This window comes from Anguilla anguilla, chromosome 8 (genome assembly GCF_013347855.1).
Source record: "Anguilla anguilla isolate fAngAng1 chromosome 8, fAngAng1.pri, whole genome shotgun sequence".
In the NCBI taxonomy this organism is placed as follows: domain Eukaryota; kingdom Metazoa; phylum Chordata; class Actinopteri; order Anguilliformes; family Anguillidae; genus Anguilla; species Anguilla anguilla.
The window spans coordinates 6,394,729-6,465,147 of record NC_049208.1 but is presented as its reverse complement, the minus strand read 5'-3'; the positions used below and the strand labels follow the sequence as shown (position 1 = coordinate 6,465,147).

The following is a 70,419-nucleotide window of genomic DNA, read 5'->3' as shown; positions in this document are numbered from 1 at the left end:
ACACACAGTTTATAGAGTCATCTGGGGGTTCATGATAATGTACTTAATGATGATAATGACTGTGTATAAGCACGTATCACATGTCATTACAAGTGTCCGTTTTAGTAAGTAAGTCCTGTTTTAGCTTCCACAGAAAATATTTAATTAAAAAGCTCAAGGATCATGGGAGTAGACTGAACATGCATATAACTTGAAGTGAAATAAAGAAAGAAACACTTGAAGTGAAATAAATTGTGTGTGAGTGTGTATGTGCGTGTTTATGGGTGTTTGTGTGTGTGTGCGTGTTTGTGGGTGTTTGTGTGTGTGTGTGTGTGTGTGTGTGTGTGTGTGTGTTTGTGTGTGTGTGCCTATGTATGTGTTTGTGTGTGTGTGTGTGTGTGTGTGTGTGTGTGTGTGTTAATGGGTATTTGTGTGTGCGTGTCCACTGACTGCCCTGTCTCTCTCCAGCCCCAGAACATTCTCCTGACCAGCGAGGCCCCGCTGGGGGACGTCAGGATTGTGGATTTCGGGCTGTCCCGTGTGGTCAGCGGGGGCCAGGAGCTCCGGGAGATCATGGGGACCCCGGAGTACGTGGGTGAGCAAACCGACACCCCACCCCCCCATTTTGGGCTTGTGTTTACGCTGCCCAGATCCACCAAGAGAGCTGTAGCACTCGACCAAAAAGTGAATCTGCACAGCAACTGCCTAGCGCTAATCTAAAAAAAAAAAAAAAGCTGTTGTTTACATCCTCTGAAGAGCCTATCATCAGAGCAGAAAATAAAAAGGCAGATAGTGGAGAACAGTAGCTCCTCAGTGATAGAGAAACGGCTTTATCTGAGCACACAAACATTCTGGGATTTTCTGACACCATAGCAGAGATGACAGTGGCTAACTGTGCTGCGTTCAGCACAGCGTAGCCTGACATGACAGCCACAGGTGCCTGCAAAACTATGAGCACAGCAAAAACCCTGCGCCAGTCTTCAGCCAGGGTAATGTGCTACTTGAAGTGTAGGTTTTTTTGGAATGTTTTTTTTTTTTCCCCAAAATTCAGTGTTGTAGAACTCTGTAGCGATTGTTGCATCAGCATTAGAATGTTCTTAACCGAACATTCTAATCACAAGTTTGTGACCTCACAACCTAAATGGTTATTAAACACGCAGACATGAAACAGTAATAGCATACAGTAGTGTAATACAGAAGTTGAGTCTGAGAGTGCTATGCTGTGCATTTTGAAAGTTTTTCTCATGTTCAGAGTCATAGAGCCCTCCTCTTTTGCAGCTCCAGAAATCCTGAATTACGAGCCAATAAGCACAGCAACTGACATGTGGTAAGGCTTCCAAGAACCTTAAGACTCCATTTTATAGACCCACCCCCCCAGTCTACCTCTCACTCATCGCATTAAAGTCAGGCTCTGCAGCTTCTGATTGGCTGGCATTACTGCCGGCACAGCTGCCAATAGGCTCTGTGCACAAACAGCTTCTGATTGGCTGGCATTCCTGCTGGCGCAGCTGCCAATTGGCAAGCAGTATAATTATTTGTTTTTCTTGGTGATTGATTTCCTGTGTAATCAGACCGCGATGCCTCGTTCACTGGAGGTACTTCCTCCCCAAATGGAGACCCTGACCTGCCTAATCAGAACCGATACGACAACAGCACAAAAAAAATGCACTCAAGGTCGTTCAAAAACCCTGAAATTCCCAGGAATATTGTGGGTAGGACATGCCAAACATTTCTAAGTATGTTTAGTAAGAACCATTTAAATGGTGTGCACCTGGTAGATCCAACTGCACACTTTCTCTGGGGTCAATTATTGGATACACATCTATTTAATTTACATCTGTGCCAGGCAAGTTGACTATTTCTATGTATACAACCACTTATTTTTCAGAGAACAACTCTGCATGCCTGTTTAGGGGCTGGGCTAACATCAAATAATGGCGATAGCTATGACAACAAAATTAGAAACATCCATTCATCCATTATCTATACCCGCTTATCCTCAGTAGGATCGGGGAGGGGGGGGGGGGGGGGGGGGGGTGGGTGCTGGAGCGTGCATTGGGTGAGAGGCAGGGAATAAATTAGAAGCAGATGTTTTAAAAAAAATAATAATAATAAACTTCTGCTCGGTAAGACGTCGTTTCCATGGTTACCCTCCAGGAGCATCGGCGTCCTGGCGTACGTGATGCTGACGGGCACCTCCCCTTTCCTGGGGGAGGACAAGCAGGAGACGTTCCTCAACATCTCCCAGATCAACATCAGCTACGCCGAGGAGGAGCTGGCAGGGCTGGGGGCAACGCCAATCGACTTCATGAAGTCCCTCCTCCTCAAAGATCCGCAGTGAGTCCTTTACCAGGCTGGAGGGGGGGGGGGGGGGGGGGGGGGGGCTGGAGTGTATTTCGTGGGCTCAAAAATGGAGACCCAAGGCCTAAAATGTGAAATGCTGTGGATTTGAAAGGTACTAAATTCTCTCTCTCAGTAAAGGTTTATTAAAACTCCAACTCTCTTTTTCTCTGTCAATCCCTCCCTCTGCCTGTCCCCTTCCCCCTCCCCTTTCTCTCTCCACCTCCCCCTCTCCATCCACTCTCTGTCCCCATTTCACCCTCTTCCTCCTCTCACTCTCTCCCCTCCCTCCCATCTGTCCCTCCCCTCTCTCTCTCCCCACTTCCTCCCCTCTGTCCCTCCCCTCTCTCGCTCTCCCCTCCCCTCTCTCTCTCTCTCAGGGCTCGGGCCACTGCCCAGGACTGCCTGAATCACCCCTGGCTCCACCCCCAGGAAGGGGAGGGCCCGAGGAAGCCCCTCCCCGTTCCCCGCCCGCCGCTCGAGGAGGAAGAGGAGGACGAAGGCCTGGAGACGGAGGAGCTGATCGTGGTGGCGTCCTACACCCTGGGACAGTGCCGGCAGTCGGACCAGGACACCCTGACCCCCGACCCCAAGGGCGTCTCCAAGCGCTTCAAATTCGAGGAGCCCTTCGGCCCTCTGCAGGAGGTCATCTTCTGAGGCCAGCGAAGCAGCGCCACACATCGCCATGACAACCCAGAAAGCCAAACCCTTCCCCTCAGGTTTTAACAGACCAGAGAACCAGGGTCACACATCGCCATGACAACCCAGAAAGCCAAACCCTTCCCCTCAGGTTTTAACAGACCAGAGAGCCAGGGTCACACATCGCCATGACAACTCAGAAAGCCAAACCCTTCCCCTCAGGTTTTAACAGACCAGAGAGCCAGGGTCACACATCGCCATGACAACTCAGAAAGCCAAACCCTTCCCCTCAGGTTCAAAGTTGTTTCCTTTCGTGTTTGCCTGTCTGTTTTAAACTGAGAGGTTTTATGGACCTTTAGCTGTACTTTCTATTTTCTGTAGCTATTGGCCATCAGCAGCCTGGCACTAAAGAAAACAAACTTGTGCTCATTAAAAAAATGATGTCATAATTGCTCTTAGCATTTTTAGTTAAACGTTCTGGAAGATACTACTTCACTAGTTTACATGTGCTTTGTGGAAAATGGAAATAACTGCATTGCATAAAACATTTACCCCAAACCCATAATCTGAATTTGAAAAATCAGTCATGTGATAATAATTACATCAGTGCTTGCTCAAGACATAACACTACGCTCGCTGACAAAAAGCTATTAGAAGGAGCTCATCTTGGTTACTGTTTTGCACACAGGTAAAGACAGTTATTTGTAGTGCTTCAAGGGAAATTTGCTTCAACTTTCTAATGGAAACATAGCTACTACCATTTGCAATATTTCTGAATGAATTCTCTTTATATTAAAATGCACAGTATAGGCTCATGATGGGTTGTAGACATGTAAATAAATATAGATGAAACAGAAGCTAGGAGTTTTAGCAAAGTTTAGTGAAACTGTCCTAAGGCTGCTGCTTTAATATAGCCAGTGCACCTATTATTGTCAGCCTTCCCAGTTATGTTTCTGAAGCGATAATTACATTTGTGCACTTCTTTATATATATTTTTTGTAATATATATTTTTAATTTGCAAATAGTCTCAAAGTGTACAGTGTTTGCTTCCGTCCGGAGAAATAATTTTTCAGGTCTGAATGGAAAGCTGTTATCCGAAATTAATTTTTGTCCTTAAATCCATCTTTGTCTTTTTTGTATCGCCATAATATTTGTACGTCAATATGTTGTAATATTTGTTTAAAAGGTATTTTTAGATGTGAAGCACCCTGGCTTGTAACTCACACACACACTCGCTCACACACATGCACGCGTACAGATATGCGTACACACACACTCACTCACTGAGCTAAACGTGAGTGAGTGAGTGTGTGTGTGTACGCATATCTGTAGGCCCCAGAGTTTAATAAACAAGGACACAGTGCCATTGGAGCAAAGCACCACTGTCATCAATTTCAGTTTCTTGAGTGCTAATAGCTCCCCCTTGTGGAAGCTATTAGCACTCAAGAAACTGAAATTGATGACAGTGGTGCTTTGCTCCAATGGCACTGTGTCCTTGTTTATTAAACATTCCTTAACCAGACCTAATATAGAGTGTAATACACTTTCACCACTGTACAAATCTACTGTTGAGTATGGTGATATTTTTGAGATTGTTGTATTAAAAAAAATCACATTTCAAATGCTTAAAAGCTGTATCAGAGGCATTATCCCCAATCCTTTTATGCCTTGAAAAGATGCTTACATTTGTATTTTAATGACAAGCTTTCTTTTTTTTGGCTATCAAACAAGTAATAAGAATATTTATGTACAATTAATATTTTTACAGGGCCAGTAAATTATTTAATTAGCAGCCTGATATTGACATATATATCTGTCTCATTCTTACCTCTTCTGTAAACACTCAACAAGCAACTCCTAGTCCTCTATCTTTTTAAAGTACATGTTGATGAATTGGTAAGTACTAAATAATATATTTATTCCTTGTTTGATACCAGTGCGACAATTAATTCATTGCATTGCATTGATCAGGTTGGCCTCGGTCCACAAAAAAATGCATATTAAATTTGCATTGTAAAAAAAAAAAAAACCTTTTTCGTTTGCCAACGCGGAGGCGCCAGTGAGCGTTGACGTTACCTCAGTTAGCTTTTAGTTCCGCGTTCCGCAGATCGGAAACGGGCCCCAGAGCTTCAGCCCTGCTGTCCATTGTCTTTATTGGTTGATATGAAGGCAGGAACAGCGAGTTCCTATGAAATGGGCCGGTTTGCACGGACACAGATTAAGCTTAGTCCATCCAGGCATCCATTATCGATACCCACTTATCCTGGGCAGGGTTAACCAGTGGGGGGTTGCTGGAGCCTATCCCAGCATGCATTTGTTGAGAGGCAGGAATAGGCCCTGGACAGGCCGCCAATCTATCGCAGTGCACACACACACCGTTTACTCAGCAATCACTCACACACTCATACATATGGGCAATTTGTAGTCCGATTAAGCTTAGTCCTGGACTACATTGAGTTTAGTATGGAGAGTCTCCATTCCAAATAGAATTTAGCCTGAGACTAGGCTTAATCTGCATCTGTGAAACTGGCTCAATATATGCTGTAGCTGATGGTGCTTTTTCCTCTTCTTGTATACCTTTGCTTTTTTTTATAACCTTTGTAAAAAGGATGTACATAATTCTATGAATAAACAGATCTTAATATACCCGATACTGATGTCCCTGTGCTCATTGCCCTGTGAATCTGACTCGCTCTTAACTAAAAGATACAAAGGCACCGAATGAGATGACCAAGGAACGGGAATGTTTGTTATCATGTGTTTTTGGGGGGGTTTTTTGGGCTAAACACACTTGCCGATTAATTTATTTCAAGCACTCTAGATCTTGTGTCACACACACACACACACAAACAACACATTTTTAAATTGCTTCCTGACATCAGACCTGTAAATTTTATTTACATTTTATTTACATGGCACTATTTTGGCAGCTCTTTAAATGTTCGTGTTCGACATTTTAATCCTTCTGGTTACTCTTCTCCGTGTGACCGGGGGATTGGATGTTCTCACCCGGGGTCAGACCGGCAGAGACAGGCTAAAAGGCTAAAAACCCGGGCTCTGTTCCCTCCTCCCCTGCGAGCTCCGAGCCCTCCCCGCCGGACGCCAGGACGTCGATCCGCCGCCCGTCCCTCAGCTGGAGCACCGCTTCCTGGAGCTGCCACCTGGGACAGGAAGTGAACGCCCTGGCCTTTACACCAACTGCACCACTTCACAGCGCCACCCACAGGGCTGAAGGTCTAATTACTACTTAATAATTACTATCTTCATAACTTAATAGTCATCTTCATGAGTGTACTCCAAAAGCATACTGAATGTTTAAACGTGTTTGAATGCTTCTCACTCGCTAAGTGTTAAATACAAGTCATACAATATGTGTGAATAATCAAAAAACGGCAATACAAAGAGTTATATGCCATTTGTGAAACTGTGAGGTATTGTATATGCAGATGTACCTAGAATATTTTCATATTTACGCTGCAAAAACCAACAAATAAGTAAATCCCACCAAGTATTTTAATCTTACATTTAAACTTGGAATCGTCCCAGAAGAAATAAGATTTTAAGGGCCCTGACCGACAGGGGCCCTCAAAAAAACTGTTGTAAATGTGCAGCAGGGGTCCCCTGAGGGGGGCCCAAAAGCCTTGGTGGTGCCCCTGGTCACATCAGATCAGTGTGATGTCATAACTATTGTGCTCTTGTACTTTAGTTGGAAAATATTTCTGAAGAGTTTGGTCAGCGATGTACAAATTTGAAGGTAAACGGACCAAAGATCCTCACAATCTGACATTTATTTCCTGATGTTTTCATATATTTTACTTTAGTTTCAGCTGTTAGCAAGTGTGCGTTCTTCTATGTGCATATGAGATCTCTGTGTAGCAAAGACAGCTCACCTGTCCAAAGGGTTATTTTTGGATGAGGAAGTGTAGAGATAACCACCAGTCTTAGACCCCGTCACTGGGATTTTAATCTGAAATATTGAGAAACACACAATAACAAAAAAACATTTCTTTAATGGTGCACACAAGGGATTAAATCGTTAATGAACATGCATTTATCGATTTGAAAACAGCATGGCTGTGCCAGACAAAATCAAATCTGTGAGACTTGAGTTGTGTCAGAACTGACTAATACTGGTGTGGTCCACATAGTTTGAACTGAACGTTGGTGTGGTCCACATTGTTGTGTCAGAACTGACCTGAACGTTGGTGTGGTCCACATGGTTGTGTCAGAACTGACATGAACGCTGGTGTTGTCCACATTGTTGTGTCAGAACTGACCTGAACGTTGGTGTGGTCTACACAGTTGTGTCAGAACAGGCCTGAACGTTGGTGTGGTCTACACAGTTGTGTCAGAACTCACCTGAGCACGGGTGTGGTCTACATGGTTGTGACAGAACTAACCTGAGCATGGGTGTGGTCGATGCGGTTGTGACAGAACTAACCTGAGCATGGGTGTGGTCGATGCGGTTGTGACAGAACTGACCTGAGCACGGGTGTGGTCGATGCGGTTGTGTCGGTCTGTCAGACGGATGTTGTGGGCCTTTAGGGGCGGGGCTCCCAGGCTCTCCATGGCAACGGGGTGATCATTGAGGCACTCCAGCGCCAGGCGGTAATACTCCGACCTGGCAAAGTTCTCTTCCGGAAAAAAACAAGCAATCTCTCAGCAAGATCTGGGCCTCTGCTCTACGTACATCTATGGGCCAGAGAGCCTGAACTCAACAGCACTGCTTTAAATGTGCCAACATACATGTGCTTCAATAGGGGAAGTGATAAAACGCTACATACAGTTAGCTCCATAATGTTTGGGACAGTCTTTTTTTCCCTCTTCTTCTTGATTTGGCTCTGTACTTCACAGTTTTAGATTTGTAATCAAACAATTCACGTGTGGCTTAAGTGCACACTCTCAGCTTTTATTTATGGGTATTTTTATACATTTTAATTCTGCAACGTAGAAATTACAGCACTTTTTAATACATACTCCCCCAAGAAAACAAAATACATGAAAAAAATCAAGAAAAAAAAAGTACTTTGGAGCTCACTGTGCATACTGTACATGTTACTGCTGAGTCATGATTTACCTACATGTTAATCACACCTGTCAGCAGCATGGTATTTACAACCCTGATCCTTCATTCATAATATTTTAAAATGCAAAGGACGTGATACTGAATGACGGCAGGGCAGCAGTGTAGTACAATGGGTAAGGAACTGGTCTTGTAACCTAAAGTTCACAGGTTCGATTCCTGGCTGGGACACTGTCGTTGTACCCTTGAGCAAGGTACTTAACCTGCATTGCTTCAGGGTATATCCAGCTGTATAAATGGAGGCAATCCAAATGCTATGGGAAAAGTTGTGTAAGTTGCCCTGGATAAGTGCGCCTGCTAAACGTAGCGTAGCCTGTAACACAGCCTAATGAATGAGTCGGATTGGCTTACTTTGCATAAGGTAATACATCATGGAGCATCCCCCTCCAGTGAACACAGTCACGAAGATGGCCATCTGCTGCAGGCTCTTCACGGACACCGGCATGACCGCTGACTGCGTAGCGACGAGACAAACCACCGCGGCAACCTGGGCCGTCAAAAAAGACCATCTCTCAATAGGCCAAGATAATTCACTCATTAAGTTTCAGTGTAGACAACCAAAAAAAGAGGTCTACAGAATCATAGTGAACTGCTCCCTTGTCAAACAGGTCGGTATGAAAAGTTCCCCAGGATAGTATTTGCATCTATCTGTGTCGTCATGACAACTCCTTTTAAAAATCAAGTCATTAAATTTCCATGTGTTGTCACAAAAGACTTTAAAAGCGAGGCTTACATTAATTAAACAGAGAGAAGACTCCACATAGCCTATAAAATAATCACTTTCACAAATACAAATGCATCCTATAAATGCATACAAGGGCATCACTTAACAGCCCAAACTGCTTTAAAACACAAAAGGGAAATCATGACAAACAGACTTTTCTACATTCAACAAGTCCTTCTATTAATTTTCCTGGAATAGTGTATGTATATCCATGGAAAGCTAAACCACTTGAAATGGCCACAGTATCCATCAGAACAACTATACTGAAGAGGTTAACTACAGTGCATGCATCCTTACAAAACCACAGCATTAGCCACACTTAGCATGCAACCTGGACACCAGACTGGCTGCAGTTATGCTTTATCTGTGACTCACTGACTTGTGCGTTTAGATGTGTAGTCTAGTGATTGTATCAAGCAAGTCTATGACTTCACAGAGCATGTGTATCCTTCATCTATTATAGGGAACACAAATCCTCACCTCACCATCACTAGTTGTAAACTAATTTCTCTTCCTGCCACTGTATAGCCCACCACACAATAGATTTTATTGGGGTTCATTCATACCTTCCATCTTTTTTCTTTTTCTTATTGTTTCTAACCAGAAACCAATATATCTCTCTGTAAAGCTCCTACCTTGTCTCACTTTGCATAAGGACCCAGGTGCAGACAGGCAGTTCTATCCAATATAAACTGAGACAGTCTTTTCAAAGCATCATTGTTCACTGACGTAATGTCTTTTAACTCCCAACTTCATCCATAAACATAACCATGTGTGCAGAGACTGTACTGTAGTTGTAATAGCTGTGTAACGTCTGGTGTACTACATGAAGAACGGAGTTAGCTAGGCTGTATTAGGCTGTGTTGTATTTACGATTTTCTGATGTAGCTAACTATCTTCACAGCGGTTAATATTCATATACATGCCTGTAAAAAATGTAAGTAAATTGAAAAACATGCAAGTAATGAAAGTTGCTTCACTGGTGGGTTATATCAGTCTATGGTTATATAACTGGCACAGGAAGTGTTATCACCATCAGCCTAATCAGTTACAAACTGTCTGGCACTGTCTTTACTACAGCCGGGTAGATGTCATCACTCTCGTGGTCATTTTCAGCTAATGTTCAATAGCATTTTTATTTATTTACAGTAATAATAGAAGGTGCACTGCGGTTAACTTGACTTCAGTTTTATTAACGTTTTAGTTATGCTACTGATATACCGCATTATAGCGATATATGTTCTTGGTCTTGTTGACTATACGTGCATTATTGTTACCACTGGTTCCTGCAGGCTAACCTAGCTACTGAATAGTAGCAAGCGATAGGTCTACTTACCGAATATACAACAACAACAAAACAAAAAAAAGAACAAGAAGCGTAAAGTGCAAGATGACCGTGGAAAACCCTAGCTGTGGAAAGATAACAGTCACTGTCAGAATTATAGCGAGAGAAATTTAAATGACTGGAGGTTTCAGTGATGTAGACCTTCGCGAAACTCCATGTGAGCGGCCATATTGTTTCAAAAGCAAATGAACTTTATTTACACTACCTGACGTACAGTAACAATGCGATGTAGCGCGAAAATATTACCACCATCTGTGTTGTTTCAAATGAACTGTTTCACTTCTTCATTCATACTGCAGGATATCCGTGGAAGACCTGCAAAGAGCTTGTACGGGATGATGATCTGACGTGTGTAAGTAGCGATATTCTTATGTACTACAGGAAGAATCGTACCTGTGCAACACTGCGGTCACTGAAAAAGATCGGTCAAGCTATCTCCACTTAAAAATTCTGGTCGCGGCCTACATTACTCATTACGGTGTGTTAATTCCATAAAATAATCAAATCAAATAATTTTGCGAAAACTTAATTGGATTTTTGAAGTTCTGCTTCCCAGGTATTTATGAAAAGTTTTTTGTGTGTTTTTACTATAGGAATCTGGAATTATGGGATGGCGAAATCCTCCAAAATTGTCATTAAATTCTATACATATCATTTTTATGAATTCAATAAAAATTATTAAATCAAACTGTTTTCGACAAAGTCGAATATATTCGTGAAGAACACCTTCCGAGATATTCATGCAGTGGAATCCATGCATTTTTACTGAAGCAATTTAGAATTATGGGATGGCAAATCCTCCAAAATGCCCATTAAATTCTATAGACGGTGCTTATTAAAAAATTCCATAAAATAATGGAATCAAACTGTTTTCTGCAAACTCTGATACATTCTTGAAGACCACCTTCCCAGGTATTCACGCCATGGATTCCATGCCTTTTTATTGAAGGAATTTAGAATTATGGGATAGCAAAGTCATCCAAAATGGCCATTCAATTCCATAAATGGTGCTTATTAAAAATTCCATAAAATAATGTAAACAAACTGTTTTCAGCAAACTGCAATACATTCTTGAAGAAACATTACCAAGGTATTTACGCAACGGATTCCATGGATTTTTCCAGTAGGAATCTAGAATTATGGGATGGCAAATTCCTCTAAAATGCCCATAATTCCAGATTCCTACTGCAAAAACACACAAACACCTTCGCACGAATACCTGGGAAGCAGAACTTCAAAAATCTAGTTGAATTTTCGCAGAACTATTTGATTTGATTTGGAATTTAAAAAACGGCATGTATTTAACTTATCTGCCATTGTTGGAGTATTGAATACCCAATTTTGGAGTGTTTCATATTGCATTCTATATTTTTATTTTTTATTTATTAATTTATTTATTGGAGTATATTTGGGGGGCGACATAGCTCAGGAGGTAAGAGCGGATGGCTGGCAGTCGGAGGGTTGCCGGTTCGATCCCCATCCTGGGCATGTCGAAGTGTCCCTGAGTAAGACACCTAACCCCCAACTGCTCTGGTTTATGAGAGACATCAATTGCAAAGCGCTTTGGATAAAAGTGCTATATAAATGCAGTCCATTTACAATCGCGTTACCGTAAAGAGGAACGTACACCGCGCATAGAATTTTTAAGTGCGGATAACTTTTTAATTTTCAAGCGCAAATGGCGTGATCGCAGTCATGCAACCGTTTGTACAATAGCAATGCGTTGGGATAGTTCAAATGAGGTCTTGCCCAGTTCCTTAGACGGAAATAGTGGTGAGTAGGCTAGGCTACCTGACTTTGATTCTTCATATTATAAGACAAGACAATGACAATGACAATGACAGTGTTTCGGGCCGTTGAAAATCTCTACTCATCCTTATGCCCCTTTGATGACGCCATTTGAAAACTACCACGCCTTGATGGCGGACACGTTATTGGGCTGAAGCTTGTTTGGTCGGTGCGTCATGCTAGGCTATCACTAGCACATAAACTTTTCCTTCTGTCGTCAATCCTCCTCCCACCCCCCCTCGAGCAATGTCTTCATAGTGTCCACCCGGTTGACAATTTATTTATTAAGCGCACTGGGCTAGTATCATTTCTCTGACTTGCCTGTCGTTATAACAAGCCAGCAAGCAGCAAGCTGTCCACTCCTGGAAGAGCGATACACCGACAGAGAGAAAGGGTACGTGAGGACATGGCTGTGGTAGCAGCAGCGTGCGGTGCGATCCGCTCTGAAAACCTGATAAGACAATACTTTTTAATACGAGGTGATGCGAGAGCGTTTTCGGAAAAGCGAAGTGGACGATTTGATTTAGGCCTAACACTAGTTAGCAGGAATTAAATTATTTCCAGCAAATCCACCACCGTATTAGCTGTTTTACATAATGGCTGTGTTGGGATACAATTTACTGCGTATATCACAGAAACCGTATTGACAATGTGTATATTTAATTCATTTAGAAATAGCCTAGGTAGTCTGTTTCGTTTCTCAGAGAAATTTAAATTGTAGAGTTAGCTGCGATGGGATGTTTTCCCTTGCCATGTTCGCAGCTATTTAGGATCCAGGTACTGTCCAGTCCAACTAGCTAGTCTCCAGTAGCCTATTATTCAAGCAACCGATTAGGCTAATGAACGGTGTCTACATTACTGATAAGAAATTTAACAATGCCTTTTTTAACCGGGAAGTTGCAAAGAGAATTTACTTCCTTCTTCTAAAACATTTTGTAATTGTAAATATGAATAGGCTATGCAATGGAAAGTGAAAAAAAGTTTTTTTAAATTCGGCCATTCGTTTAATTTATCCAGAGAAACATGTTTTGTGAAGAATAGTGAACGATATGGATGATCTGTGTGTATTTTCAGAAAAGGAAACTAATGCTTTGGTTTTATAATTGCACATAGAAAAATGTTTTTGCGTGACAATATCGTGTTCAGACAGTGTGCAGTGAGATCTTTATAAAGGCATACTGATTTTTGAACGTACAAAATTTGAGAGTTAATTTCTCTTGCAAACCTATTAATATTATTGGAAAGTATCGTTCATAAACGAACAAAGCAAAACGTGCCTTAAAGCACAACAACGTTTTCCCCCAAAATGTAGGCTACATGTAGCCTATTCCCCTGACAATGTATTAAAAAATGTTTAAGTAAACTTGTACGATTTCTGTTGTTACTACCTTCACTGCTGTTTATATTCATACAACTTAATTTCTGTGGGCTAATGACTCTTCTTATAACATTGAACTGGCTGTATTTCTCTAAACCGCAATATCGTTGTAACAAGGTATGCGCTCCAGATAGAGCAATTCACCGAAAGCGAAAGAGGGTCACGCGAGGACACGGTAGCCTAGCCTACTGTAGCAACAGCGTTGCGCAGTCCCATTTTGAAAACGCGAGAAGCGAGACGGTACTTTTTAAAACGAAGTGAAGTGAGAGAATTTACGCATTAGCATTATTTTTTATACAGTCTATGATTTAGGCCCAACACTAGTTATCCTGAATTACATTATTTCTAGTGCATGTCACACTATTGTTGGCTAGCTAGCCACAGGCTAATTTTTGAATATCAAGTGGAGCAGATTCGTCAGTTTGAATTTCATGGACTGCAGCCAGTATCGAGGTAGTCTTTTAAAATAGGACCAATTTGAAATGTCATTCAACGATGAATTTAAGATGCTGTCAAAGCTATGGTACATATACCGGGAAATAGATTTGGTTCTACTATGGTGTCTTCGTTACACCCCCGTTTCCAGTCGACCGCGTGTGTGTCGCATTTTGAATCTCAGTGCTCCGCCTGAACATCACCGTTGACAACACCTGATACCACACGTCAACACCACTACGCCGTAAAAAGATAAATAAAGGGAGTGGCATATCATTCACCGACACATAGATCAATTCCGCGTAATGGGGTGCATTATTTAGGGGCGAGTATGGTCTTGAACAGTGTGATACAGTGCCGTCCTGTAGCTGTCCTATATGCTGCTTTTTCCACTTGATAAGGTAAACCCCTCCTCCCTACGTACGCAACTTAATAAACACGTAATCGCACATACAACATCATAGCTGAACATACTGAACAATGTTCATACTGCGCGTTTAATTTAGGCTTCATTTGAGATTGTGGTGGTCTGTCTGGATGGAATGGGCCAAGTGTGCGTATCAGGAAAATAAAGCCCTATGAGATGAAAGGGGAAATAATCATGTTAAATTATCCAAGTGACTTTATGGACCATGTGGTGATTTGTCAGGGGTTTAGGCCCACCTGTGTCATCAGGGTAGTGTGTATGCTGTGGAGGCCAAGTAAGGGACAGATACTAGAAAAACAACATTTTGACCTTGAGTAAGCAGAAGTTGGCTTTCTGAAATGATTAGCTTAAGCTTAACTGGCTGCAGGATGGGTGTAGCAGTATTCAAGGTGGAGAAACAGAAAGATCTCTGTGCTCTGTACACTCATAGCTTTCAGAAAAGGATATGACATGGCTTGAGTGTTACTTAGCATTGTACTTTGAAAGGATGCATATTCTCTCCATGCCGCATGAAACAAAAGCAAACAAAAAAAACATTGCTTTAAATAAAAAAAAAATAAAAAATGCCAAACAAAATTCAGGGTGGTTAGTTTTCCAGTCCAATGCAAAACATCTAAATTATCTACTATTCAGGTTCAGTCGGTTCCATTTGAAAGACAAAACCGTGGACATGTTAAACTGCTCAAGTGGTTTTGAATCTTTATGGGCTGTCCTGAATTTGCCTTTTTTCCCCCACAGGAAAGCATGCTTGGCGCGGTGGTGGTGGGCATTGGGAGGGCAGGACAGGCGCGAATGAGGGACCTCCTGGCCCCCCTGCCCTCCAGCCCTGCTGAGAAACTGGTCCTGAAGGGCTTTGTGTCCAGGTGGGTGAAAGGGGGGTGGGGGGTGGCGGGTTGATGGAGAATGGCCGCACTTCAAGAACAGTAAAACGGACAGGTAGCTTTAGTAAGTTTCCAGCCATTTCCAGGGATCATGGGTGAAATATCAGCCTAACTTACCTACAAGTGTACTGCAAAGGTTCAGTGGTATTTTCTAGCTTGCAAAACAATCATAGAAGTTATTACATAAGCAGTTTATGAACCATGATGCAATGCGTGTGCACGCTAAATAATATGGAGCATATGCGCGATAGCCAATGGAATTAATTTTCTTTCTAGGCATTTGTACCGTGCGATAGCTTTTATTTAAATAGCTTAATGATTAGGTCTGTCGGAGCCGCTGCACTGTAAAATGCATTGTGTGGAGAACTGAGACTTATTTACTTCTCAGCGTGTGACCTGGAGTGACATAGTGGGTCCCGTGGAGTTGCAGCAAGTCTCAGTGCTAAGTCTGGAGTTTGACCGTCAACCTGTCTGTCTGTTTTCATCTCCGTGTTAAAGTGCAACAGTCTCCATAGAGATTTGGTTTCCTTTGATCCTCCGTCCATTTTGATTGGCTCAATTCAATTTTACCAGCAAACCTCCATTCATGCTTCATAGTATGTGTACCCTGTATTTTGTAATCGCCATAGAAACCGTTTGGAACAACCACAGTTTGTATGCAACATGTGATTAACAATCTAATGCAGTGGCGCATGCAGGATTCTCTCCCACGTCACACATCTGCACACAGAGCATTACATTTTAGTGTGTGTGTTTGTGTGTGTGTGTGTGTGTGTGTGTGTGACAGGGAGAGAGTTCTCTTGCACCCTAAATGTTTTAGGGATGAGTTCCGTATGGGGACAGGGCTGCGTTGATGAACCTGACTTGCTTCAGTAATTGTCCACCGCCGCACGTTGATAATCATGTGAAACGGAGGCCGTGTAAGGTTAGGGGATCTGGCGGTAATCTTGTTTGCTCGTCCTAGGAGGCATGCTTTTTGTCAGCGTGTGATGGACTGTCACTATCTATCAGGTCATGGTCCATGACCTTGTTGTTGATTTGACTAACAGTCACAAGTTTATTTGCGGTATTAAATGCTATGAAAGGTCTTAAAGGTGTGTTTGCAGCGGGATAGTTATGCAAGCAATTCCCAGTAATTCACTCACAACCTACTGTTGGGAAACAGACAGTTTTGTGTATTCTGCGTTTGGGAAGTTTCCGCTGGGCCCCGGGGGGGGAAGGGAGTGAGCCCCCCTGTTGTATTCAATTTCAATGTGAATGGTACCTGTTTGAATAGGTAGGATGGATTTGAATTTGAATGGTCCAATCGGAAGGAAGCACAGCCTCTATCACCAATCAGAGGCAGTGCTCCCTTTTAACAATATAATTCCACAATATGCAAATACCAGTCTACTGGAAACTGTATAAATATGATCACCCACCAATACTATTTTGAACTTCCTTGCTGAGTTGTTCCCGTAGCCGGCTGCGTAATAAATCTTCCTGTTTTTACTACAAACTTTTGATCTGCTTCTTCCTGGGCTAACGGTCATTTTACCTGTTTTTGGTAACATCTTGATTCCCCTACACTACGTTTTGTTTTTTGTTTTTTAACCTCTGAAGTGCTGAAGGGTTTATTAACATGGTGGTGCGCCCCCTACAGGAGGACTCTGGACGAGCAGCAGGCAGTGAAGCAGATCTCTCTGGAGGATGCCCTAAACCGGCAGGACATTCAGGTGGCCTTGGTGTGCACGGAGAATGCCAGCCACGAGGACCTCATTCGGTATAGCGCACCCGTCCCGTCCCAGCCACCGTGCTCACCCATTCCTAACAGTGGTGCCGTTAGCATCCCGAGAGTTGCACACACCTGTCCCCAAGCATTAGCAGGTATCATTGGTATGTATCTTTAGCATGTGGCATTAGCATTTAGCTTTAGCATGTAGCATTAGCAGGTAGCTTTAACATGTACCGTTAGCTGGTAGCTTTAGCATGTAGCATTATCATGTAGTTTTAGCATGTGGCATTAGCATGTAGCATTACTCACCATGGGGTTTGGGTAGGGACTGGTCAGATGCTTCAGTAGATATGACAGCACACCCTGATGTTCTCTTTAGTAATCACTGATGGGTTAATATTGTGTGAGGCTAAATATCGTATGTCGGTAAGCAGAAGGTTTTACATGGAGAAAGAGGCAATTGCAACAGTACTAGAGAAGAGCTGTTGAAAGCTTAGGTAGAGACGATATGATGGGACCTTAAATGACACAGATGGAGCAGATCCAGGAATTGGGGAATCTGATGGCGAAAGGTATTGCAAGGACTCTGTTTCTCTTTGTGGAATCAAAGTCAGGACGTAAAAACCTATTGATTGTCACACCGGCCAGTGGGGAAGGTCACTGAAACGCAGCACGAGTTCTCAGTTCTGCGACCTTCGACACACTGGTGCATATGGCCTGGCTTGCATACCCTCAGAGAGGCCTTGACTTCTGAGCCATCTGTGTAGTTTAACAGCAGTGTTTAACTCATCAGACTCCACCACCATGATAGCAAATTAAATGAGACATTAACGCCACAAATGATGCTCTTAGTATTGGATAGTTTCAGAAGGGAAGAAATGCCTGTACTTGTAGCGGCTGGTTCCAAGGTCATCTGTGAAAGGCAGCAGGAATCTTGAGACCTTCGGAAGTTATTTTGAAGCCAGCAAAGAATGAAAAATGCATTGGACTGAGCTGGGGGGAAAAAAAAAGGAAAACGCGCCATTTTTCTAGTGCCTTTTTCGGAAAAGCAGACGAAGTGGAACAGCCCAGGGCAGAAGCAACTTGAACCGGCCCTTTCTGGCTTTAACCCTAAACTTGGGGCATTTATCCTGCCATTCATATGGCCAGTATATGGAACGTGTGCCCCAGTTCACCAGGATCAGGGGAATCTCGGAATTCGGCTTCAGCTTGCAGCATTAATGCAGGAAGGGAAGTGGTGTTCTACTTAATGGCCTCTAGGTGTCAGTATTGGCACACGCTTGTTCATGATTTTTTACTCCGTCACTGGCATCAGGGTAGGGGTGGGCAAAGAAGGGCCATTATTGATATGAACATCTGCTCTTAATTATATAATTAGCTCAAGTCAGATCGTTAGGTAATCAGCATTCGCCTCAGACGAAAGGAGTCGTACGCTTTGTTTGGGTAAAATAATGGAAGTTGTTTAAGTTTAATGAGCTCTGATTGAAACGCACAGGCTACTGTACATAACGGTTCCTGGCTAGTTATCTGGCAGCAGCACAGACCTGTAGATCTGTGTGCTGGCAGGGACAGCAGCAGCACAGACCTGTAGTACTGTGGGGTGGCAGGGACAGCAGCAGCACAGACCTGTAGTTCTGTGGGGTGGTACGGACAGCAGGGGTTGGCAGGTGCCGTCATTGACCCAAACACGTCTACTTATTCTGCTGGGCCTGTTAGCCGCTCTCTTTCTCTCTCTCTTTCTCCCCACGGCACGCAGGCAGGACTGCCGACGCGGGCTGTGCGTGGTAAATAGTGGTCACTCACTCACTCACTTACTCATGGACGTTTGTAGTAGGACGCATGCGCAGGCGGTGCCGGCTAAAATGTGTCTGCGGAAGCGAGTTGCGCCGCGGGTCTGGACGGTTCCGTGCTTGTTATTCTCCCCCCCCGACCCCCACCCCACCCCTCCCCTGTCAGACCTCTGCTTTTGGGCTAATTATCCGCGCCGAATGCCAACGACCGTCCTTTCCCGGGCCGCGTACTCCTGAGCTGTTTGGCGGTGGGTTTTTTTTTTTTCCATTTATTTTATTTTTGTTTTTATTTTTTATTAAAACGCCGCCAGCGAGAGATGGTGAGTCCTCTACAGCTCTCCACGGGCCGGACTGGACTTACTCGCGCACTGGGAAAGAGCACCGGCGGCGCTCCGAGACCCAATTACAGCGTCTGAACGGCCGCTGCAGGAGCCCGGCAGCCCTTCATTAGGCCTCGTTGTGTTTTTCTCAGCGCCGGTAATTCCTCTGGCAGGAGCTCCAGCATGGCGTGGCGGGGGGGGGGGGATTTTAACACCTCTGCGCGTCTCCGCTCGGTCTGCTCGCCCCCCGGGCGCTTCGGGCGCGTCCGTAAACGCGGCCGCGTTCGCCAGGAAACGGCGGAACTGGATTCCTCGGGGCAACCAACCGCACTTCCTGAAGAGCCCCGCTCGACCCAATGTGCAACATAAGCAGCTGCTTAGGGCCTCCTGACCACCAGGGGGCGCCCTAATTGTTCTAAAATGCATATATTTTTTATAGGGTTGGGTTGGCTTGGGTTCAGTTTGACGTTATTTCATGATTGTTGAACGCAGGAAGTTCCTGGAGGCGGGGAAGCACGTGTGCGTGGAGTATCCAATGGCGCTGAGCCACACCGTTGCCAAGGAGTTGTGGGAACTGGCTGAAAAGAAAGGTATGCTGGAATTTTAGCGGGGGTGGTGGGTGGGGGTGGAGGGATGTGTTGGGGTGATGGCAGATTGGTACTCCTGAGACTAAGCACTAATGTTCTCTCTTTCTGCAAGTGACTCTGGATAAGAGGATCTCCTAAGTGATGATGATGTAATGTTGTAATGGAGTGGGGAGGTGGGGGTTTGGTCTGGTGGGTTCTCACAGGTCATGTGATCTCCCCTCATACCGCTGAGTAATCTCATTCATAAAGAGGGTGTGTCCTGCTCTTCAGCTCTGGCAGCGACTCGCCATGCCTGCCGTAAATTCCGACTCTTCCTCTCTGGAGTGCCATGGGTTGCAGTAAGGGGCCTTGGCCACGGGTGGCGCTGTGGCGTGCTCTGGCTGAGGCCTCCATGTCCCCTGTGTTTCCCCACAGGGAAGGTGCTTCACGAGGAGCACATCGAGCTGCTGACGGCTGACTACAAGCAGCTGAAGAAGGACTTGGCAGGCAAGAGCCTTCAGGAGGGCACCCTACACTTCACAGGTACGGTCTCACACCCAGGGGTTATGGAGATGACCCTCCATTTCAGCTATATGGTCTCATACCCAGGGGTTATGGAGATGACCCTTCATTTCAGCTATATGATCTCATACCCAAGGGTTATGAAGATGACCCTCCATTTCAGCTATATGATCTCATACCCAGGGGTTATGGAGATGACCCTTCATTCCAGCTATGTGGTATCATACCCAGGGCTTATGGAGATGACCCTTCATTTTAGCTATATGGTATCATACCCAGGGCTTATGAAGGTGACCCTCCATTTCAGCTATATGATCTCATACCCAGGGGTTATGAAGATGACCCTCCATTTCAGCTATGTGGTATCATACCCAGGGGTTATGGGCAGGACATTTGTTATGTCTCCGTGTATAAACGGAAGCTTTGGGGATAAGAGTGCTAAAGTGGATTTAGATTTATGGAAATAAGTTTTTTTTTTTCATACACCATAGCAAATGTATAATGCAATAAAGTAAAGTGCGGCGTTCTTTTAGGACACTGTATGCACACTCCAGTAGTGTGCAGGCATCAGACGAGGCTCATTAACACGGCTGGGTCAAGCACGGCGTCGGTGGCTTAAACGTGCTAATGAGCATCACAGCGACGACATTCTGAGGAGACGGGAATTCATTAGCAAGTCGAGTGCTAATAATCAAGTCAAGAGATTAGGCAGTACACAGGCGCTAGGCAGTGGAGCACTCTTGTACTTCCTTTTTAATGATTTGATTCCGTTCTCTCATTGTACTTCAGCGCTTTATTTACTTTAGCCACTCGTGGGCTGTCGGGTCACCCGACAGGCCGATGCTGCCGTTTGAAGATGCTTATAGCCAGCGAAGCCGTGTCGGTTGTTTTTTTTTTTTTTCCATTCAAAGCTCCCAGTAGAGGGCGCCAAAGTGCACGTGTGCAAATGTATTTCTCCTGGAAACGTGCCGCAGAAATCACATTGTTTACCTACGTTGACTGAGATGAGTTGGCGTGACAGACTGCTTGACAAGAAATTTTCCAGTCTTCCCGTTCACCCGCTAGCGTCTGACGTAATGGGGAAATCTGTGTTTCTGCCCCGCCCCGCCCCGCCCCGCCCCGCCCCGCCCCAGGTGGACCCGCGCCAGAGGGCTTTGGGTTCCCCTCCTTCAGCGGCCTGTCGCGGCTCACCTGGCTGGTGGACCTGTTCGGGGAGCTGGCGGTAACGGGGGCCAGCCTGACGGAGGACAGGGAGAACGCGTACAGCAAGCTGACCGTGCAGCTGCTCACCTGCGATCAGAGGTACCCGCCCCGCTGCATTCTGGGATAATATTACGCACAGGAAACGGGCCCGTGGTGTTCGGGAGAATCCTGCCTAACCACTGCATCGCTCAGATTTCCTGTGTGCGGTAGGGTTAGAGTTAGAGGGTTAGAGCCTTACTGCTGCTCATTCAGGACATAATAGCATCAGGCCCAAGGGTGTATGGAGATGCTTCAAATCTAGATTACGCTGGTAACCAGGGAGATGGAAACACATCAGATTTACGCTGTAGGACCAGATTCATTGAAAAATCGTGTGTGCGTGCGTGTGCGCACGCGTGTGTGCGTGCGTGTATGTGTATGTATGTTTGTGTATCCTAAGTACCCCAGTGGGGAATGGCTGTTTCTGATTCTGTTCTGACACCGTTCTGATGCGGTTCTGACACGGTTCTTACTTGGTTCTGATTGCGGTTCTGACACGGTTCTTACTCGGTTCTGATTGCGGTTCTGACACGGTTCTTACTCGGTTCTAACACGGTTCCCGTCCTCAGGCCCCTCACCTGGTTGGAGGAGCGCGGTCCCGGCCTGCGCCGGGGCAAGCGCGTCAGCTTCCGCCTGGACTCGGGCGCGGTGGTGGACGCGCTGCCGGCCGCGCCCCGGGAGCCCGTGGGCCTCTTCATGCAGGACCTCGGGCTCTTCGCCCAGAAGCTGCTGGGGCAGGTCCCCGCCGCGCAGCTGGAGGCCGAACGCCGGCGCGTCCTGCACTGCCTGGAGCTCGCCCAGCGCGTCCGGGAGCTGGCCGAGGCGTCCGCATAGAGCTGGGCCCAGGCGTCCGCGTAGAGCTGGGCCCAGGCGTCCGCGTAGAGCTGGGCCCAGGCATCCGCGTAGAGCTGAGCTCTGTTTCAGCATCCCCTGGCCTTGGCCGTGTCCGAAACAGCACTCTTGCCTACTATTGAGTATACAAGTGGCCTACTATGGAGTATACAAGTTGTCTACTATGGAGTATAAAAGTTGTCTACTATGGAGTACACAAGTTGTCTACTATGGAGTATACAATTTGCCTACAATTTGCTCTGGATAAGAGCGTCTGCTAAATGCCTGTAATGTAATATTGAGTGTACAAGTGGTCTACTATGGAGTACACAAGTTGTCTACTATGGAGTATACAATTTGCCTACAATTTGCTCTGGATAAGAGCGTCTGCTAAATGCCTGTAATGTAATATTGAGTGTACAAGTGGTCTACTATTGAGTGTACGAGTGGCCTACTGTTGAGTATACAAGTTGTGCACAAGTTGTATGCAGCTTGTATGCTCAATAGTTGGCGCGTGTGCTGATTCGGGCACGGCCCTTGTCTCGTGCCATAATGTGCTAACGTGCTAACGTGCCAGTGTTTTCGAAGAGCTGCTGGATTTGGAGTGGGAATGGGATACGGTGGTAGGCAGAAGTCTGGGCACCCCTGGTCAAACTTGTGCGTTCTGTTAATTTTTTAAGTTAAAAGAAATTAACGTCTGCAGGGAACAAAATTGATGACACTATTTCCGTAATTTTTATGTATAGTAACGTGCATATTCTGTAGTTATGTGTGTCCTGGTTCAAGCGATGGTCCTGTCCCGCCTGGACTACTGCAACTCGCTGCTGGCTGGTCTGCCAGCATCCGCCATCAGACCCCTGCAGCTCATCCGGAATGCTGCAGCGCGTCTGGTCTACAACCTCCCCAGACATTCCCATGTCACCCCCCTGCTCACTGACCTCCACTGGCTGCCTGTTATGGCTCGCATCAAATTTAAGACCTTGGTGCTTGCATACTAGGCAGCTAAGGGGTCAGCACCAGGATACATCCAGAGGATCATCAGACCCTACACACCAGCCAGACCTCTCCGTTCTGCCACCTCTGGATGCTTGGCACCTCCCCCTCTTCGCGTCTGTACTTCCCGCTCCCGTCTGCTGTCTGTCCTGGCCCCTCGCTGGTGGAATGACCTCCCCGTGGCAGTCAGAACAGCCGAGAATCTGACTACCTTCAAACGCAGACTAAAGACTCATCTCTTCAGGCTGCACCTCTCCCCACCCCTCCCTAGCCTATAGTTTAGCTCAATGTACCTAGTTAGGCTAATACGATTACGTTAGTTTTTATTTGGCAGGATTGTTTTTGTTTTTGTCTGATTCTGATTAGGCAAATGTGATTTCAGTGCTAGTTTGTACTTGGCAGGATTGTTGTTTGCTGAACAGGTTACTCTACAGGGTTGGAGTCCTGACCTATGTGGTCACTTCTGGCACTACGATCTTTACTTCACTCTGGTGTGTTTCTTTTGCACCTCTGCACCTTGAACTAATGCACTTGTACGTCGCTCTGGATAAGAGCGTCTGCTAAATGCCTGTAATGTAATGTAATGTAGTTTTGTTCACTGAAAGAGGCTGTGTTAACTTCTTTTCACTTTGAGATTCAACCACACATGTAGTTTTACCAGGGGTGCCCAAACTTTTGCATACCACTATATTGCACTTTTTCCCCCCCATAATTTCATGTTTCCTTAGTGTCCTTAACTTTTAGTAATGAGGTGCTCTTTGTTAAAGCACCATTATTTTTTTTCTCTCAGCTAATATTGCTTTATTTTTTTAATTCTATTTATTGGTCTAATGAACTCATTATACGAGTAAAATCATAAATGCAAAATATTCTGTGCCATTGTCTTTCAATTAAGTGCACAACTGCCTCAATCAAGTTCCATTCTGTGCTTGCTAGCGGGTGGTCAAGAGTCCAAACCATGTGACCTTGCCTTTCATGATCTGTAGGTCAACCAATCAGGCTTCATTTTGTGTAGAGCCATTGATGGTCATGTTGTTATGCAGTTCTTTACCCGCCTTGTTTATGCCTACTTGGTAAATGCTGCAAAATTATTTTTCCATTCCCCGTTTACTTGGGGTTGAATGAGATGTAGAGGGTGTGTGTGCAACCCCCTTGTGATGTCCTGTGATTGTACCATGTTGCCTTCCCTGTTTCTGTCGTAAGAGGGGTACAAAAGAATTTGGGAAGTATTTCACGAAGTAGGAATACTGAGCTGGCTGGACAACTGTGGCTGTTAAAACGAGAACAGCTCTTTTTCTACTTCAGTCCATGTTACAGATTTGTAAGGGTTCTGGGTTTTACTCAGAGCAGTTATCCAGCTAACTCGGTAATCCTGGTTCATGAAGGGTCCTGGATTACTGAGTTAGCTGGATAACTGCACTGAGTAAAACCCAGAACAGCTTCTTTTTTTTTTCCACTTCAGTCAATGTTCCGGATTTGGAAAGGTTTCGGGTCTTACTCAGTGCAGTTATCCAGCCGACTCTGTAATGCTGCTTCTTGAAACAGGGCCCTGTTCAAGCGTGGAGACAGTCTGCTGCTTAAAATACTACACCTGCTCCCTCCTGCATCGACGTATGTGGCCGTTGTAGCAGTTCAGTACTGCGCTGAATTACGATGTTTCAAGAATTTAAATGAATGTCCTCTTTAGCTACATTCAGTTGTAACTTGCCAGAGTTTCAAGACTTGCAGCAGTAGTGAAAATTGCGATTAAATTTTTTAAGGCTGTTTAGTGTGATGCCTTCTGTTGGTGTCTCTGTGTAACTTCACAGGCATCTGGCCAATAGCTGTGTAAAATTTATTTTTATTCTCTCTCCAGTCTGTTTGTGAGGTTTCACAACCCCTCTGGTAAGCGAAGCTACTGTTGAATGTCACGCGGTATTTCACTAAGCTTTAAAAAAAGAAAAGAAAAAAAAAAGTGAATTATGGTGTTATACCTGCCTGGATGTGTGGGCAATAGGAAGGTGTTAAACCATCAATCTGCTGTCACTCCTAGGGAATAGCAGATGCTTTAGCATTTCACCCTCCCAGAATGAGGTCAGGCTCGCAGCAACAAGCCAAGTTACACAGAGCTAGTTGCACTTAGTAGGTACCTGGTGTCACCCCAGCACCCCCCCCCCCCCCCACCTGAAATTTGGAATTCATAGTTGGTTGATGTTGTCCCAGGACTATAGTCTGATATCTGACACCTTTTAAATTAAAAATCGTTTACATGGATAATGAAAATATTCAGTCGTCTAGTGTGTCCCCCGTGTGTCGAATGTGTGCTTTAATAAATTACAGTCCTAAATTATTATGCACCTTGCGGTGAAAGAGTATGTTGTTTCCAAGGCTGCTCAACTGAAGTGTAGCCCACATCAATTAAAGATAAGCACATGTTTTTGAAGAAAACAATAATCCAAGAATTGGACATAAGGGAGTGTGTGTGTATGTGTGTGTGCGTTCCTGTGTGCGTGCGTGTGTGTAATAGCATCTTCATAGTTCATATCATTTGAGTGCGACTCATTTTCTGTTAACATTTCGTTACGCTTGAAAGATTGTTCTCCACGGTAAATAAACAGCGTCTATTCAGGTGATCTCTGACTTGTTGTTTTTTTGTTGCGCGGTAGACTTCAGGCTTAATTACCGCTGGCCGCATAGGCGGCTGTCTGTTCGTGCCGCTCCGCTAAATGGATTAGCTTCCCTTTATTATTTTCTCTTCCATGACAGATGTGTTCTTACTTTGTTTAAAAAATATTTATTTGGCGAGCTTTATGTCCACGCGCCAATGGCTGATTTAGATACGATTCAGACTACTCTGAATGAACGAACAGCACTGTTGTATTAGTGAGGAGGAAGGAGGGGCTTCACAAACCACAAAGTATGGGCGGGGCTACCAGATGCTGTCAATCACAGGCTCATCTGAACAAATAAAACTTTTTTTTTTTTTTTTTTTTTTTTTTTTTTCGGGTGCAAAACCGCCATGACCGTTTCAAATCAGTACGTCACTGAGAGCCACGCCCCTTTTCCTGACTCGGCTATGTGGTGTTTTTCATGAGCCTGTTGGGTATTCTGAAGATAATGGTGCATTTTGCTTATACCAATAGTACCTGGGAATTAAGCAAGCAATTATGAAGTATGAAACTCGAGATTTCTGTTTTGTTTTTAAAATCCACTGAGAACAATTCAGGTTTTATAACTGGAAACCTAAGGTGAGTTAGGTTAGTGCTGGTCCATAAGGTTAACTGGTTTTTAAGAGATGTCAAACACTGAATGGGATCAAATTGACCCCAAACGGAATAGAAGGGTTAAGCCATGGTTGTTCGTACTGTCTGTACATTAATTTTCAGCCTTTCACTGGAGTTTTTTCATTGACATTCCTGAAAGTTGCAGTCTTGAACATCATATTTTAGAAATTACAGCAAATGTGGCAGTTCAGACAGAAGTGCTTACACTCTCTTCGCAAATTGTGTTGAGACCGTGAGAATGGGGCCACCTTAAAATGAGCATCATCTTCAACTTTTTTTTTCTGTTGGAAAGCACACATAGCTTACTCTTCCTTCCATTAAAATGGGTAGTTTGTGTGTGTGCCAGGCTGTTAATTAGTTCCTCTTGGCTTTCCCCATTTGGGAGCCATTTGACACTCATTTGAATTACAGAACTAGATTAAATCTGCAAAGGACGCATATTGATGCTGTGTCAAATGGCTGTATTTTATTTTTTTCTTAGTGCAACGATGGCAGTGCTTTCATTACTTTTTTTTTCCAGAGAGCATGGATATGCACACGATTACAGTAATAAGGCTCATATTTTTGTTTTGAACTTCCTTTATTCTCAGAACTCATCCAGCCTCTGCGAAAGTGAGCCATTTCGTTGGTCAGCGTTTTTAGCTTTCTGCCAAAAAGAACGAACACAAAAGGATAAAGCTTCAAGGCTTTCTGAGCTCGAACCCCCCGCGCATACCAAAACATCAGTATAAAAGCTCTCTGATAGGTTAAGATTGCTTTCATGTTGTACTGAAGCCAGGTAAGTGGTCAATTTAATTAGAAGTATATATTAAATTGCCACTGCTCTGCAAACTCTTCGGTTAGCACTTAGCAGATGTTCGCAGATTGAGGGTTGCGCTCATCACTCGGGGAAATATCCTCTTGCCTCTACTGTAATTTAGCTTTCGTAATTGCTGGAATGAAACAATATAGCGCCCCCCCCCCCCCCCCCCCCCCCATCCCCCCACCACACCACCACCACCCGAGCCTTTCTTACTTCCTCCCTCTTCCTATGCACAGTCATTGCTATGGCAACCAGGAGATCGCTCATTTGCATTCTTCGTGCCACCGAAGGGCTCCCTTCCTTTGGGAAATGACTCCGAAGTGAAGTGAAAGTGCGTTAAAGCTCTGAATTGCGCGAGCCGCTGGAAACCGACTCCACTTTTAATTTCGCCTGTAAAGCTGCGGGCTGAAAATTCGGAAGCAGAGCATTGTTCTCCAGTTGGTCGTTCTTCCCCCTGATTTAAATACACAGACCCGTGTCCTTACCACATCTCCGCTGGGTTCCAATCGGCTTTTTTTATTACCATGACAACAGGGGACTTTGCACAGTTTCGGAGTGGAGAAGTGAATAGTTCAGAAACACATTTACCATATTTATGGGTTCAATTAACGTGTCACGAAAAGGGCGTTCTGCAATCTTGGACTGAGAGGGACGAAAGGCGGCACTCACAATTTTGAAATCATTATAAGACCAGAGGTTAAAGAGGCCTTTTTCTTTTTCAGATGCATGGGATTAACTTTGCCTCAGACAAAAGCAATCCCGCCTACGCCCACAAGGCCAGATATCAAAGGGTATGTGGCAAGTTTTGAAACTGAAATTTTTTTTTTTTTTCTGAAATGCATTGTCAATATCTGTCATAATCCCTCTTTAACAGCATTGGGGTTAAGGCTGCTTAATTGCAACATTATGCCTGTGTTCACAAACCTCAAGAGAACAAGGCTGACAGGAACCATTAGTCACACCATTAAAACAATATTAATAATTCAAAAATATATTCCATTTGTAGTCTCGTATAACAGATCTGATATGAATTTGCTTTAACAGGTGACAATCCAATGTTTTATTTTGCATTTGGTAAATATTAATATATTGTTACTCTAAAAGTCAATGAGTCATGGGCATATGTACATTTTATGAAACAGGGAATAATGTTTTTACATGATAATCTACTGTAACACATGACAGGTGCATTTGGTGCTGGGTTGTTTCTCTAGGATACCGGTAAAGGCTTTGTTCATCAGATATGACTGTCTATTAATCACAAACAAGCTATATTTTAAGTAATGTTTGTGTTATCCAAAAGCCTCAAAAAACAGGAAATTAAATTGATAAGCCTCAACGCTAAAGACAGCTATATTAACGTTATTAGCTACTGTTGACCAGCTATAGCTAACATTACCTTCCTATCTCACTAGTGACATGTAATCAGAGGAATATGCAGATCTGTCGATTGATCTAAAGACAAATATATTAATGTTATTAGCTACTGTTGACTCGCTAGGGTGAACACCCCTGATATGTATTTACTGTGTATTTTGAGTGAAGCTCAAAATAGGCCATTCCAGGGTGCTGTAACTTTTCTGTGATTGACACTGATCTAGCAGGTCTCATTTAGCCATCTTTGCTTCACTGGATCCGGGGGGCGGATAGTGCATTGCCTGTCCATCATCCCACAGCAGCTGCTTATTTGGGACAGTGAATGCCCTCTGGCGAGGAAAGACCAATATCACCATACGGACACAATATGGTGTGATGGTCGGATTTTCATGTGGTGTGTACACCCTCGTTTCTTTGTCACTGTTCTCTCTCTGTTTTTTTTTCCCCTCCTTTATCACTCTCTCTCTCTCACCTTCTCTCTCTCTCTCTGTCATTGTCTCATCCTCTGTCTCACTTTTTGTCTCTCTCTCTGTCTCTCTGTCTCTTACTCTCTCAAATATATCATTTAAATATATGTGAAGCATATCACCGTGGATGCTAATTCATAAATTGTCCCCCAAACGTCAGTGGTGGCCCCTGCATGATGAAATAGTTAGGCTAATGTGGGGTTAAGCAGGTACAAGGAACGGGTGAAGGAACCAAATTTCTCAGGCCCATACCTGTCTACATCCATCCATCCATTCATCTAACCATCCATTCTCTGTGACTGCTTATCCTGATCAGAGTTGCAGGGTAATGGAGCCTATCCCAGCATGCACTGGGCGAGAGGCAGGAATGCACAGTTCATCAATGTATCAGAGTACCTGTCTGCATAAGAAGTGTAATCAGCGCTACTCTGAATGATTATAGGCCACTCTGGTTTTCATTTCCAATTTCAGATCTTAACTGCATTTTCCTCTCCCAGCCTCTGAGTGAAATCACAGTTTGTGGTAATTATGTCAGGGCAATTTCTGCACTTACAAACCAATGCGATGAAGAGAAAAACAAAACATTATTTTTTTTCCGGCAGATCCACCCTGTTCCAGGGGATTTTTCTGAGCTTACAGTGTTGTTGCTCACAGTTACATCACACACACACACACGCAGACATACACACCCGCACAGACATACACACACAGGGTTCGAATTATGGGGGGATTGGGACTCACAGGTGACTGGCGTTACCCACCGTCCACTTCTGATTGGTGTTTGTTTTTTCGGCACCCGCTGTGACGAATCATTTATGACATCATCATCATCTTGTTCCCCATGACATCAGCTTTCCTACAACGCCAAACGTGATTACGCGGTATACGGAAGACCTAAGACTTACATACTGCTGATCCAGTAGAATGTTTTGCAACTGTGCGGTATTGAGAACCACATCCGTCTGACTGCCTGTCAGCGCTGAAAAATAAAGTCTGCTTTTCTTTTGGGGGCGTGATGAGAGTACACTTCTGTGAAACGTCCTATACACTTCTAATTCATCCGGATTAGGTGTTCATTTCATCCAGTGTGAGTGTAATAAATATCCCATCAGTAAGAGAAGGTCCAGTATTTTTAAAAAAATAGTTTTTCAGATAACATTTTGAGTCCTTCGTTAAAATATTCAGTCAGAAAGCATTGGGCACTCATAACGTGAAAGATCCATCACTGGGGCATCTTCCCTGGGAATGGACTAGGAAGGGAGCTGCATTGATCTAAAGCGCGGAAGTTGTCTTCTGTGCCCTTGCGTAAGACGCTAAGCCCAAAACCGCTTCTAGAAAAATCTGTCTTGCGCACGGGAAATTCGGCCAACAGAAACAGAGCATCTCTTCCTGGATGTGGGTGTTTTCAAAGTGAATAAATAATGCAGACAGTTGCAGGATCCACCCCATCAGAACTCCGTGAAAGGTTATGGTTAGCCTCTTATAGTCACACGGAGTTTTACCACAAATGTGTTGTGGGGCACATTAAAAATATGGTAAATGGTAAATGGACTGCATTTATATAGCGCTTTTATCCAAAGCGCTTTACAATTGATGCCTCTCATTCGCCAGAGCAGTTAGGGGTTAGGGGTTAGGTGTCTTGCTCAAGGACACTTCGACACGCCCAGGGCGGGGTTTGAACCGGCAACCCTCCGACTGCCAGACAATCGGTCTTACCTCCTGAGCTATGTCGCCCCTTAAAATAAATGAAATGAAAAATAAATGAATAAACAAAAATATTTTTCACATGTTCTGTTCATCAGCCTTCAAGATGAACTGGAGCATGCCACCACCCAGGGGTGCTGTATGGGGTGTGGGGGGGGGGGGGGATCCAAGAGCCCTGACTGTCAGGGGCCCTCAAAAAATTGTGCTGTAATGCTTGAGGTGGTGGGACTCAATTAGACATCATTTTAATGGGGCCACAAATCCCTGGTGGTACCCCTGCCTCCACCACCAGATACTCTGAAATTGCTCGTATTCAGTTGTTTTACATTGCACAGCTTTTGAGACTGGGGAGTGGTTTCCTGGTCAGGGATGATTGCAGGTTTAAATCCTAGGCTGGGTGTTTCCTTAATCCAACCTTCTTTGTTTCTGTAGAGTACACTCAGCTATATACTTAATCTGAAAACCATAGGTTGTGTCACTCCCCTGGCCAAGGGTGACTACTAAGCCAACTAATAATAATTATTTACTGTTAGCGACAGATCCCACAACACCCATCAGTTCATGGGTTCAAAACAACATGAACATTTTGTAGATTATTCTAACATCTTGCACATTGTATTAATGTTTAGGAAATATCCATCCATCTATCTATCGATTATGTATACCCGCTTATAGGTCAGAGCCTATCCCAGCGTGCACTGGGCGAGAGACCTGGACAGGTCACCAATCTAACGCATGGGCACACACACCATTCACTCACCTATAGACAATTTAGGGTCTCCAATTAGCCTACCTGCATGTCTTTTGATTGTGGGAGGAAACCAGAGTACCCAGAGGAAACCCATGCGGACACGGGGAGAACATCCATGCAGAAAGGCCCAGGCCAGGATACGAACCTTATTGCTGTGACACGACAGTACTACCCATTTATGATACATAGATGTAAAATGAAAACGCTCGTCTTACAGGGCCAGGAAAAAAGAACATTTTCACGGTTGAAGGCAAACGATTTTGTATTAACACCCGTGTGAAAAACTAAGACCGGACCAAGAAGCTTACAGTCGGCTTCTCTTACAGCTGACGTCATTCAAAGGCTGACCGCCAAAATAGCATAGGAGTTGGGGGGTTTTAAAAAATAATTTAGGGCTAACCTGCGAGTCGGCCCCCGTGCCACTATTCGTCCTTTTTGTCCAGTGTGGGTACCCGTAGGGTTAATGAAAAGACGGAACTCTTGATATCAATTACGCAGAGGAAATAGGGTCTGAATGAATCATTCTCTCCCTCCCTCTCTGCCCTCCCGCCCCCGTCTCGCGCTCTCCTGGCCGGGCCATCTTTAGATATGTTTTCTCATTCCCAGGATCGCGTTATGCGTTACCGTGTAACGGTAGGTCAGGGTAGAGTGCATGCATAATAAGCCTAGATAACTTAACCCCTTCGCCGACGTAAATCTGGGGAATAAATGTAAATAAATAATCTAGACGCTAGAACAACGCAAAACAAAGTTCAATCGTAATAGCAACAACAGCCTATTTTTATTATTGCTGCAATTATTATTATTATTATTATTATTATTATTATTATGCTAAATTGCAGAAGTCCTTTAAATTAATCCCTGCCCGAAGTCCTGCAATTTGTGTGTCGCTCAACTGCGTTTAATTTTGGTTTAGTTCATAACTCCTCGCTTGCGCTGACTTTATTTAAAGTTCTGAATAGTCCTTAAAAGCAAAAGACAAATAAACAAATAAATAAATAAATATTATGAGGTTATTACCAAAGCGGTAGTTTATTCCTGGAGTTACTTCCTGGAGTTCACCTCAGCCACGCTTGTTCGTATCTGCCTATGATCTCAGCCTTGTTTTCCATCTTTGGAGATCATTCTCGGCCACGACCAAGGGGCGTGTATTTGTAAATAATACATCTTTCTTTCTTTGTGGTTGGGACTTACGAGTTGTCACGTTTTCTGTCGGGGAAAAACAAATCTATGGTTTCAACGTCCATTGTAGTAGCCTGTGTATCACAATATATTTTTCAAAGCGCGGTTGGACCGAAATACAATAATACTGTCGTGGTTATTTAAAATAGCAAATAGCGTTATCGCGCACTGACAGCTATAGGACACGTTCGCTCAACGAATCCGTTCGCATTTCCCCGAACAACATGGTCGGATGGGTGCTGGAGGACGCTGTTTTGTAGCTACAATTTATTTTGCTTTTTAATATGAAATTTACGTAGTGACACAGGACCTGCACTTCTTTCTTTTTTTGAACGGAGTTGCCGAATAAGAAACGGGAAATGAAGAACAGCGCGCGTGGTGTCATCCTGGCTCTCTGGTTAATTGTGGAGGTGAGTATTGTTTCACGTATTTAGTTTTCGCGTTTTAGTTTGATAAAAGCATACTGCTGTGGGTTATCTTTATTTAAATAGCTATGTGTCATAGTATGTCTTGAGAAACTGAAATTAACGATATATTTTGTTTTGGTAAATTTCTTTTTGCTTCATTAACTCATTTTCGGCGACAGGCACTGGCATGTCAAATATAGATTTGTGTGGCAACATTCTGCCTCCAGTTGGATCTCGTTTTAAGGATTCCCCCCGGAAGCATCTTTATAATAAACTAATGTAACGGTCTCTTTGAAGAGACGGGACAGTCCGCGTAGAAGGTATTACTTACTGCTAATTTCCTCAGCACATGGACAGTGTTAACTCGTTAATGTAACAACTGGGTATGTGTCCTGTGGAATTTTACGTAGCCTATCTTGTTAATCGGTACAACAACAATCCAAACAGTGAAAGGACTAGCCTATGTAATATGCTCTTGTTGCATTTACTTTGCTCTTTGTTAGTCATCCCACCGGCCCCACTACCGCACCCCATATGGTTATCCTGAATCAGCAGAGTCCTGTCACTGCTGATTCCTACGACCGAATTACTTTAGTACAAGAAGTGCCACACACGCACGCGCGCACGCGCATACTGTACACACACCATACGGGATGGGAGTCCCCAGAGGTTCCTCCTCCAGAATATCAATAAATAAACAAACCGATAAACAATTTGCTTTAGTACTCTCAGATAAGCCTTCTATCTTCAAACACTCACACACACAAACACACATTCTCACACACACACACACTTCAGTACTCTGGGAAAAGTTTGATGTCACATTGCCCACACAGCAGAAAATCAAAATCAAAATGAGAAAAAAAAAAGTTTTATTGTTAAGTTTAAGGCAAGTTGTTGTTTGAATTTTACCTCATATACTAATTTATAGTGATCACTTAATTACTCATAGCCTTTGGTAGTGAGGACTTGGCTTCTTTATTGTTGTTTTATCCTGAGATGGTGAGTGATAACGGCACAGTGATCTTATTTGTGTTTCACTTTGTAACACTGCATGTTAAAACTATCTGACGATGCAGTTGGAGCATCAGCAGGTATTCTCATTTTAGAAAAAGTGCGATTCAGAAACCATTTTTTTTTAAAAACATCGTTCAGGTCGTATCCTGAAGTGTCCCGTGACGCGTTTCCTTCTCAGTATGCAGGCGGACCAGTTGTCGCGGTCTCTCTTTTGGGTTTGTTTTTGAGAGTCCGCGTGGCTGTGTTTTTTTGGGAAAATCGATTTACCGAGGCAACACACTGCACGGCAAAAAAAAAAAAACGTGCGCAAAATCCCTTCTCTGTCTGACATACCGAGGAGGAAATCGGATGTTATTCTTCAGAAACCGCGGTGCTGTGAACCTGCGAACATTGTGTTAAAGGTGACAAACTGTCTGCAACTTTTTCTCAGTCCAGAAGATGGCACAGAGGCAGGAACAAAGGGCAGTGGCATTAGTTTGGGTGCAGATCAAGCTTCAAAGATGGGAAGAGGTATAGCTACAAGTTCAACTGTGGAGCTGGACCTAATTAGCCAGGACATCTGTTGACAAATGGCTTACGGTCATTAATCTGGTGCGATAGGATTGGCTGGAAGCAAAGGTAGAATGTTGCCAGTCGGCATCCTGGTTAAGTTATTACTCTTGTGCCTATGAGAGAGACTTACACAGGAAATCTAAATACAGTATTAAGTTTTACAAATGAGTAAAAAAAAAAAGTAAGCTTTGTGAGCATCGGCCAATCAAATTCTAATAAATTATGCTACGTAATGTCCGTAGTTGATTAATGAGATATGGCATGCCTTGTTTGTTTCGGACTCTGGCGGAAGTGACACATTAATTGAGCTCTGATTAGTCAGTGTATGGTAGCCACCTTGCAGCTAATGATAAATCGCTTTGTTCCTCCTTGCAAATAGCTAACAACCTTCAGGCTACTGTCTTTTCAAATGTGGATCTGAGTAAAGTTCCCAATACAGTTAAATGCAGAAGTGTTGTTGTTTTTTTGTCTCTGTACTCGATTATATTGGATTTTAAATAAAACAATGAATATGAGGTCAAAGTGCAGCTTTAATGGGAGGTATCTGTGGTGATGCGATGTGTCGGCATAGTTTCAAGCTGCATAACATTGTTTTTTTTTTAATTTGTGGAAATCTCTGGTTGTAGTCGAGCTGCGGTACTGGCAGAATAGGCTGCTTGGAGCCACAGGGCCTCAAACTGTTGAGTAGGGTCCTGGAACGTGAAATGCACACTGTAATATGTCCAGTGTTAATTCAGCTCTTAACAGAGTAAATACGAGTCCAAAAGGGACCGTATGTACTCTGTGAGAGTTGATTTAACACTGGACATTTTGCTGCACACTTTACTGCGGAGAGCTCCAGAACAGCAGTGCGGACTGGTGGTTTTGTCACGGCACATTGCATAGGGACCGAAAGATTGCACAGTTGAACTGCAGCAGGTGTACCACTAAGGTACAGTACATCACTGTGGTGCTGGTTTAATTGCGGTTTACCCAATTTCGATTATGGGGGGGGGGGTTTGGCAGCGTGTGTTGTTGCCATGGGAGTGCATTACAAGGGTGTGTAAGGGTACACGGTGGTCCGGGAGAGCCGCTAAAGAGATTGAAAGGAGCGGGCGGTCGTAGCGGTGGAGTTTGAAGAGCGAACCGTTCACGGAGCTGCCGTTCACCGAGTCAGTTCCTCCTTCGCCGAGGGACCGCGCTCACCGGAGACTGTGACTCAAGCCCTCGGAGGCTAGCGGCTAGCGCCTAGCGGCTAGCGTTACGTAAGCCGCAGCAGCACCGCCTCCTCAGCCGCGAACTGACGGTTGGGGAGGTGGAAGGATGGTGACCTAGATCTGCGTGAACAGCGAGAGCGTACGCAAAGGTTACCGCCTCGTTTGAGCTTTAAATGTAGCGTAGCGTAGCGTAGCACGTCTGTTCAGACGCTCACGTTTTTATGTTTCTCCCTTTAGTGACGGGACGGGGGGGTTAAGGGGGTCGGCGCATTCTCCGGACTGTCGTCCCGTATTACCGAAACGGACCGCTGAGAGCCGGGCTGGCACCCACGCGGAAGGTTTTGGGGATTTTTTTGGCTCTCTGGCCCTAAACTCCCCCCGCCTCCGGCGGCCCGTGCTCCCATGCCAGCGCTGGGCATTGTTCATTCTACTTGTGGCAGCACGGTGACAAACAGACCATTGTTGCCCTCTGAGTGTGCACCACACCGGGGGGGGGGGGGGTCTGCGACGGGGGGGCACGGGGGGGGGGGGTATTGAGTAGTTTCCTTGGCACACCATGTGAGTGCACACCACTCAGTGAGTGAAGACCCTGGCCAGGGCTTTGGTCATGGCATGGGGGGGGGGGGCGTGGGGTAAATGAGGGAGGGGGTGGGGTGAGTGGGGGGGGGTATATGGGTATTGAGTAGTGAGTTGTTTCCTTGGCACATCCTGTGAGTGCACTTCTCCATGACGGCAACAAGCTCCTGCCTCTACTCTGTTCTCAAGCATCCACATCGAGAGTGTCGGCGACTCTGATGAAAACAGGGCTTGCGTTGAAACATTAGTCTGTTTCGCAATAAAGCTGACTATCCGTGAGCTCCACACTGAGTCCTTCATCTCAGGCTGGTGTCCAGTTTCCGAGAAGCACCTGACAGACAGTGGCAATTCTAGGATCATTTCAATGGGGTGGGGGGGAGGGGGGTGGCTCATGGGAAATCAGAAAATTCAGTCAGTAACAAAGTCTGTCAGAAATGAAAATTGGCTTACGGCGCATTGTATTGGATAGGTGTTTTGCGTGGATAGAACAACGCATCCCCTCTGGCCTGTTTTCCCGCCTTCGTGTTTCCTGGCCTGTTTTCATTCCTCCGTGTGACAGGAGTGACATTGTGTGTGTGCTGAGTGACCATTGTTTCCGCTGTCATGGCTTCGCGGCGCGGCGTGGCGCATGTACATGCACACACAAACACACACACACACACACACACACACACCGCCCCATGCCGCCAGACCAACCGCCAGGCGCCTCCTTCCGCCGTCTCTGAATGCTCTGTGTCTTCCGCCACACACACTAGCTCTATTGTCAGCCGCGCACGGTTTCACAGCCAACAACGCTGGCCCGTGACAACGGGCTCACGCTCGGCGTGACTGTCACCTGGTGCGACTGTCACCTGGTGCGCCTGTCACCTGGTGCGACTGTCACCTGGTGGGACTGTCACCTGGTGCGACTGTAACCTGGTGGGACTGTCACCTGGTGCGCCTGTCACCTGGTGCGACTGTCACCTGGTGGGACTGTCACCTGGTGCAACTGTCACCAGGTGCGTCCACGTCAGAATTTCAGATCCTGGACGAGGTGAGGAGGCACGCTCCCCCCCACCTTATTCTCTGCCTGCAGGTAGAATACAGGTATGATACACAGGTAAGACACGGGAAAGGGGCACCACATCCATCAGCATCAGAGGCAAAACCTGCGTTCGTTCGCCTGTCCCAGGAAGTGAGGTCAAAGAAACTAATTTCCTCTGTCCCCCGTCCTTCCCCAGCGCTAATACTGACAGGAACGAGGGCCCCGAGATGACCACCTTTTTTTTTTTTAAACGCAAAGTCAGCCCAGAAACTGTGACAAAACCGCCGCTCTGTCACAGAACAGGCAGGTTCGAGTGCGTCCGACACACAGTCCCGTCCGTCTCTACAGCCTGTTGCGAAAATCTTATTAGCCGAGGTTACATTTGTTCCGCAGATTGAGCGGCTCTCCTGCATTATGTAGCAGCTAACGCGGCGTGCCAGGACTGCGATGGAGCCAATCACGCGGCTCTCCGGTCCCAGCGAGCCTTCGTTGCGCTGCTAATATCGCGGAGGCGCTCGTGAGAACGCACGCACATGCGCAATTAGCCTCGTAGCCGTTAGCTTGCATGAGAAATGCGGTGCTACGCTGGCAGCGTCGTCATCACCGTCTATCTCATCAAGCAACAGAGCCGAAACAAGGACACCGGATGCCCCTGGGTTTGATGCCCAACACAAATGGCCTTGGAACGCCATAGAGTTGGAGAACGCGGCTGCCTCTTCCCACAATGCATTGGATTTAAGTGGTAAGACTGAGAAAGTATGAAATGTTGTACAAATATTGCCAGACATAGACACCTGAATCAGAATTTAAATAAAAATGCCTTCTTTGTTGATGCGTAAATTAGTTGTTGCTTAGAAAAAAAAAAGACATACAGTACTGTGTATTTTTGGAGATTTCATCCATTTTAATGAAGCTATAGCTTTGCTTAGGTTCAAATGCATAGTACCATATTCACAACAAAACTTTGACCCTGAACACAGGTTGTAGCTGTAAAAATGAAACATATTTAAATAAACATTATTATGCTATGACCGCTCATGGACAGAAAACAATTAGTGAGTCTTATTTTAGAGCCAGTTTAACATGGGAAGTAACCCTGTAGCTGTGCATCCCTGTGTCCCTGTGTGAGCTGCTTGTCTCAGGAACAAAGACTGTCTGACCCCCAAGTGTGACTTTTCAACACTTTTCCCTGAGGAAAGTTTAATTGGATCCTCATTTAAAGTCTCCAAACTCCACGAAACTAGCCGAGCCATTGCACAGGCAGCAAATTGGTTAAGGTTGTCAAATTCCCAAGTATTACTCTATGCAGTTTGCCTCTAAACGTAGACATTTCTTCCCATGAAATCCAACTCCCTTTTTGCACACTTTACCCTTTTGAAGAGTAGGTCTTTTGAAAAGCTTTTTTCAAAAGTCGGTGTTCTTGCTTTCAATTACCAGTACAGTATTGTTACATCAGCGTTAGAATGTTCGGTTAAGAATACTCTAATCACACATTTGTGACCTCACACCTTAAAGCAGTGGTTCCAAATTCTTTTGTCCTTTGGTATTCAGAATTGTTTTTTAGGGCCAACAACTCCCCGACAACTTTGGCTCTGCTTGGATGCCGTTTACTTTTCTATTGGCTTCTATCGGAATTTTTTTACATTCAACCCTCAACCCAATGTTTCTGTGTTAAACCGACCAGTCCGCGGTGCAGAGACTGATAGGTGTGTGTCTGAAGGCCTCAAGCTGCCATGCCCCCTGCCCTCCAGAGGCTGTTTTGTCAGACTGACAGGAAGAGGACACCTCTGGGTGTCTCAGTGATAATGATGTCTCGCTTTACCACACAGCAGTTTTTATGCAGATGTGCGAAGAACAACTCCCACAATGCACTATTATAGTGTGTGTGTGTGCATGCGTGTGTGTGTGTGTTTGTGTGTGTGCGTGTGTATGTGTGCGTGTATGTGTATGTGTGTGTGTGTTTGCGTGTATGTGTATGTGTGTGTGCGTGTGTAAGTATAATCGCAGGTATTTGGGCTTTTTTTGGAGGCAATTCAGATGAAGTGCCTTGCTTAGGGGTGCAACAGCTGTGGGGTTCTGGGATCATTAATGACTGACCCACATTTTTGTCATTTTTTCCATTTTTAAAATAAATTGTAAAAATAGATATAATGGCAGATTTTTTTTTTTTTGGTCATGTGTCTAATTTTTCTTTCTGACCTCAGCAGTGACTCATGGGCGCCATAACCCTTTTATTGCTCAGTTAGAAATTAAAGATGCATGATGAGACGTAAACCTGTCATTTGCTGGTAACAAGGTGCCCGTTCTACTGCACTGTAGCATGATGGGTAAGGAGCTGGTCTTGTAACCTGAAGGTCCCAGGAGCCATTCCCAGGCAGGACATTGCCGTTGTACCCTTGAGCAAGGTACTTAACCTGACATTGCTTTGGTACATGTCCAGCTGTGCCATGTAAAAAGTTGTGTAAGTCACTCTGGATAAGAGCATCTGCTAAATGTCTGTAATGTAATGTAATGTAAATCCCCCTATTTCCATATAGGCAATGATATGCCAGATGGATATTAATGTTTCATCGCAGTCCAGACAATAATATCTCTTCAGAAGCATTGGCTCAGAGGGAAGGCGTTTTTATCTCTAGTCCCCTCTGTGATTTACGCATAGATTTTACCAGACCGGTGGAAATGCACTGAAGACCTCAGAACCTTTCAGATGGGTTGTAAAACATTTTTCCAGGCCCTGCGATTGCTTTGTTATCCTTCCTACACGGTAAAATGTCCTACACGGTGTTAATTCGACACTTAATAGATGACATTTGGCTCCCACTCTAAAATGTGTTTAATTTAACGTGTTTAATTCAAATGTGTGTTGAATTAAACACGTTTAAAGTTTAATTAACACTGGGCATTTTACTGTGTATGATCTGATGCGTGTTCTCATCCCAGACCGGGCAGGCAGATAGCAGATAGCAGGTAGCAGGTGTGCAGTCAGATTCTCTGTGGAGACAAATTGCGATTTTTTTCCCAGCGCTGTTGCATGTTATAAATACACTAAGAGAAGGCCTGGCAGCTGAGCCCTGATTGGGTGTGATCCCTCCTCAGCTCTCTCCTGGAGGAAGCCTTTCGTGGCCATTTGCTGCTCTGGCCCCTGCATTATTAATGCGCCTCCTCCACATCGATTTGAATGTCTTAATTTCATCCTGCGTTATATGCTTACTCTCTCTCTCTCTCTCTCTCTCTCTCCATCCCTCTGTCTCTCCCTCTCTCTCTCTCTCCATCCCTCTGTCTCTCCCTCTCGATCTCTCTCCTTCTCTCTCTCTCTCCCCCCTCTCTCTCTCTCTCGCTATCTCTCTCCTCTTTCTCTCTCCCTCTCGCTCTCTCTCACTCTCTCCCTCTCTCTCTCTCCCCCCTCTCACACTCTCTCCCCTACTTCTCTCTCTCTCTCTCCTCTCTCTCTCCCTCTCGCTCTCTCTCACTCCCTCCCTCTCTCTCTCTCTTTCTCTCCATCTCTCTCTCACAGTGCGTTGATGCCAAGAAGTACTGCTGGTATTTTGAGGGAGGCTACCCCATCTATTTTATGTAAGTATAAATGAACTGTTAGTGGGTAAGCAAAACAAGTTTTTCTTCATAGGCTGACACCCTAAGTAAGCCTTTTCCAACAATTAACCTGTATGCATCAAATATTTGTCTCCAGATTGTAGCTTGAACCTGATGTTTTCTCTTGCTTTTTCCATGTATACCCAGTGCGAGTATATATTAAACGGTGGTCATGAAGATTGGAATATAAATCATGATTGAAAAATGCCCGTGAGAATTGTTCAGTTCATTTTCAGTTAACTGATTTTACTGATTTAAGTTCCTGCAGCATGCTAAAAAGTTACTGACACTGCATATATTACAGCAATATTAATTAATATATCCCCCATAGAAATGCTCGGCATTCTCTATATAAAGTAAGTAATATTGCATATTTATATTATATGCAGGACATGTTGACATATTGGTGTCAACAATTTACAATTTAAATAACATTACAACTTCAGCAGCTTCCCGGAGTGAAACCACACTCCCGTTCTCATTTTAGCTGATAAATCTGTGCTGTCTGGCAAGTAATGAGTGAATTAGTGAAAAACATTTCAGCACAGGACATTCCAACCCTTCAGAGAGAGACCAAGCTGGCAAATTTGTGGTGGTCGTCAGGGAGAGGGGGGATGGGGGGCAGAGGACTCGGGCGGGGGGGGGGGGGGGGGGGGGGGGGGGGGGGGCTGTGGCTTTTGGTTTTCAGATTGCTCATGGTGTCGACAGGAAGAACCTTTTTATCTGTAGTGAAGGGAGTGGACGGAATCGGAGAGTATCGTCGGTTATGATCTCTGTTTTCAAATTGATGCCGTTTGTGGCAGTTGGAGAAAGGGCTCCTTGGGACTTTTCTCTAACTGGCACCATTTTGCCCTTTTAGCAGTTGTGGGTTAGGGCAGAGGCCTAGATTAAAGACAACCGAACCAAAGGCCTGTAGGCTCAACTTGGCTGAGACTTTCGATGGGAGTCCCCCTGGTGTCAGTGAGACATGGAAACGTCTTAAAAACCCACAAAATCTTTGTATTGTTAGAAATTAATTTCAGTGGGAGATTTCCTTCTGCACACAACTTGGTCAAATGTGTTCCTGCAAAACTCCCCTGCGTACATCAGCATGAGGGATCTGCTTCTGCCACTTCCTCCAAAAATAAAAGGACGGAAAACGACATTGACGCTCGGTAGAAAAGGTGCCACCTGTTCAGCACTCCGGAGCGTCACTTTGTCATGTGGCCATGATGACTCAGGCTAGCTCGCACTGGCCTGAGATGAACCCCTTTAAGGTGAGGGGATGACAAATATGGGATTAGAATGCTCTGATGTCACAATCACTGCTGGTGATGATTGGAAGCTACAGAGTTCTAGTACACTGGAAAAAAACATTCCAAAAAAACCTGCTCTTCAAAGGGCTTAGCACGGCTATGAGCCTAGACCAGGGGAAGTGCATTAATTAATTAATGTGCTGAACCCGCCAACGTCCACGCCGTTACCGAGAAAACGCGTCGCCATCTTAACGAGCGTTCGTCAGCCACGATTTAACAGCGCTGGTGTGTTTCCCCAAGTCTGAGGACTCGCTAGATAAATTAATCTCGGTTACTTCCGTTCAATTGAGCTGACGACTGAGTATCTGGCTCCGGATGTGACTGTTTGCTGTGAGTACCTTTGAGAGCGATAAGCCGTTTGAAGTATGTGTGAGCTAATCGATGCATTTTACATCTTAAATTTGAGCTACAAAACGCATTTTGCATTCCTTTCACACAAATCTCCCTTTAATTACATTTGGTTATTACCCTTCAATTAAAAAGGGTAATCCAGATTCATGTTCCCTCACAAACATGCACACACATGCCCATACACACACACACAAACACTCGCCCACTCGCATACAAACTGCACGCACCTGTATCCACGGCAATGGTAGTAGACACTATACCCTGGTCCTGAGAAGACACCGTTATCTTCAGCATGACACCAGTGCCACCATATTCAGACCAATCAGCGTCTGGACCATTTCAGCTTTTCTGCCCCAGTGCCACAGATTCGACATCGACCTGACGAAATAGTGGGATATCTGCTTGCATCTCTCCTGGACCAAAAGTACAGTGCTTCAGCGTAGGTTTAGTGAATTTCAATGTGAAAATATTTAATATTTAATATATTCGATCTTCGCTGCGTTTTTTTTTTTTTTTTTTTTGCAAGATATATTGCATTTTCGTTTCGGTTTGAATACAAAATGAAGGAGGACAAGAGTAAAACGCGACACAAGCGGGGCTCCCTAGGGGGAGTGGGAGGTGATTTTTGGAGTTGGGTGATGATTCAGCACTCGTACTTCAGGGAGGAGACTAAGCTTTTCATTCTCCTAACAGCTCGATGGCGACGATAAGAGCTAAGATGTTATGTTAGCTCATAAATCACCTTAAAGCCTAATTTGTCTGTTTTCAAATCTGAGGTTGCTGGCCTGTGGAAAATGAAATAAGATTAGAAATGTCCTTGGAGATTTTTTTTATTTTTTTTTATTATATATATCTTTTGTTCAGAACAAAATATGTCCAATTTCCACCCTAATTTTGGGACGTCCAATTATCTGTGGCTGCAGCTGCGTTCATGCGGAACCCCACTGACGATTTTGGGAGAGAGGTCTTTCGGATGAGACGTCAAACCGAGGTCCTGACTCACTGTGGTCATTAAAGACCCCATGACACTCTTGGCGAAGAGTAGGGGGTTCCCCCGGTGTCCTGGCTAAATTCCCAACCTGGCTTTCTAAGCCTAATTATCCCCTGATTTAATTGGCTAAAAAATGTTCTCTCCCTCTCCACCTCAGCTAATGTCTGGTAAGCGTTCTGGCGCAAAAATGGCTGCCGGGCATCACCCCTGCGGTGGTGGGTGAGGTGAGTTCCCACTCACCACTGTAAAGCACTTTGAGCGTTCAGAAAAGAAGTGCTATATTAATGCAATCATTCATTCATTCATTCATTCAGAGTGTAGACATCCGCAGTTCTCGTCCGAAATACTTGGTGTCGCCAAGTAGAGTGGAGTTGGCGAAAGACATGCGGTCCACGGGCCCCGATCAACCAGCTGGGGGCGCTAGACAGCGATGAATCACGGACTGCCTGAACCCTCCAATGCCCCGAGCAACACAATCTCCGATTGCGCGTCCCCCAGTGGAGCTACTGGCCACAGCTGGCACTGGCACAGTCCGGATTAGGCCGGGCGGACACTATATGTTTTTTTTTTTTTCTCACTGGTTAGGACATCAGGAGTTTGGATGCCCTCTGACCCCTAGCAAGGTCAGACTGTGACAACCAATCAGATGATACCATAGACAATATGAGCTCCTGACCAGACCAGCCCTTCCCACTATTTGGGGGCCATTAACCATCTCTGGTTGCCTAGCAATCTCAACGTGATTTCACACAGTGAGGAGTGGATGTTGAATCTTGGCATAATTACCTGTGTTTTTTTTTTTGTGGAGAAACAGATCTCTTGAGTAATTTTATAGCTGCACCGTTAAAAAAAGAAAAAGTTAATTAAACGTGGACAGTTAAAACAGTAATTTCGCTGTGCTTTACAGGCCTTCACACAGTGTAAGAACAGCAATATAATCATATTTCTGATTCTTTGCCACAACTCAACTAGATTGTCTTCTTTCTCTTTCTTGTGCACAAATGTTTTGAAGCCATACTTGTGCAGTTACAGATCAGATACAGTTAGCAAAGCACTGTGGGAAAAATGTCATACATGGAGCCACCTCCTGATTGGTGCCCCTGGCTGCTCTCATTAAAAGGCATTCAGATATTCGTTTCTGATGCTTGATCGGTTTTTAAAAAAATATCTGCTGGTGATATGGATTGGGTGACAGGTGCTGCCTGGATTTGCCTTTGAAGCAGCCTAATCTTCAGCACCTGGACTAGTGGCTATCAGATGTGGGCTGCTGTATGAGTGAGTGAGTGAGTGAGTGAGAGAGAGAGATGACAGAGATTTTTCTTTGGATTAACGAATGTCACGACTGTTGATGTAACTGCATCAAAAACAGCCTTTGCCAGCTAGAACTTTCGCGTGGTTTGTCAAAATCCACCATCACAGGGAAATGTCACAGGGCTTTGAGGTCTCCCTTTAATCTTCAAACAAGCATTTGGTTCGTAAGCAGGCCCTTTCAGTGTCTGAACGCAGTGGCTTTGACTTCAGGAAATGATGGTTTAACCCTTTAGAGTGTAAGATCACATCACAAGTATGCGAGTAGAATGTTCCTAGCTGAACATTCTAACGCTGATGTCACAATCACTACTGGCGCTTAATAGTACTTAGTGATGAAAATGCCCTTTGCAGTGCATACGCTCACATACTCTTGGCTCACAAGACGACATGAACCTTCAGTCCTTCCAGGCTTGGTCATCCACTGCACTGGACCCTCCTCAGCTCTCTCCTGGAGGAAGCCTTCATGGCCATTTGCTGCTCTGGCCCCTGCATTATTAATGCACCTCCTCCACATCGATTTGAATGTCTTCATTTCCTGCATTTTATGCTTACTCTCTCTCTCTCTCTCTCTCTCTCTCTCTCTCTCTCTCACTCTCTCCCCCTCCCTCTCTCTCTCTCTCTCTCTCACACTCTTGCTCCCTCTCTCTCTCTCTCTCTCCATCTCTCTGTCTCCCTTTGTCTCTCCATCTCTCTCTCTCTCTCTTTATTTCTCTCTCTCCTGCTGATAAGCCTGCACAGTACCTGTCTGAGGAAACAAACAAACAAACAAACAGCCTCCTGGTTTTGAACATGAATCATTAACTACTGCCGCAGAGGTGTTTTTTTTTAAAGATTTTTTTTTGCACATTTCCTCCGTGTTTCAGTATGCCACGAAGCGCATTGGGAAAGCTGTTTAAATGCCACTGCCTCGTTAAGCATGAAACGCTCCCATGTAATTACAGCTAATTACAGCAGTCGTACTGGCTTTTCTCGTCCCATCTCCGTTCCCAGGAAGCTGGTTAGACAGTCAATGACGTACCGCTCAGCCATTATCCAATCGTTTGCTTGCAGTGGTGAAACAGGTGGCGCAGCGTTAAGGGGAGAGCGCTGCATGGCGATGCCTGACTAGCTGGAAGTTCGATACTACTACTGAAAGCCTTTTGTGTCTTTCCAGTTGTGATTTCTAAGTGCTGAATGATAATTAACTGCAGGTCCGTTCTGTGGGATTGTTCTTGAACGCTTAAACTTGTTGGATGCTTGTCGTCTGAAAAGCAGTTGGAAGTTTGGTTCGTTGGAACGCGTTGCATGGTAGGGGGTGTGTTAGTGCTGGAAGTTGTTATGAAAGGGTAATAAGACGTTTTAAATATCTAGACATTCTACACAGAATGCATCTAGATAATGCTAGACATCGATATGCTATCTAGATGTCTGAATATCCAGATTATCTGAATGTGGCCTAAAGTCCTTGTCCAAAACACCATCAGGAAAAAATCTGTGTTCAAAACAGAAGCCACGCAGCGTGAGTATCATTATGATTGGACTGGCTAGACTTGATGTACATAAACTACGTAAATTAATTATGAATACATTATGGACCTGATTTACTGTGACGTTTACCGTGTGCAAAACCTTTTAGCACACGCAAAACCAATAGCGTGGCCAATGATTGGTCATGGTATTTGTTTTGCACCAGTCATTGGTTGTTTTGTTGTTTTCACTATTAGTGGGCAAAACGGTCTCACTCTTGCTATAAAGGTCTTAGTAAATCAGGCACTATGTGTGAACTAATTTTTGTTTGAACTTGAACTTGTATGGCAATTCAATCAAATTCTAAATCTAATAAATCTAATTGTTGCGCATATTTTTACTATTTTTACCAGTTTAACTAATTTCTCTGCCCTTTCCAGTGCTGAATTGTTCAGTGAGATGGAATTGGATTCTTAACGCTACTGCACCGGACAAGGCTGAACGGCTTGCTCATTGAGACTCTGTGGAACGTCTAGCAGCACGCTGACCCTTTTCATTTCAATAATACAAAACCTTCAAACTGTTTTGTGAAGTAAATGGAATGTGCAATGAAGTAAAACAAGGTTATGAGAACGGTTGTTGTTTGCTCTTGATATGCCATGGTGAGGCGTGGAATTTTAAACCGTCGACGCTGAAGCTTTTCAGTCCGCCGCTTTTCAAACTACCACTTTTCAAACTGCGACTTTTCAAAAGAACAAAAGCACATTCTTGCTGACCAAATGTCTGACAAGTGAATGTTTCAAAATCCTGGAGACACATTCCGTCCCCAAAAAGAGAAGCGATATGACCTTAAATATCCCTTTTAATCAAAAGTCTGAGGGGTTCCATTGGCAAGCTTTAAAAAAATTTGAATGCAAGTTAATGGATGAGATTTCTCAGTGTCAATGAGTTCTGCTAACGCTTCCTTTTATTTCTGGGTTTAGCGCGGTGGCCGTCTGCGCGGCCACCGCGATCTTTCCTCCAAAAATCTTTCGAAAATGAGCTGAGCAATAACACGTTCAAAGTTTCTTCCAGCAAAAAAAAAAAAACAAAAACAAAAAAACAACATCGTCATAGTTCAACAACAGTTCACGAGCTAACGTAATCAGTTAGGCTACCTAACTAAAGTGTGACCTTTTTTGTCGTTTCGGGCTAATGCGAAAATTAAGGCATGACCTTGAGATAACGGGATAATAATTTTTTTTTTTTTAAGTGCAACCTCGCCCGCTCTCAGCTTCCGTACACAGCCAGCAGGTGGGAGTGCTGACGTATAGGCCTAAAGGCCGGTCCATTTAAAGCAGTGGTCTCCAACCCTGGGCCTGGAGAGCTACAGGGGTCTGCTGGTTTTCACGGTGACTCTGCACATGAATCAATTGGAGCGGTTGATCACACAGTTAACTCAACTCACCGGGCGTCATCGGGGTCTCAACTGGGTGCTGATTTTAAGGTGAAAACAAAAACCAGCAGACCCTGTAGCTCTCCAGGACCAGGGCTGGAGACCACTGGCTTTAAAGGCTTGCCTGACTAAATATTTTTATCTGGGTTGCGCTGGTGCTGTGCCACAGTAGTTGGATTGTAATGTAAGTTACACAACGCACCGGGATAAGGTTCCCTGTGATGTGATGTCTCGCGTGTTTTGGTAAATGGTAAACGGACTGCATTTATATAGCGCTTTTATCCAAAGCGCTTTACAATTGATGCCTCTCATTCGCCAGAGCAGTTAGGGGTTAGGGGTTAGGTGTCCTGCTCAAGGACACTTCGACACGCCCAGGGCGGGGTTTGAACCGGCAACCCTCCGACTGCCAGACAATCGGTCTTACCTCCTGAGCTATGTCGCCCCTATGTCACCCCTATGTCGCCCCTATGTCGTTTTCAGATGCCGGTCTTACGAGGACTGCTGTGGAACCCGGTGCTGTGTCAGGGCCCTCTCCGTCCAGAGGCTATGGTACTTCTGGTGAGTGCGACGATCAGAGATAATTCAAATCGACCAGTGAGACCCCCCACACACTGAGCATTCCATCCTTTCACCATTAAGGAGTTCCTGTTGCCTGTAAAAAAATCTCGTTTGTAACTCGTTACAGCACATGTGGGTAAGCACACCGTATTTTTAAATGTCGATTTCGAATCTTTTTTCCTTGTAACACATTTATGCTGATAGACACAGCAGTAAAATGAAATTAAATGAAATTATTTTAAATGCAGGAAAATATGTAGAAAAACAAATCGACAACTAATAGTATTCCTATTTTAAAAACGTATTACATTTAAGTTAACATATCTGATATTATCCGGTATTGGCTATTCAATAATTACATTACCTGTACATATTTTCAGAAACACTGACACTGACTGACGTGCTATAGCATTTCCAGTAGACTTTTCATCTCTGAAATACTGATATGCACATCCTCAGCTTTGGTGCTGATTCTGGGAGATGTAGTCCTTTCAGTATTCAGCTTCATGCACCTCACCTTTTTCAGTGATGCTGGGACACGTAGTTCCACACACCCCCCAGCTCTCACCACCAGGATATTGCTAAATAATTTAATTCCTCTCCATTTATCCCTTAAGGAGTAATCCCTTTAAGGTGTACATCAGCATTAGAATGTTCACTTAAGAACATTCTAGTGCTGATGTAACACTCAATCGCTGCTGGAAATTGAAAGCAATGGAGTTCTAGAACACTGGCTTGGAATTTTGGAAGAAAAAAAACCAATCCGGAACACTCGCTCTTCAAAGGGTTAATTTCTGTCTGTAAGTGCTTAGGCACCAACAGTTACTATAGTTACTATCTGTCATCTGTCACACTCGGTTCCCAGAGGGCCAGTGTCTATGTACTGGTTTAGTGTTACTAGCCTTAATTGGGCTAATTAGTTAATTAGATCAAAACTTGACTAACTGACGCTGATTGGTTTCATAAAATCCCTGAGGGCGGGCATGCAAACTTCAAGTTGAATGTATCGTCCCATTACAACATGCTAACCCAAGGAGATGATTCAGCTACTTAACAAATTAAGAGCGGAAGTCAAAAATCAAAATACAGACCAGCTGTATGGGAAGTGTACGTCTGATTCTCAAGATCTGAGGCACTGCCTTCTAAAAAGACACAATATCCCATGATACAGAATAAGAGACAGACGATGAGCTACGAAGACTACAAAAGACTGGGACGAGACCAGAATGTAAATATTAAATATTAGCATATTACCAGCAGAGAGGCAAGTCAAATGACATTAATCTGTTTACTCTGTTAGTCATTGTAATACACACTTGTAGCAACTGAGCTGTGGAATTCCGCTCATGCGGAACTGAACCATAATGATTTTAGTAAATTTGCCTTCTTCACGCTGAAAGAGCGCTCTTCTCTTCTCTTCTCTTCTCTTTTTAATAGAGGGAAATTAGGAGCGACAGTTAATTGAATATGTATCACAAGCGTGCACACTCTTTTTCCAGAAGCACAAGACTCCCGCTTTGCCGCAGATTCCCATTCCCATTGATTCCCCGTTTGAGAATTCCAAAATTGGGCGAATTTTGGTCTCCTGCACTGCTGAGGGTGATCACGCATTAAAATGGCACCCAAGAGGTGCTAGGTTTGGGTGGCACGGTGGTGCAGTGGCACTACTTTGGGTCTAATAACACTACGTGGGCAGCACTGTCGTCACATAGCGAGTAGGTCGTGGGTTCGAATCTCGGCTTGTGGCCTTTCTGTGTGGAGTTTGCATGTTCTCCCCGTGTCCACGTGGGTCTCCTCCGGGCACTCCGGATTCCTCGCACAGTCCGAAGACGTGCAGGTTAGGCTAATTGGAGACTCTAAATTGCCCATAGGTATGAGTGTGTGAGTGAATGGTGTGCCCTGCGATAGATTGTCGATCTGTCCAGGGTGTATTCCTGCCTCTCGCCCCAATGCATGCTGGGATAGGCTCTAGCACCCCCCACCCCGAACCCCCCCACCCCCCCCCACCCCCCCCCCCCCCCCGCGATCCTGCCCAGGATGGGCGGGTTAGACGATATATGGACTGAGGTGCCGTTTCTAATAAAGCTGTACAGTCCAACACAGAAGCTCTCCCTGCATCCGGCCACTCAAGCAGTTTCTGTATTTTAAAATGTATTAAATCGCTTCGAGCGCTTTTAACCGCAGTCCCAGGACAGCCGAGGGAGGGGCGAGCCGCGTTAACTTCCTGCGGCGGAACGAGGCCAGCAGCACTAATAAAACGCGCTTCCTCTCAGCAACGAGGCTCCGCGTTTCATGGCGTGCTTTTAGCAGTTTTTATTTATTAAATAAACGATATTGTGTTCTCTCTTCCCTTAATTGCCCTGCGGTGAAACCACACGGTGGGATCTGGCCGCAGTCAGGCGAAATGCAGGCCCGTGTTTTCGGCCTTCTTGTGGTATCAGATATGAAGTCCTCAATGATCCCAGGCGGTGCCATCTTAAAGCCAGACAAGCCTTTTTTTTCAATTTAGCTGTTTTTTTTTTTTTTTTTTTTAATAAGGGATTAGAAGGGAATATTCAAGATGCTTAATCTCCTCGGGCTTAGCAAAAGGAGACTTAAATTCGAGGTTTTCACATTCATTGAAGGGGATTTACAAAGAGAATTATTTTCTGTAGCGCAAAGGGGGCATAGGTGGAAATTAGTTCGAGGAAAATAGCACACAGAGCATGTCGCCTCAGAATGTATCTTTTTTTAAACGGAGAGCTGTTAATGCTGTGCACTTATTGTACGTTAAGCTCTTATTGTACGTCGCCTTGGATAAAAGCGTCTGCCAAATGAATGCAATGTAATGTAATATAAGTAAGGTAATATAAGGAACAGCTTGCAAGAACACGGAGTTATCGAGTCCAGATGCATTGCCGCACACTCTCTCTAGTTTGTAGAAAGTGGAAAGTGCAGAGGAGCAAAAGAGAGAGAGAGAGAGATGTAGGATGGTAAATGGTAAATGGACTGCATTTATATAGCGCTTTTATCCAAAGCGCTTTACAATTGATGCCTCTCATTCACCAGAGCAGTTAGGGGTTAGGGGTTAGGTGTCTTGCTCAAGGACACTTCGACACGCCCAGGGCGGGGTTTGAACCGACAACCCTCCGACTGCCAGACAATCGGTCTTACCTCCTGAGCTATGTCGCCCCATACAGAAGGTGTAAAGTAGAAAGTGGAAAGTGCAGGGCTCACAAAGTAAAAGTGCTTCCGTGAGTTTCTTCCACCCGTGAGCTCCGCCAGCAGATTTCCCTAATTAGCTCCACCTCCTAGGCTGAACGAATTGTGCTAATTGGCAAATCCATTTGACTGGAACAGGATACCGGGGAGGACTTTGACTTCCTGAACCTGCATTTTCCTCCTCTGGATAGATGGCAAGTCTAGATGGGCTTCAATGGACTGTTTATAACATCTTGTGCTTTTTTTTTGTACTTCTTAAATATCTTTGCGTCAGGAGGTAGCAGGTAGCAGGCTAGCTGGCAGCACACTCGTTAGAAAGCTAGCTCAACACATGGGGGGGGGGGAGGAAAATCAAACCCTTGCCGGAGATGAGCGTAGCCCTCTTGGCCAGTCATTTCAGACAGGCGAACGGTGGGTAGGTTGCATCGGTGGCTGGCCCCGGCAGTGAATTGTGGGTAATAGGCATTGTCTGTTGTAGGGTAGGCTTTGTGTTTGTCCAGCATATCAGTTCGTGAGTCTGTGTGACCCAAAAAGGAAGATCTCTCTACCATCTTTTGTCACACGGGGGGGGGACTAGTAAGGCCTGTCATTGAATACCGTTCAAGGTAAACTGCTATGTACGGGCTTCTCTGAAGGATATTATGAGCCCTTTGAAATACAGGCCCTGAATGACAAAAGCGGAGGGGGGCAGAGGGGGGGGGGCAGAGGGGGGGGCGGAGGGGGGGGGGGTCTCAGTGATAGGACTGATATATCTAAACCGCTCTTACAAAAGAGATTTTTTATGAAGTTTATAAGGGCAAGTTAGTTTCTTTGGGTATGTGGGTCAATGCATTTATAACCGCGTTGAGTCCTTATTGTTCATTCTTCTAAGGGAGTCCATTTGTCGTTAGGAAGGCCCTCGATTGAAAGAGATCGTTTTACTGAACAGCGGAGAAGCAGATTTATGAGATTCATTGTGCAAGAGCGGGCCGTGGGTAAACAGCCGAGCGAAGGTCGCCAAAACTCTGTCTCTCGCACACTGTATCTTCATCGCCCCGTCGCTATCTCCGTTATCCTGTCTCCCTATTCCAATTTATATTTCTTTTTTTTACCAGAATGGCAAACGGTGAACACAAAAATTTTCACTTTTGAAATATTTGTCCATTATCGAAGATATGATTGCGGTTGGGAAATAGCACAATGCAGGCGTACGGACCGTTATCACGCTGGATAATCTCGTGTCGCGTGCAGTCCGTGAGGGGGCGAAGGATGAAGGTCTTTTTTTGTACTTAGTACTGCTGTGCTAAGACTTTTAGCATGCGCAGAACCCTTCAGCACACGCTTAACTAATAACACAGCCCGTGATTGGTGCAAAACGAACGCCATGACCGAGCTTTTTCTAGAAGGTTTTGCGCGTGTTAACGGTCTTAGTAAATCAGGCTCTTAATGTCCATTTTCATCTTGCATTACAGGCATTTAGCAGACGCTCATATCCGGAGCGACTGACACGACTTTCGCACAGCATATTACACTGCATCCGTTTATACAGCTGGGTACATTCTGAAGCAATGCAGGTTAAGTACTTTGCTCAAGAATCAAACCTATGACCTTTCGGTTACAAGCCCAGTTCCTTACCCACTGTGCTACACTGCCGCCCAATCTCAAGTGAGCCAGTAGCTTGTTTCCCCAAGTTGACCGAGGTTGCATTGGGGTAGAAACACAGGGCGTCTAAAACAGAGAAGACCAGTTGAGCCAGCCAAAGACAAATACCCAGTAAAACATTTTTGTGGTGTAAAGTTGGTAAACAGTCAGTGAAGCACCATCCGGATGTTCAGGTGATAACCTGGCTGCATTTTGTTTAAAAGTGAAAGTTTTCTAGCTGACTAGGACATAGCCAGACTATATTCACATAAAACACGAGCTATATTAGGGTTAACCATGTCCGTTTATGTCAAAACATCTCTCAACCGAGATTTCCACCCCTCTAGACGTCCAGATGCTGGCTTTTGCTCGCTGGGACATTTCCAGTCACTTTAAAATAAACCAAAAATTAAGTCAACCTCGAAGTATCTTAATCCTAGATTTATACTTTAAATATATAAATTTAATTTCTATTACTGTTTTACTAAGACTATACAACAAAATTATTGCAAATAAGGTGAGACAGTTTGATTAATTTCAAAATTTGCCAATGGGGTAGGAAAATTTCACTTGGAAAGCAAAAAGTAACTTACATTTTTTAAATTTAATATTTAAAAAAAATATTTTTTATGAAATAGATTTTCTACGAAAGATTTATATTACATATGTCTCATTAAAAGACTAGTAGGGGAAAGATTTATTTTAGGTTTTTTGCGGTACTCATGCTGTGTCACCATGCAAGCGCAGGGCGCCTGCTGAGAGGCTGAAGGGGGTAAGAGCAGCATTAGTCTGAGCAGAGCATTAAGCTCTTCCTCCACGGACACGCTGCATGCGTCTGATCACTCTCCCATTACAAATGGACCGCAAATGGACTGCATTAAAGCCCAATATCAGGGAGGGGGGGGGAGGGGGGCGGGGAAAGGGGGGGGGGTGGGGGGAATGGTAAGGAGAGAGGGATCAATGCACATGACAGATTCATTTAGCGTCCCCACCCCCCCCCCTCCCCCTCGCCATGGGGCTTCTGGACAGCCCCCCCATCTCCCGACCCCCCCCCCCCCCCGTTCCCACGGCTACCCGCTGTCTGAGCGTGACGCGTCCCCCGCGCTTCTCCGAAAACGCAATCGATACCGGAAAAGACGGTATGAAGGGCCCGGAGCTCAGCCTCCCTCTTCTGGCAATCCCCGGCACATCTTACACCCCCCCCATCTGCCCCCGCTAACCGCCCCTAATGACATCATTTCCCCTTCTCCGAGCGCCATTTTCCGAGCCGGCCAACTGGGGGAACACCCCCTGTGCCCGCAGCCTCGGGTTTGGGAAATCACAGAGGAAGTCGCGCCCGAATCGCAGCGCGGTGGAGCCCGTCGTTTCTCCGGTTCTGAGTGCCGCGCGGCGCTCTGCGGGGACGGCGTGACAGTCCGCCGCGGGCTAAGGGGCTTGGATTAATGGAGCTGCTGGCCTGCCTGACAGACGACGTTGAGCGCGCCGCGATACGCGGTCCTCCCTCTGAATGTGTTCCTGAGGATGTTTCAAATTAAGTGCGCATTTACATGAAAGTGTTACGCAGCATGAAGATTTCCTTACGAGTTGCAGTTTGTTATTTATGAATGTTATCATTTTAACAAGTATGAATTTCCTGTTTGGCTGCTTCGATTAAAATAATTGTATGGGAATGGGACTGTGGTCATTATTAACCGGCTGCTTAAATAAATTTTTGTGGCTAATATGTATTCCTGTCATAATAATGGCATCTTCTGCATTCGTGCACTTCTGTGTCGTGCCATGTTAACCTCACGAGGTGCTCTGAGTAACAGCATTACGTGCACGTGCTAAATACATCAACAAATACTAATGGTCTCGTCTGTGGAGCAATCACATCTCCCTGTCATGACCAAAGAGCCGTTTCACTTCATCCCGCTCAGCGTATCGAAAGTCTCGTCTGAAACGGGCCGGGGTGGAGCACAGGTTTCTGTTTTAGCCCAGCGCCGAGACGCCTGATTGTGCTCGTCAAGGTCTCAGGTGAAGAGAATGGATTCGTTAATGTGTCACAGCAGGTGTGTGTAGTGCTGGGCCAAAACAAAAAAGACCCTTCTGATAATTTCCCGGAGGAACGATCAAGTAGAATTTATATAATGCCATTCCCGTGTTCCTGTGTCACATACACACACGCGCACGCGCGCACACACACACATGCACGCACACACACACACAAGCGCACGCACGCACACATGCACATACACACACACACACACACACACACACACACACACACAAATACACGCATGCACGCACACACAAATACACACACACGCACGCACACACACACACAAGTGCACGCACGCACACATGCACATACATACACACACACGCGCGCGCGCACACACACGGGCGCACACACACACACAAGCGCACGCATGCACGCACACACACACACAAGCGCACGCGTGTGCGCACACACACACACACACACACACAAGCGCACGCATGCACGCACACACAAATACACACACACGTACATACACGCACACTCACACAAACATGGGAATGGGTCAGGTAGGATTTATATAATGCCAATCCCATGTTTCTGTTTATGTGTGTGCGTGCATGTGTACATATATGTGTGTGTTTGTGTGTGTGCATGCGTACGTGTGTGTGTATGTGTGTGTGCGTGCGTGCCTGCGTGTGCATGTGTGTGTGTGTGTGTATATGTTCATATGTGTGTATGTGTGTGCGTGTGTGCGTGCGTGTGGGTGTGCATGTATGTGTGCATGCATATGTGTATGTGCGTGCATGCGTGTGTGTATATGTGCATATGTGCATATGTGTATGTGTGCGTGCGTGCATGTGCGTGTGTGTGGGTATATGTGTGTGTATGCGTGTGCGTGTGTGTGTGTGTATGTGTGTGTGCGTGCGTGCGTGCATCTGTGTGCGTGCGTGTGTGTGTGTGTACGTGTGTGTGCGTGCGTGCATGCGTGTGTGTGCGTGTGTGTGTGTGTGTGTATATGTGCATATGTGTGTGTGTGTGCGTGTGCGTGTGCGTGTGTGTGTGTGTCCCACAGGCTGCTGCTGATGATGGGGGTGCTGTTCTGCTGCGGGGCCGGCTTCTTCATCCGGAGACGCATGTACCCCTCGTCCCTCAGCGAGGAGCCCTCCTTTAATGTGTCCTTCACTCGACATCCCTGTGTCACGCAAGGTGAGCCCCCACTGCTACAACCGCCTAACTAATTTTGGTTCCTATCCTATGACATTCTCAGGACATGAGGGTACATGCTGCCGACATCTGCACCTTTCTTGAATGGTCCTTGAACATTCATTTGAAATATTGTAATATTGAAATATTGTAATAAATGTTGTTGAATGTTATCAAATTTGAACCTGAACATCTTTAATGATACAAAGAAAATTTGTTAACTGTCTATGAATGGCCCTTTATTGAAGTTATATATTATTCATTGACCACAACATGGATATTCATAAATGTTTCTGTCAATAATTGCAAGTAGCCTAATGGAGGAGCTGCCTCTGTGTGGTTATTGACATACGTATTCATGAACCTCAACATTCACATTCTATGCCATATTATTTTTAAAAAATAATAATAAAAGCCAGTGTGTTATGTTACATTATGCTTGTGGGGTAAAAAAAAAAAGAAGGTGTACAGTATGATTTATGAGGCAGAAATATAAAATAGCTGCTCTAACCCCTGCATAAACTAGTGACCCACTCCATTGTCATGGCAACAGGGATACTAAGGGGTGTACAGTAAAGCGTTTTCCCATGCCCCCCCCCCCCCCCCACCGGAGAGACCTCCCTGCTCCACACAGCTCATGTTTGTACCCCCACCATATCCACGTGTATTCCTCTCCTCAGTAAACCCACAAGACAAGGCATTAATATTTCATCCGATGGCAGAACTTTTAATCCGTGCGTACGCGGTGTGCGGAAGGCCGCAGGACGTGAGAGCTCCACAGCTCCTGTGAGAGCGTAATCTGCAATCTTCTGTTCAGGCCTGCCTAGATTCTCTTTGTCGAGATACAGTTCGGTAATTAAAATGAGTGAGGAAAATGCAGATGCTGGCTGTTTCTCTCTCTCTCTTTCTCTCTCTCTCTCCTTCTCCCGCTCACTCACACACACACACATACACACACAGACATGTACACTCACTTGCTCATTCACACACACTCACACACTCCCACTCTCTCTCACACACACATACACACACACACACACACACACACACACACACATACACACACACACACACACTCACACACTCACACACTCCCACTCTCTCTCACACACACATACACACACACACACACACACACAGAAACTCTACATGTTCACTGCATCGCGGTGCAAGCTGCACTTCACATCCACAGTAAACACAGAGCTCTCTGATTCAGCAGCTCTGTCCCTCTCTGTACATCAGCTCTCCGACTGTAAATCAGCTGTGACTTATCTCTCCAGCAGTTCCACTGTTTACCCAGTCTACTCTGCAAACACACACACAGGACGGGCGCTGGGGTTTTTTAGGGGAGTGCGCTCCACACACAGGACAGGCACTGGGAGTTTTTGGGAGAGTGCACTCCACACACAGAATGGGCGCTGGGTTTTTTTTGGGGGTGTGCGCTCCACACACAGGACAGGCGCTGGGGGTTTTTTGGGAGAGTGCACTCCACACACAGGATGGGCGCTGGGTTTTTTTTGGGGTTGTGCGCTCCACACACAGGACAGGTGCTGGGGGTTTTTTGGGAGAGTGCACTCCACACACAGGACGAGCACTGGGGATTTTTGGGGGGGACTAAGATATGAGCTCTCTTGGTTTCCAAAATCTTTTCAGTTTGATTTGTCACTCAGAAGTCACTCAGATATTTTCTTGTCCAAATAAATTCTATTTCTTGTGAAGAGGTTTACTATGTTGGCCAATCTAAAATTCTGGCTAATCTAATCTGTGGAATTATATTTCTTCTATTTATACTTGAAATGAATGGCTGCCAGGAAGTCAGTTGCCATTACAAAGCATTTTTCTTCTACACTGTAAATGCTTTGTCTGTTAAAAGCAACGATCTTCTTGTATGTCTAAAAACAAGCTCAAAGCCGCAAGCACGTAGCCCGCAATTTTTCTTGGTCAAAGTCGGCGCTGAACGAAAATGATAATGAGCTTTAAAGTGTTGAACGGGGTTAATGATAGGGGTAGCCCACCCACCCCCTGCAATTAACAGAGAGGCGGGGGGGGGGGGGGGGGGGGGGGATAGCATCCGCTGGAGAACGTTAGCGGGACGCGGGCTAATTTCAGGGCAGCGGTGAGCAGCTCTGACGTACTTCATCCCTCTATTTACATCCCTCCAGCGCCCGTCTCCCCCGGCAACTGCACAGGAAGTCCGTGGCACCAGGGCGACAGTTTACAGCATCGCTGAAATGATACCCACGCCAGCCCCAACCCCCCCCCCCCCCTCCCCCCCTACCCCCCACCCCCCACGCCGCCCCTCCTGATTCTCCCACACAGAACAGGCTTGTGGCTTTGCTGTCTTTCGGTCCTGTGGGATCTACGCTGAGTGTCGTCTTCTCGTTAACATAGACATGTAGGGCAGTAAAAAGTGCTGTAAATCATTTAAATTATTTTTTTTTATTTTTATTTTTTTTGCGGTCCAGAGGACATAGACTGTTTATAAAGTTCCATCAGGAGTATTGCCCCCCTGCTCTGACCCTAAAGTCTGGACATCGGTCCTAATTTTAGGAAGCTGTTCTCGCTCAACAAACCCCCCGTTAATACATAAAGAACTGGCTGTGGGTGGAGTGCGGTTTTGGGTGAATCTGACATCCCCGCTCGCTCTCTCTCTCTCTCTCTCTCTATCCTGTCCAATCACACAGGGGTGCAGCAGCCAGGCGCACAGCATTATGGGGATCCCGGAGGAGGAGTGATGTCACCGCTGGCCCCCGCCTACCAGGTGCAGCCGAACGGCGGCAGCATGATGGCGCACTACCCCCCGCCCCCGTCCTACTGCAGCCACCCGCCCCCGCCTTACGAGCAGGTGTTCCAGGGCTCGGAGAAGAAGTGACTTCAGTCCAGACGAAGGCCTTCACCCCCCCCCCACGTCTCTCTCTCTCTCTCTCTCTCTCTCTCTCGGTCTCTTTCTCTCTTTCTTTCTTTCTCTTTTTTCTTTCCCTACCGATGACGAACGGAAAGTCCCACGCACAGGCGTTGCTGAGTGCTTGTCACCTGGGACCTACAGAGCACAAGGCCCCAACCGTGGGGGGGGGGGGAATGGGGGGGTGGTGTTGGGGGGGGCAGTCCAGCCTATTGAACGGGCCTCTGCCTGGCACTCATTGGCTGGTCAATCAAGGGGGACCGGGGGGACGGTGGGGACGGGGGGGACGGGGGGGCGGGTACGCATTAGAAGGCTACTGCTGTGCTAAAAACCGGATAGAAACCAGACACACTGTTTAGCAGTTTGTAGCATGGACCGGGTTAAACTTCTTTGAAGACTTTACCGGGATCAGTGATTGTCATGTTCACCTTTTATCCATCAAAAGATGGACAACAACAACAATAATATTAATAATAATCATAATAATAATCATAATAATGGAAATAATAATAATAATTTCTATTTTAAAAATAAGGTGACAATAAATAAGGATCTATATAAACAGATACAGAACAGTTTTATGCATACACCCCCCCCCCCCCCTAAGTAAGCGAATGGAATTTAATAAATTGTCAAATTTATTGTTCTTTACCTGCATAACCACGAGACTTCCCTTTTTAAACAATCCCACTGTAACCCACACAAAGCTTCACAGCACAGTACCAGTCCGTCGCCCTGGTGATCAAACAGAGGAATTGGGAAATGCAGTCATTCATCATTCTAATACCTGGGTTGGCGGGTATATATGTATATTCTGTCCTGGTCAGCATTGGGGAACACTGGTGATTGTATCCTCGTCACAACATCTCATAAGCATAATTATAGAAACCAACAAGTCATAGATCAGGACTACTCAACCCCAGGTCCTGTGGACAGCGGTGTCTGCAGGTTTTTGCTCCAACCATGTGCACTACACCGTCTGATTTCACTAATTATTTTAGCGCCTTGGCACAGGAAGTGAGCTCTTTGGTGAAATCAGGTGGGGTACTGCACATTTGGAGCAAATACCTGCAAGCACTGCGGTCTGTAGGACCTGGAGTTGAGTAGTCCTGTCATAGATGATCGTGAACAATTAACAATGTTTTTTTGTTTTTTTGCATTTGCTAAAGTGATCAAATCGATTCAGGACGTTATTAATGACATAAAATAAAAATATGACCTATACTATAGTATTACTACAGTATTATATCAAGCACAACAAAGCAAATATGCACACAATGAACAATGCAAGGTCAGGACTCAACAATATATTCAATATCTTTTGAGCCATTTTACCACTGTCATTACTCATGTTAACAATTTCTTGTGAATATTTGTGTTAATTTATTGCACCACATGCCTGTATTTTTTATCCTTTATCTCATAATTTTTTTAAGGGTTTTGCCATTTAACCCTTGACATTCATGGCGATTTAATTTTACATTAACTTTACGGTAGAAATACGGTAGCCTTTGAATTTAGCTTCACGCCTTCATGCACACACGTTGACCGAAACACCCATCATCACAATACAAGTTGGACGCTACAGCTAACAACAAGCCTGCTGACGAGTGCAGCTGGAAATTTTGGATTGTCGGATGTCTCGTGTCTGTTATACAGGTATGTCGAGTCCCCCTTCTCTCTGGGAGGCGACTCAGAGAACGTTGAATTATTGGCGGGAGGGTGTTTATTGTGTTGACCACGATGTGCTTTGTCCTTACACAGAATTCAGAACGGAATTCAGAACAGAATTCCCCCCCCCCCCCCCCCCCCCCCATGATTTGAATGACTGCTGAGGTTTTTTTTTTGGGGGGGGGGGGGGTTCGTAACAATTAGCCCCTCAATTTGGAATCCCAGAACGGTGGACTCCCGATGCGAGTTGGCTACTGAAAGTCCGGGCATGAACACAGAAATGCTTCGATTATAAAGACCGGCTTGTATCTGCAGCGGGAGCCTGGGTCTGACTGAGAATTGTGTTTGTCGAACTCGAACTTTTATTCATTGACGAAAAAAATACATTTTCTGAAATATTAAAGGCAAAGCGCATTGTGTTTATACAGAACTGGGCACCTTCACTGAATTATTACAGTTATTTGAAATACTGTGCATTTGCCCAATATCTTCAGTATGTATTATTTTACAGTTTAATCTATGCAATACGGTAATGGTTTCAGATGCAATTTGTAGATTTAAGAAGGATTTTCTTTCACTGTTTTGTGGTGCCATTGTGTCCTACATTTAATGATGCTGTTACCCGGAAAGAAATCTCTAATTAGTTGAACTAATAAAGCGCCTTTCCATTAAAAATAGCGGACTTTTTATCCTGTATTTCTCAACAGAATTTTGAAGTATATTTTGTCGAACGAAAAACAATATCATTCTAAAGCATATGTCTCATAGACTATACTAACACTAATAGATATAGTTCCTACCGATTTCTTATACTGATGTGCTTAAAGTGTAGATGTTCTGTAAAAATACCAGATAAATAGTAATTAATTAAAATAGCTGTTTCTTTTAGTTTCACTAATTGTTCTGTTTGAAGGCTAGTGTGTAAAGCTAGAGGATGTAGCCAAGGCCACAGAGAGTAAATTCAGATTTCACAGCCTAGAGAAAAAAGAAAAAACAGCATTTTAATATCCTCACTGAATTGTAATGAGGCTCAGGTGGTAATGTCTCAAATACTCTGCAAGTACACAAGCTTCAACTTCCTGGTCTTTAAAATCGGTTTCCTTTTTTAAAAAAAATAAATAAATAAAAGTGTGTGTCCAAGGAAAAACCTCATAAATATTAATTTTCCATGAGATTTCTCTTTTCAAAAGCCGTTCCCAGGAAAGGTGTATGAAATATTTAACGCGTGTAGAGCCCGTCGGTAGGAGGATGGAGTTTTTATATATACCGCAGCTAACGTAATCCTGCATGGCTGCTCTCAGACTTCAGTGTTGAGCAGCTGCAGTTTTAAAGAAGCCTGGCTTTTGGTACACTGTACTGTATGTTTGACCACTCTCAAATCCTTACAGACTGCATACATGGTCATTATTTTTTGCCACTTTTGTTTTTGTAATTGAGTGAGAGCCATGCAAGTGTTTGACAGTGCTATTGAAATATACAGTGAGCTTTACAATGTTTGGGACAAATACTTTTTTTTTTCTTTATTTGGCTTCATACTCCACAATTTCAGATTTGTAATCAAACAGTTCACGTGTGCTTCTTAGCTTTTATTAGAGGGTATGTTTTATACATTTTGATTTCATTTCGGAGCCGCGCAGAAGAACGGCCTTGACATTATAATTGAAAAGCTTTACTCTGGTTTTTCGACCGGGAGGTTATTCGGTCTCCAGATTGGTTTTCATAATTGCGACGGCGGCTCTGTTTTTTAATCATGCGAGGGGGCACATCTGCGGCCGCGCGTCCTCCGTCATTCACAGCTAAGGTAAACCCCAGTAACGTCGGCATCAGACATGCTCCCCGTTCCGTATGCGGCTGCATCGCATTTATGCACTAATGCGCCGCGGACGTGCGCATTCAGCGTCTTCATCAAACGCCGCTTCCGACTTACGCATCTGCCCGGCAGGCAATCGTATCAGCGGCAAGTTACATATCTTGCATCAATTTTATTATCTCCGTTCACACGGCTGGACATTTTACCGTTCGACAGCTACTGACTGCCAGATGGAAAATGACAAGACAGCCACTCGGAGGCATAAAGATTCTGCGAGCGTACTGTACGTCCTTTTGAATCTTCTCGTGGTCAGGCCTCGTGTTAGCTTCCAGGACATTCAGAGCAGCGGAACAGGGTCCCAGAGCGGCAGTATATTAGGTTATAAGCGGTTATGCGAGAGAAGTTGGTGTACAGACGAAGTATACGAGTCACATGGTGAATAATGCAATAACGGTGTGCATCTCACAGTACATCAATTTTATGGATATATGGTTACAGTGTGTACCAATAAAGCAATATACGAGAGCAGTAAAGCGGTCGGAGAGAGATACAGCGATGTGAACGAAGGACGGACACCGTTCACGGACGACCTGCCCTATCTTATATTTCGTGATCTTTGGCGGCTCCTCCATGAGCATTGATCGAACGGCGGCAGGGACCGCGTATTGACCGCTCCATTGAGTGCAAATTGCGTGAGGTGGTCTCTGAGGAGCGGTAACGGAGGAAAGCGCTCGGTCGTTATCACCCGGGGACCAAAGGCGGGTCCTCACAAGGTGTGGTAAACGTGTTAACACACTCACAAATGTTGACTATGATTTTTTCAACTTTTAACAACGTTTTATTTCTTTTTGTTTACGGCATTCCCCCTTGCCTGGAGCATCCCTAAAATAAGGGAAAACTTGATGTCTTAGCTCCTCGTAAACACCCCATGTCAGGTTACAGCTCCAATGTCTGGAAAGAGAGGAAAGAGGCGCAATGTCCACAAGATGGCGCTATTGACACAGGTGAAACCCGTACGACACATTCTGCTGCTCCATTGTTTCCACTGGTGTATCCCAGCCACAAGAACGCTACATGACTCTTTTGTGGTGAACACTCCTGCAGTACGTTCTCCCATGAGGCCAGGCAAGTTTGGGGAAACAAAGTCACCCATAGAGGGCGCTGTTACATGATCACCTTCTACAGTAGAGGCGGGCACACAGTAGAGGTGTGCGATTTGGGCCATATCTGGTTCTGGCTTTCATGCCAGTGTCTTGCGTTAATTACTTAGTTAGCCCTAACATTTACGCCAGCTGACGATTTAGCTACATTTCTTGATAAGCTCAAGAAATTACAGCTGAACTGTTCTTGTGTCCCTACGTGAAACGTTTTACTGTGATCTAATCTATGAGCCACTCTACAGCCAATTAGCTCATTAAGCCAGGGTAATTGGTGGAAACAGAAATCTGCACGCACACACCGGCCCTCCAGGACCAGAACTGCCCACCACTGTTTTACAGCATATTGGAGGACAGTGACACATCCATATTAAGTCTTTATCAATAGGACATATTACCTTGAGGTGATCTTATAGGCACTGCAGGACTCCCCAAATTTGTGATGTCATCATTCACAGGACACCGTGACCTCGTCCTGTTGCCCCAGCGACGGGGCACCGGGAGGAGGGACCGGGTCACCATGGGGACAGCCCCACCTGCCACACGCCCGGTTGTTTCCACGGCGCCCGCTGTCCTCCGTGGGCTTTGTCACCTCGCGGTCGCACCTTGGCGATCGCGCCCCGTTGGCGACCGCACGCGCCCAGCTGTCGCCCCATTCTGCTTCGCTGGCGGTCACATGACTGCCCCTTTCGCAACGAGCTGACCCCAATCATCCAATCATCCGAAGGGATTATCCGATCGATGAGCCCTCATTAGCTTCTTATCAGCGTTGACCTGCTCCTGAAATGTGCTGAGCTACTTAAAACCCTGATAAAGCGAGAGTGATAAAGCACAGCAGCAACACGATGTGCTTTGAGGACAAACCCCTGTAATACCACCAATACTACTGCAATAGAGAGTGATCCGCAAAGAACCTACTGAAGCCCCGGGGTTGAATTGCCCTGCATGTTCAGTTACTGTAATACATCATTTATGAGCGATAGTAATCCAGAGTAACGTATTTTACACTGTCCTCAACCATGTTTACTGCAGGATACACACCCGAAACCATCTAATCTACAGGTAACGGACAACAAAAAACTGAAACACAACATACACTGTCCTCCATCCATTTATACTGTAAGGTATAGCAGGTAAAAATGAAAGCACAGGAACGTTCCAACAGTGAAGGGTTCTTTCTGGTGGTTCCTTTACTTTGAGGGGTGACTTTCCTGGAACCCTTTGAAAGCGTGGTGGACGTCAATCGTTAGTCAATGGCACTGTGTGAAAACTTCCCCACCATGTAAAAAGCACCTCTTTTTTTTTCGCTGTAGACTGGCATCCCTCTAGATGACAAAGCCCCTGACCCACCATAAACAGTATGATTAGCTCCCACAGGATCTTGAGTACCAGGGTCCTCTTCAGTGCTAGGCGGCCATTGTTGTGCTGAATGGCCTGCTCTCATCGTTATGTTCCTGTGCTATCCTGCACCTCAACGGGTTTGATTGCATCTGTTGATGCGCAACGCGACCGGTGAGGGACGCAGTTCAGATCCCACGGCCGACCTTCCCCCCCATTACGGATCTTTAATGCGCACGGACATTGTGTGCAGAGCGGGGAGCCCACATCTCCTTCAGTTTAAACCCCCCCCAAAAAAAAAAGGTTCTATTCAAAAACTACAGACAAGCTTTTTGCAAAACACTGCACACACACACACACACAGTGCAGCTGAATGGATACTTAAACTGACTGGCCCTGAATAAAAACTTTTAATAAATGTGCTCAAATTGCTCAGCTTTTGTCATTCATAACTCAACTGAGGAGGAGCATTGAGACAAGGAATCAAAACCATTTTGCTCTTTATTTATGAGAGCAAACTGAGCCCCTGATAAAAAATTTTTTTTTTAAATGAATCGTTTTGGTGCCAGTGTTCATCGCCGAAGATGAATGGTGTTGTCAATCTAGCAGGACTGCACAGTAGGAGTCTGCTGCCTTTCAGAGAGCTGCAAAAACTGCAGCGGTTTTCTCGCAAAAACATTTGTATTTAAATTACTTTAATAAGGATCGTGAACTGCGTGCATTTCAAGTGTGTTTTGATGTGTTCCTTACCGCACCGATTTCTAGTAAATATCAAACAGTAAAGATTTCCTTACTCCGTGAAAAAGATGAATTTAAACGAATCTTAAACGCTGAAAAGAAATTAGCTTGAAACTCTATGGTATGGTGCAGTGCAACGTTTACCTCGCTTTCACGCCTGTGAAAGACACAGGTGAGTTCTCACAGCCGGGGAGTGTAATAGACTACCAGCCACAGCGGGAGTTCATCCTCACTACCTTACCCATAATGCACCCGAATGGTATAAGTGGAACTAATAAACCCTGTATGGAGCTGCTCCACGGAGTTTTAATAATACAATACAAGTGGAAAGAGAGGCCACACAGTATGTGAAAACCGCAGACCACATTCAGATTTTAATATCAAAGCAACCCACGATATATTGCTTTCCCTGTATGTGAACAGGACCCACCACTAGGTGTCGCCGTGTATTGCTGGTTTCCTTAAAGGTGTCCGTTTGCGGTAAACCGTGGTGTTCGTAGGCTCCCTATGTAAATAAATTTATGGGATTATTCAGGTTGCCAAAGGCACTTTGCCTCCTGGTCATTCCATGGGTAAACATTACTCTCGGAGAGACTAGGCAGAGACACCTATCTGTCTGTCTGTCTCTCTCTATCTCCTTTCCTTTCCACTCTTTCTCTCTCACACAAACAGCCAAGACATGTACTCAAAAGAAAATGTATTATCTCAAGTCAAGCAGGAACGGAAGGTTGAATACAAATAAAACATACAGTGCCCTCCAAAAACTGAACACAAAAACAGCCGTTTCTGTAAAATGGTAAAAGCGCATAAGCATATAAGTACATATAAGAAAATAGCAACAAAAAAAAACAATTTCACTCTGACAATAGCACACTTTTGGAGTGCCTTCCAAAACTCAACGCATTCAACTGGTTTTTGTAAAGCGGTAAAACCTCTACGCCTGCAAATACCACGAAATAAAAGCTGATCGTAACTTTCGTCTCATATTCATCTTTTCACCTCAAATCCAAATGCCTTAAGAGACATAGCGCAAATAACAGATTTCCCTCCACCGTTGCGATAGTTTGGAAGGCGCCGTCTCGCTGGGTTGCAGCCGATTGCGTTCCTCTGCACTCGAGCCCTGGGTTACGGGTGCTGAGTCATGCTCTGAAGCTCCCCCTGGTGGCCGTTCCTCAGCGTGCAGCCTGCCTTTGGGGCTCAGCTGCTGGAAGGACTTTTGCTCAAGAAGGACGGTCTCCACCTGCCACCTAATCATCCCCTGATTTAATTGGCTAAAAAATCGTTCTCTCCAGCTCCACATCAGCGGATGTGTGGTGAGCCTTCTGGCACAAAATGTCTGCCATGCATCACCCAGGTGGTAAAGCACTTTGAGTGCGAGTGCTATATAAATGAATTATTATTGTCATTCTTCTTCTTCTTCTTCTTTTTCTTCTTATATTATTATTATTAGTAGTAGTAGTAATAGTAGTAGTATTCCATGCCAGATCCAGCACACCCTCAGATCACAGAGCATAATCTCCTCCCTCAATCTCTGCAGGGACAGAAACACCATTTCAGAGCTGCAGACGTATTTTAAAGTTTGTGACTGGAGTTTTTTTCCTCCCCCACAGATTTAATTTTGTTTTATTTCAGCTACGCCCATCCGCATATATGCAAACATTGCTAAAAGTGATAAGGAGTGTGATGTGGAAAACTTGCAGTATTGCAAAACTCATGATCAGATAACAAAAACAAAAACCAGGAACAATAACCACAAGCAGTAGCAACAACACGACAGCACAAAATGGCATACATATTTGCGTCTAGACACAAGCACAAACAGCACAGATTCAAACACACACACACACACACACACACACACGCACACACACACAGTCGCTGAAGGGTGGCCAATTTAACCACACTGTTTGAAACGATATCTGAGAATGCCTTCAGCTCTCCGTGGAACACAAACATATTTCCACGGGATAATTTCTCAGACCAAACAAGGGAATAAAAGTTAGACACGTCTTTTGCAGGCAAAGAAAGCAGTGAGCGGAACTGTACAGACTGCTAAAAGCTCGAATTTTAGAACGGCTGTTTGTTGTCATGACTACTTGGCTACACCCCGACTTCAGAAATGTCTGACCAGGAGAAGCCACGCACAAACACTCCAGAGCAGCGGTGATAACGGACGTGCACATCGTCTCTTTTCTTTCCTGAAACACGCCGAGCCCACAGTGGAGAGAGTCACACAAGAGTCACCAGCAGCACAAGCAGCTGGGAGCACCATTGCCGCAGAGGAGCAAAAGAGAGAGAGAGAGAGATGTAGGATGGTAAATGGACTGCATTTATATAGCGCTTTTATCCAAAGCACTTTACAATTGATGCCTCTCATTTGCCAGAGCAGTTAGGGGTTAGGGGTTAGGTGTCTTGCTCAAGGACACTTCGACATGCCCAGGGCGGGGTTTGAACCGGCAACCCTCCAACTGCCAGACAATCGGTCTTACCTCCTGAGCTAGGATCACAGAGCAGATCCGAAAACAATGAGTTTATCATTACATTACATTGCATTTATAGAGAAAGCGAAGTACAATAGTAAGTGCATACCGAAGGTCACTGGAACAACTACAAACATAAGTTATAATACTCATTTCGTACAATTATTCATAGCCAGTACAGCGATTCATAGCCATAATCACCAATGGATCCGATTTAAAAATGACTCTCCCCTGGAGTGATAATATTCTGCCCCACAGCTTTTTTTATTTTCATTATTTAAAGCGAGGAAAAGCTTGTTGCGTTGAAAGGTGCTGTATCAGAGATTTTAGACACAGGGGTGGGGTGTATGCTGGTATGGGGGGGGGGGGGCTACCGCAGCCAAGAACGCCCTGGTCTACGTGACAGCTTCCCTTACTGCCCTGTGGAAATATGCGAAGAGAGAGAGACTGCGAGCCCTGAGGAAGACTGGAAATATCCCCTGAAAATTCCCTGAAACTCCCCTGAATGTCCCCTGAAACTCCCATTAAACGATCCAAAGGGTCGAGGGAAAGTGTCAGAGACCGCGAGCAAAGCTCGGCACCAGAATTAATTCAGAAAACGTACATTCACGCCTCATTGTCTAAACACAGCCAGATTGCGTTACCTGCATTGTTTAAGCATCTGCACGCCACACACTGATGTGGGGAGGTTTCCATGGAGCTGTGAGGACTACTGTAGATATTGCCAGTTTCTGTAACTGCCACCCCATTAGCCAGTGTGGATGGCAACAGAGATTCTGTACACACAGGCATTACAAACACACACTCAAATGTACAAATAGTACAAATGTACACACACACACACACACACAGAAACATGCACACACTCAAACACAGAAGCACACACACATACACACACACAGAAACATGCACACACAAACAGTACAAACACACACACACACTGTATAAGCACATACATACATTCACGCACACACACATAAATGCATTCACACAAACACACACATAAATCCATGCTCTCTCTCTCACACACACACACACACACATAAATGCATTCATACATACATACACACACACACACACACACACACACAAATGAACTAACACATACACACGTACTCACACACTGCTCTCACTCTGAAGAATTCCTCCATCTGAATTCGGCTCCTCAGACTCTGCGGCGTGAGGCACAGCTGTCCGTAGCGGGTAATACAGCTCAGAGACACGGCGCTACTCTCCCGCGCCTGGGTCCGACAGGGCGCCACGCGAAGCTCGCGGGCATCGTCACCTAAGAAGCAGACCGCCCCGGCCACCCATGCCCGGGCGATCAGCGGGCACCGCAGGTGGGGCGAAAGCCAAATATTGCAGCCAGCCGTGAGCACAAGGAAACTGTTCTGCTCAGTGATTATGAATTAATTTTTTTTTTTAAATGTAATCTGTCATGGTAGATGAATGCGGTTCAACAGCCTGTTTCTCTAAAATGACGGCTGGCCCTCGTGTTTATCGAGCTCAGAGTAATTACTGATGTCTTCTGAACCCACCTGCATTTTCTACTGAAAATAAGTGTTTTTTCCCTGCTAGAAAACCAAATAATATAAATAGGAAGCCTTTCTTTTTCCTACTGTTTCAATATCACATTAATAAATCCAACAGTGCAAAGAAAAAATGCTCTGCGAAGGCAGATTAAATATTACCAGGCCTCTGAAATCATGTCCGATAATAATAAAACATCCAGTACATGTATGAAAAATAACATATATAATATATAATATATAAATAATGATTTTTTTACAGGGAGGAGCCAATGAAGGAAGAGGAGCAGAAAAAATCTATTTGCGTTCGCTCTCTGCGTAAAAGCATCTTTGAGTAAAATCACCCTGCGTTAAAGCAAAGCATTCTGCTTACTTAAACGTGACCATCAGTTACACGTGTTTATGTCCCAAATGACACAGCAAGTGCCATTTTCAGTGGAAAGATTTAAGATAACTCCAAAGCAAGTGTCATTTTATGCACGTGCACTAAAA

At 45.0% G+C, this 70,419-nt stretch overlaps 4 protein-coding genes across 14 annotated transcripts in view; 3 read left to right on the top strand and 1 right to left on the bottom strand.

The window, feature by feature from the left end:
- LOC118234667 (serine/threonine-protein kinase 17A-like) overlaps positions 1-4,162 on the top strand; it is a 25,138-nt gene extending 20,976 nt beyond the window's left edge. The window contains exons 4-8 of one of the 2 annotated variants that reach the window (XR_004766701.1): positions 448-574; positions 1,258-1,306; positions 2,137-2,316; positions 2,700-3,180; positions 3,252-4,162. Coding sequence is in view for 1 of the 2 variants with exons in the window: in XM_035431373.1 (XP_035287264.1) it covers positions 448-574; positions 1,258-1,306; positions 2,137-2,316; positions 2,700-2,976 (633 nt within the window). In the remaining variant the exon portion in view is untranslated. Of the gene's footprint in view, positions 1-447; positions 575-1,257; positions 1,307-2,136; positions 2,317-2,699 lie in introns of both variants that reach the window. The other variant, XM_035431373.1, reaches the window with a different exon arrangement.
- Positions 4,163-5,542: 1,380 nt separating this feature from the next.
- LOC118234045 (cytochrome c oxidase assembly factor 1 homolog) lies at positions 5,543-10,514 on the bottom strand. 6 transcript variants are annotated; one of them, XM_035430341.1, is made up of 5 exons: positions 10,505-10,514; positions 8,394-8,496; positions 7,442-7,593; positions 6,850-6,926; positions 5,543-6,120 (listed from the first exon to the last, which is right to left on the bottom strand). In XM_035430341.1, exons 2-5 carry the CDS (start codon positions 8,485-8,487, stop codon positions 5,994-5,996), a joined length of 450 nt encoding a protein of 149 aa, XP_035286232.1. In that variant the 5' UTR covers positions 8,488-8,496; positions 10,505-10,514; the 3' UTR covers positions 5,543-5,993. The 6 variants fall into 6 exon arrangements, with proteins under 6 accessions (XP_035286232.1, XP_035286227.1, XP_035286228.1 ...); XM_035430336.1 differs by lacking the exon at positions 10,505-10,514 and adding an exon at positions 10,358-10,495 and having other exon boundaries at positions 8,394-8,529; XM_035430337.1 differs by lacking the exon at positions 10,505-10,514 and adding an exon at positions 10,358-10,455.
- A 1,499-nt stretch (positions 10,515-12,013) lies between these two features.
- Positions 12,014-23,383, top strand: blvra (biliverdin reductase A). 3 transcript variants are annotated; one of them, XM_035430330.1, is made up of 8 exons: positions 12,014-12,293; positions 14,878-15,002; positions 16,663-16,782; positions 19,337-19,434; positions 19,846-19,953; positions 21,066-21,234; positions 21,744-22,011; positions 23,346-23,383. In XM_035430330.1, exons 2-7 carry the CDS (start codon positions 14,884-14,886, stop codon positions 22,006-22,008), a joined length of 879 nt encoding a protein of 292 aa, XP_035286221.1. In that variant the 5' UTR covers positions 12,014-12,293; positions 14,878-14,883; the 3' UTR covers positions 22,009-22,011; positions 23,346-23,383. The 3 variants fall into 3 exon arrangements, with proteins under 3 accessions (XP_035286221.1, XP_035286222.1, XP_035286220.1); XM_035430331.1 differs by lacking the exon at positions 23,346-23,383 and adding an exon at positions 22,045-22,904 and having other exon boundaries at positions 21,744-21,996; XM_035430329.1 differs by lacking the exon at positions 23,346-23,383 and having other exon boundaries at positions 21,744-22,904.
- Positions 23,384-27,327: 3,944 nt separating this feature from the next.
- Positions 27,328-59,373, top strand: LOC118234044 (vesicular, overexpressed in cancer, prosurvival protein 1-like). 3 transcript variants are annotated; one of them, XM_035430333.1, is made up of 5 exons: positions 27,328-27,854; positions 40,831-40,889; positions 48,217-48,294; positions 56,172-56,305; positions 58,987-59,174. In XM_035430333.1, the coding sequence occupies exons 1-5, from the start codon at positions 27,786-27,788 to the stop codon at positions 59,172-59,174; spliced, it is 528 nt and encodes a 175-aa protein (XP_035286224.1). In that variant the 5' UTR covers positions 27,328-27,785. The 3 variants fall into 3 exon arrangements, with proteins under 3 accessions (XP_035286224.1, XP_035286226.1, XP_035286223.1); XM_035430335.1 differs by lacking the exon at positions 27,328-27,854 and adding an exon at positions 31,654-32,954; XM_035430332.1 differs by lacking the exon at positions 27,328-27,854 and adding an exon at positions 34,251-34,478 and having other exon boundaries at positions 58,987-59,373.
- Positions 59,374-70,419: the final 11,046 nt, after the last annotated feature.

Bases quoted from the DNA above. Each gene is read 5' to 3' on its own strand.
- LOC118234045 (XM_035430336.1), bottom strand. The intron at 7,594-8,393 runs GTAAGCCAATCC...TTTTTCCGGAAG, and splicing joins GATGTATTACCTTATGCAAA to AGAACTTTGCCAGGTCGGAG. The intron at 6,121-6,849 runs GTGAGCTGTCTT...TTCCTGTCCCAG, and splicing joins AAAAATAACCCTTTGGACAG to GTGGCAGCTCCAGGAAGCGG.
- blvra (XM_035430330.1), top strand. From the start codon at position 14,884: ATGCTTGGCGCGGTGGTGGTGGGCATTGGGAGGGCAGGACAGGCGCGA. The intron at 15,003-16,662 runs GTGGGTGAAAGG...CGCCCCCTACAG, and splicing joins CTGAAGGGCTTTGTGTCCAG to GAGGACTCTGGACGAGCAGC. The intron at 21,235-21,743 runs GTACCCGCCCCG...TCCCGTCCTCAG, and splicing joins CTGCTCACCTGCGATCAGAG to GCCCCTCACCTGGTTGGAGG.
- LOC118234044 (XM_035430332.1), top strand. From the start codon at position 34,407: ATGGCACAGAGGCAGGAACAAAGGGCAGTGGCATTAGTTTGGGTGCAG. The intron at 34,479-40,830 runs GTATAGCTACAA...TCTCTCTCACAG, and splicing joins AGCTTCAAAGATGGGAAGAG to TGCGTTGATGCCAAGAAGTA. The intron at 48,295-56,171 runs GTGAGTGCGACG...TGTGTCCCACAG, and splicing joins CAGAGGCTATGGTACTTCTG to GCTGCTGCTGATGATGGGGG.